This window comes from Melospiza georgiana, chromosome 15, assembly GCF_028018845.1.
Source record: "Melospiza georgiana isolate bMelGeo1 chromosome 15, bMelGeo1.pri, whole genome shotgun sequence".
In the NCBI taxonomy this organism is placed as follows: Eukaryota; Metazoa; Chordata; class Aves; order Passeriformes; family Passerellidae; genus Melospiza; species Melospiza georgiana.
Genome location: NC_080444.1, coordinates 2711588 through 2782502, shown reverse-complemented (window position 1 = coordinate 2782502; position 70915 = coordinate 2711588). Strand labels below are relative to the sequence as shown.

Sequence of the window (70915 nt, the reverse complement as noted above, 5' to 3'; positions counted from 1 at the left end):
CCCAGGGTTGCTGTTGTGTTTCTGTCTCCATCCTGCTGCCAGGGATTTTCAGCTCCTTCTCGTGAATTTTGGGGTGCTGATGTGCCACTGGAAATGGAGGGGTGGGAAGCAAGAGCTGAAAGGTGTCAGGGCTGGGGAGGAGAGTGTTATAGGGACAGAAAAGTGCCTGTGCTGTCACAGCACCTTGTCAACTGTGTGCTCTGTGTCACTGTGTCTCTAATCCCATCCCTCACACACACACAATGATTCAGGGCTCGCCAGAAGGAACCTCCTTGCAGGATGGAAAAAAATCCATGGAAGCCTCAGGGGTGCTCCATCCTTGCCTGGCTCCCTGGTGGGGCTGCTCTTGCACATCTCTTACCAGCCTGTGAGTGAGTCTGAGATAAAAATGTCAGGAGGAGTGCACGGATGAGGTACAGGCGGCTGATTCCCTCATGCCAGTGAAATTCATAACCCTCCCCATCACCAGGGCACTCTGGAGCTGGATCCCAGTGAACAGGATGAGGAGTCTTTTAAATGATCTCTGCACTCCCCTGGCATTGATCTGCAATGGGCATTTCATCCCCATAATTTGTCTGGGTGTCCCTCCAGGTTTCTCTAGATGTGTCTGCAGGCAGCTCTCATCTGTATTCTGGTATTCTGAGATGCTCCTCAGCCCAGAGAGGAGAATTTGCAGCAGGTTTACTTCTGTGTGAGCAGCTCCAGCCCAAATCTCTCAGTGCAGGCTGCTGGTTCAGAGATAAGTACAAACTGCTGCTGGATAAATGAGAAATCTCTTTTCTCCACGTTGCTGTAACCACAGCAGAGCAGGTCCTTGTGGACAGGTGACATCCCCTGGGACAAGTGGGTGACACAGAGACTCAGCACTCACCTCCCTTTGTCTCCTTCTGAATAAAAATGCTGCAGTTCTGCACATAAATACCTGGTGCTGTGCCCTCCTCTTGTGAGCAACCCTCTGAGCAGGCAAACTCACCTCCCCTGACCTGTGGGATGGCCTCACATATTTCATAAGAGGAGCCCAGAAACAAAAAGCACTGAAGCAAACAACCCTTCAATCTGTTTCACCCTGATTTCACATCAGATTTTAGGTCTGAAATGTCATCAAGTTAAGCATATAATGGTAAAACCAGGTCCCAAGGCAGCAACGCATTTAAGCATGAGCTCTCATTTAAGCATCTGAGGAATCTCTCTGGCTGTGTGCAGAAACAGAGTTTTGGTGGGGAAAAACTACATTGTTCGTGGAGTTGGTAGCCCAAAATGTTCCTGTGTAAACCAGTCAGGGTAATTCAGCCATAAATCATCACCTTCAAACCTTTATAGGGGAAATTATTCAAGTTTATGGCTGTATTAGCACTTGCCTCCTGCCAATAGGTTTGAAAGTGCCCCAAATCCAGGAGTTTTATCTTTTTATTCTTTGTGCCAACACCAACACCCAGAATTGTCCTCTCCACATCCCCCTGTCCCTGCTGGCTGCTCCAATCTGCTGCAGCACATCCCTGAGCCCGTTTGCACCTTGATTCCCAGGGGATGGAGGCTGAGATGCATTTCATGCTTTGCCTTTTCCACATTTCCTGCTCTGTCTGCAGAGTCCCCGCAGGGCTGGTCTGGCCTTGCCTTCACTCAATGAAGGTTTTGTGGCTCTCTGCCTCAGTTCCCCCCCCACAAAAAAGGAGGGCAGAGCTGCCTGGGTGGCCCAGGAGGGTTTTCCTGAGCATTTCAGGGCCATTTCCATAATTCACTTTTGACACACTGCTGCTTTGGCAGTGGATTTTCCTCCTTTGGGTGGTGTATTGAAAAGCCAGGTGTCTGCTAAGGAAGGCAGGAGCACCCCTTGAAATGGAGAATGCAAACCCCTTCCCTCTGAATTATTATAATTTTGAAAGTAAGCAGGGGCTCTGAAGCAAAGATATGGGAGCAGGAATAACAGTTGTTTATTAGGGAAAAAAATAAAAGTAAAATAATAAAATAAAATAAAATAAAATATAAAAAATAAATAAAATAAAATAATAGAAAATAAAATAAAATATAAAATAAAATAAAGAAAATAAAATATAATAAAAGATTAAAAAAATAAAATAAAATAAAATAAAATAAAATAAAATAAAATAAAATAAAATAAAATAAAATAATGAAACCCCCAGTGGTTCCTTCATCCCAGCCCCTGGGAGGACTCTGAGCTTTGGCAGAGCCTCAGCCCCAGCAGCTCCTGTCCTCAGCCCACCCCAGCACCAAGGGAGGTTTGACATCCCCCTGCCACCCCCAGCAGGCAGATTTGTGTTTGCTGAGCCCTTTGGAGCCTCTCTGCCCCCCCTGCTCCTGTCTGAGCCCTTCTGTCACTCAGAGCCCCGTGGCCACCCCAGGTCCCTGGCACACATTGGCCACCAGCTACAAACAGAGGCACCGGCTTTGCTTCTCTGGGAGGGATGAATGTGCTTCCAGGAAAATGTCAAATCCACGAGCTGCTCCCTTTGTTCTGCTCCACTTCGTGCTCATGTGTTTATGCAGGGCTTTATATTAAAAAAAAAAAAAACCAAAAAAAACCACAACAAACCAAAAACCAAACAAGCAACATCAAAAAAACCCAAACAGAAAAAAAAAACCAAAAAAACCACCAAAAAACAAACAAACAAACAAACAAACAAAAAACAACAAAAAAGGGAATAAAACCAAACTAAATTCCAAAAAAACCTCAAAAAAATCCCAAAAAACCAAACCAAACCAACCAAACAAAAAAAGCCAAAAAACCAAAAAAAAAAACCCAAAAAACCCCCTAAAATCCAAAAACAAAAAACCCAGAAAAACCCCCAAAAGACCAAACCAACCAAACAAAAAAGCCAAAAAAAACCCCAAAAAAACCTAACTAAAAAAGAGATAAAAACCCCCAAACTAATAAAAAAAAAAAAAAAAAGCCCAAAAAACCCAAACAAACAAAAAAATGCTCCCTCAAAAAAAACCCAAACCAAAAAAACCCCACAAGAAACCAGCAGGGGAGGGGGAGGAAAAGAGGCAGTGGATCCTGTGCCTGGTGTAGCCTCACCCTGCCTGAGTCAGATGTTGATAATTATTTAGCAGTTGGGTGTGCAGAGAAAGGAGTTTGGGGGGGGAGATTGAATTTACATGCATCACTACAGTGGCCTTTAAAAGTCTTAGCATGAAAAATGCATGGCTGCCCATGCATTATTTATTCAGCAATGAATAGAATTTCCCCCGGATCACACTGGCAGGTCAGGACTGACAAATCTGGCAGGATGGAGCCCCTGTGAGTCAGCCCAGCAGCAGAAGGGGGGAATGGGGCTTCAGGAAGAAACTGCTGCATAAATCTGTTTGGGGAAGGACAGGCAGGGTTTATCCCAACCAGCACTCCCTTGCCAGCCTGTGTTTAGCAGGAGGGAATTTTGTTTTTCCTTTCATTCCCATTGAATCCCTCCCTTTTTCCACAATGAAAAGCCTTTTGCTGCTGGGTATCTGTGGCAGGATCTCCTCGTTTGATCCATTTGTTTCAGCTTTTCTTGTGTTCACTCTGTCACCAGCTCAGGCACAACCTTGAGGCTCTCAGCTGACAAATGCCCCCCAAGTTCTCTCCATCTCTCTCACTTTACCTTGCCAATTGTAATTCCTGTTTGAAAATGATTTTGTGCACTCTCTAGCCCTGCTGCCTCCAGAATGCCAATGAGGCACCTCTGAGGTTTGCTGCCTGCCCTGATCCCCATTTGGAGACTCTTCCCAAGATTGTTCCCCTTCCCATCCTCTCAGGAATGCTCTCATCCCTCCTGGAATCTCCTTCCACTCCTCACTTCCCAAGCTGCCAAGCAGGGGAAAGGGCTGGGGCTTGGAATGAAGGGATGGTTTTGGAGAGAGGAGATGGAGATGGTGGAGATGGGTTTGGCAGTGCTGCTGCAGCCCAGCATTGCCAAACCCCCTCACCCAATAACTGGGAGAACTCTGTGGGTTCTCACCCTGGAAAGACAAAAATGCTGGGAATTCTCTCCCAGCTCAGTTTTTCACCCCTCGCAGCAGCTGGTTATGAACAGGCAGGTTTAACTTGTGTGAGGGTCTCATTACAGGGTCACTTTTTAACCCTTTTTCCTCTGAGCTCTGCTGGGGAGATCCTTGATGTAGGAGAGATCAGCTGCAGCTTTGGAAGTCCAATAAACAGCTGCCCATTGCTGCAGGGAGGAACTGATCTGCAGGAATGGGATTTCCCTGCCTGAACTGAGTTTTGAGGGAGAATTTCCCCTCTTGGAGCTGCTCCAGGGAGTCTGTCCCAGCAGAACCCACTGGACAGGACAGACAGGCAGATCCTGCCATGCCAGCAGGACCCAGGGCAGGAAAATGTTCTGGGGATGTGAGATGGGAAAAGGGTGTTGGAAGGGCTTGACTTGGATGGAAATCATCTCAATTTCCAGGCATGAACCCAGCAGGGTAGAGAGGCTGGAAAGGCAGGAGGGGACTGAAAGGGAGGGAAGGAAATGTGGGAGAAAGGGGCTGAGAAATGCAGAAATGCTGCTCAGAGCAGGGAATGCTGCTGCTCCTCAGGCTGTCCCAGGTGGGGGTGTTTGCAGGGGTCCCAGGAGGAGGCAAGAGATGAGAATCTTGACTCCATATTTCAGAAGGCTGCTTTAGTATTTTATGATATATACTATATTAAAAGAAAATGATATATTAAAACTACACTAAAAGAATAGAAGAAAGGGTTTCATCAGAAGGCTAGCAAAGGAATAGAAATGAATGACAATAAAATCTTGTGGCTGCTCACAGCCTCGACACAGGTGGCTGTCATTGGTCATCAAGTAAAACCAATTTCACATGCTGTGTAAACAATTCTACAGATCACATTCCAAAGCAGCAAAACATGGAGGGGCTGAAGCTTCTCAGGAGAAAAGATGCTAATGAAAGGATTTTTCATAAAATGTGTCTGTGCCATTCCCACAGGGACAGGGGGCTCAGGGGACAGCTGTGTGACAGGAAGGGACAGCAAACACCCCGTGTCCTGCCACTGTGCAGAGGGATCTGTACAGGAGCCCAGATCTGCACCCTGGAAGGAAATGAAAAATGAGTTTGTGTGGAGCACACGCAGTCCCTGCACACTCTGAGGACGTGCAGAGTTTATTAGCTTGGCACTCTGCGATTCCTGGGTCAGGCCAGTGAGATTTTCCCCACATCACCCCTCTCACAAGTGCCAGAAGTGCATAATAGCCATCCTACAAGCACAGGAGCATCTCAGCAGCAATCTGCTCTGGAGCTTGCTTGAAAATTGCTGTTTGCTGTAACGGGGCCCAGGGGAGCACTGCTCTCTAATATTTGTTTAAAGCAGACTGGTAAAAGTAAAGTAATGCCCTGACTCACTTCTCAAGGCAGGCTGTTCCCCATAACATCGGGCAAAATTGAATTGCTGAGAGAGAGCAGCAGCAAATGGCTCTGCTCTGAGTGAGGGCTCCTCACCCAACCCAAACGTGCAGCTGGAGGAGCAGAGCTCTGGAGGAGGCAAACATTGATGCTGATAGTGAGGTTCCCTGCCTAAACATGAGCTCAGTCTCAGCTGGTTTTGTGCCTGGTTGGGATTTGGGTTTTCAAACACACTCGTGGCTTATGAGAACCTCAGGAGAAGGAGGAGGGTGAGCAGGGAGCCTCAGGCTGTAAATGCCGGTGGGAAAGGCCAGGGTGAGGGCACTGGGATTTCTGTGATGTAGGGGCAGGAGAAACAGGAATGGGATTTCCTGAGCAGAGCCAGAGGCACTGAGCTCCCCATACCCAGAGCAGTGAGCTCCACATTTCACTGAGAGGTGAGGGGATGGAGGGGCTGCTCCAGCACTCACAGCTCCCAGGGAAGGGTTGGGAAGCCTGAGGCAGTGAGGAGTCCTTGATTGCGAGGCCTGGAGAGGAATTGTTGTGTCTGCCCAAAATGGGAAAGCAGCAGCTCACACTTTACATACACTGGAGTGTATGTAAACTCCATCAACAACTATTTCATATTAACTATATTTGATATTGACTATTTCCTTAACTATTTCACTAGTTATACCCTAAAGAATCACAGGATTACAAATAGATGGAAAATACAGAAGCTAAAATCCCGAGGCATCAACAGACCTCTCACTGAGGCCTGGGGAGATTTCCCCTCTCTGATATCATGTCCCTGTCTGATATCACATCCACACTCACTGATATCAAGTCCCCCATCTCTGATATCATGCCTACTCTCTGATATCATGCCCACCCTCTCTCCTGTCATGTTCACCCTCTGTGATCCCAGTGCTGCCCTCACCAGGCCCCTGAGCCCCTCTCTGCCCCTGGAACATCAGCAGAGCTCATCCCTGCAATTCCCCACCACCCCCTGTGCCTCTCAGCATTAATGTTCGCCAAGTGCACCGAGATCCCAGCAGGGAAATTGCATTCCAGTGAAATATTAAACTGCACAGATCCAAGTACAACCTTGCTGGTAATCACTCAGTGACCTGAGAGGTTTTGTCCCTCCCCAGCCTCCTGGTTTCTCTGTACAAGCCACGCTTCGCTGGGCCAGGATCATCTGCAGTTCAGGTGTAAGGAATATCTCCCTGCCACTTCCAGGCAGGGAGAGGGCAGATAATAGAATGTAATGCAAAATCTTTTCGTTGCTCTGGTTGTATTTATCATCAATTCAACTCCCATTTGCAGATGCAAAGAGAGAGCTGAAATGGCTCTCTTTAAAAAATAGATATTGGTGGAAACAATTCTGGGCATTGTTATTGCCATTGCTCTCTGCTGTGTTCTTGTTCCCCAAATGTTTCTGTGGAACTGCTGTGGCTGTTCAGGGCCATTTCCATAATTCACTTTTGACACACTGCTGCTTTTGCCGTGGGTTTTCCTCCTTTGGGTGGTGCATTGCTGTCTTGGATTGAACAGCCAGGTGTCTGCTAAGGAAGGCAGGAGCCCCCCTTGAAATGGAGAATGTAAACCCCCTCCCTCTTAATTATTCTAATTTTGAAATTAAGGGGGTCTCAGGCACAGAAATGGGAGCAGGAATAACAGTTGTTTATTAGGGAAAAAATAAAACTAAAATAAAAATGCAGTAATACAAAATAACCCAGACAGAATCAGAACAGGCCCAGATCCCTGTGTGTCAGGGTGGTGGCAGCAATGCCATTAAATGGTGGCTCAGCCCTCCTGCAGAATAGGAAAACCAGTTTTTATTAGGAAAACTAAAAATACGAATGCAATAGTACAAAAAAAAAGAAAACAAACCACTGCCAGAGTCAGAATACACCTGGCCCCCTGTGTGTCAGGGTGGTGGCACAGTCCCATTCAATGGTGGCTCACCCTCCTGCAGTGCCAGCTGTGGTTCCAGGCAGCTGTGGGCTCAGGAATTCTCTAGGAACACTGAGTCATCCCGAAAATTGTTCTTCCATGCCTTTAGTGAGATGTGAAAGCTGTGTCTGTGCTGCCCTGAGGTTTCTGAGAGCTGGGGGTACCTGCTCAGGTAACCCCAGAGTTCTCCTGTGAACCCCTCAGAGCTGAGATTTGTTTGTGTCCCCACAGCCAGAGTCAATCAGGGCTCTTTGATTCCAGAGCTGCTCCTTTTGTGTCCACCCCTTCCTAGCCTTCAATTATGTCTTCATGCTCCCTCTGTAATTGCCCACAAATTCAGTTGTGTGGCCCAAATCAAAGGCAGAGGCACGGAGCTGTGTTAGGGTCAATTATCTCCTGCAAAGTGAGCAGCTTCTGGTGAACTCTGTTATTAAACAGGAGCTCATTCCACACCCAGCTCGCCCTGGCTGTGCTTTCCCCTCCAAGGAGCACTGACAGGTCACCAGGATGCCAGAGCATCTCAGCCTTGGAGGCACCAAGGCAGCCCAATAACATTGCTCAGGGCTGGGAGTTCATTAGGAAGGAATAACTGATGTTTTATCTGCTGATGGTTTTATCTGCTTTACATCCCCTTCTTCTGGAGGGTCTCACATCTGAGCCTATCAAAGGGCTGCAATATTAATTAAGCTGTTAATACCCTGCTAAATTAGTGAGCATTTCCCAAGTGGAAATGGAGCCCTCAAAGTCCAGTTTGTCCAAAGCCACTCTGAACATCAGTGGCAAAGATCATAAAAGCCAAGGGAGGGGAAAAGCCTGTGAGAGCATCCAGTCACTCCTCTTTTAATGTAGGATTATCCTCCAAGAATAATGGGCTGCACTGCAGGCAGCAGAGGTTTTAAAAACTCCTTTTAAAAAACAAATTAAAACCCTTTGGGTGATTTTTCTGTGCTGTTAAGTGAGAAATCAATGTGGGTCTTTATTTTTAATCTAAAAAAATGCCCCAGAAACAAAACCTCCTCATAAACTTGGGGGACTGTTGGGTGGTTAGGGAACTTCTAGATCTGTGAGAGGTAAATTTTCCCTTCTAGACAGCAGCAGGGGATTTCTGCATGGCATTTCTGAATTGCACCAGGATTCCCAAGGGAGACCCAAACTGAGAGTTCCTCATGTTGGACACAACATGACAGCCCCAATCCCCCTGGGCTGGTGCTTTCCATCCCCAGGCAGGAGGAGGTTTGTGTGCACACTGGATTTTGGGAGGTGCTGGAGCAGCCAAGGGATGGTTTCTGTCTGAGCTGGGATCAGTTTGCACCTATTCCAGACATTCCTCATCTCTGCTGTGTGTTCCCAGCCTGGTATTTGGAGTTCCAGATGATTCTCCTGCATGTTAAAGCCTCGTGCTGTGTGTGACCAAGCATTGGGGTTCATTTATCAGCTGGGAGCACCTGCAGGCAGCAGCTGCATTTCCCATTCTGCTGTGCTGGAAGTGTCCCTCAGATTGATTCTTTTTAATAAACATCACACAGATGGGGGGAAATCCACATGGAAAATGCTGCTGTTTTCATTTACACAGCCCAGTGCAGCAACTTTTAAGAGAGAGATAAGGAAATTGTACCACTGTGTCAAAATCCACTTGGAAACGGAATCAGAAAATAATCACAGTTTAAGGGAGAACTGCATCCAATTCCAGGAATAAAGGGCACCTTTTTATGAGCTGGAGGTTTCTGAATAATCCATTATCTGGAATCTGCAGAGGATTCAATAGGAGAGCCATTGCTGTATTTCCTTTATACTTACTGGAATTCAATTTCATTCTGTATTCTTCTTTGACATTAAAATATTGATGTTTACATCACTGCTGCACCTCGGTGCCAAAGCTGGGAAAGGGAAGGCAGTGGACTGCAGATAAGATGTAAATTAGGGGGGAATAAGTTCCCTTCTGGGAGATTTATGGCTCCCAGTGGTTTGTACTGCTTAGGAAAGGAATCTCCTGTTTTTACAGCTCAGGATGGGAATCTGGTTAGGATTTCAGACCTTGGCTGAAAGAGCCTTGCACTTTCTTTTTAATTTCCTCGCAGTCAATGGCTGTGGTCAGGATAATCCTTGAACTGACAGGGCTGGAGGGTGTCATCCCTCTGACAGAACAACTCAGGTTCTGTGTGATGCACATCAAACCTCCCCACCAGCTCCCCCAGGCTCCTCAGAGTCAGCCTGGATTCAGGATTCAGTCCCATCTTTCCAAGGGACACCCTGGCATAGTGGAAGGTGTCCCTGCCCAAGGGGGGATTTTTGGGGTCCCTCCCCACCCAAACCACTCTGGGATTCCATGTCCCAGCACTTCCCAACCCTAACCCTGAGCAGCTCTGGGAATGCAGCACAGCACTCACCTCAGCCTGACCTAACTCACATTTCCTGACTGTCTTAATCACTTGTTACAATGGTAAAGTGCCCTGGTTAAAAAAACAAATTAATTTTATTTCTAATTTAATTTTGCTAAATTCAGCTGGTAACTCAATGCCTTTGCCTGTTAAAGGATGCTCTTGTATCAAATGTTCTCCCTGTGTAGGTACTCACAAACTGGGATTAAACTGTCTCTTAATCTTCTTTCAATTAGCTTAATTGAACATTGTGATATCAGTTGAATCTCCCCCAAAAAAGCCACGTCTTGATAACTGATTTTCCAAAGAACCTTAAAGCCACAAGAGCAAGGAAATTGTCCCAGTTCCTCCCTCTTCTTTTTTTATTTCTGGCCTCTACTAAATAAAACCAAAATATTTGGCAAGGAATTTCTCTCATTTTCAAGGCAGGTTGATGATGTGAGGAGTCAAAACATTGGAAATCCCCCATGGAGCCAAGGCTGGCACTGAATTCAGAATTAATGGGAATAATGAAAGAAAGTGAATAAATTCTGAGAAATGTGGATAGGAGAGATCCTCAAAGATCTCTGGGAAGAGCCATTGAATGCTGGCTGGTTCTCTATTAGCACTTTCACAATTTGTAATTGCTTTTCCCTCTTTGGGGCTGTTTGAGGCATCTCTGGCTCCCGTTCCTGGTGGCAGCAGAGCTCCTGCCAGGTTCCCTCTCCTCTCAGAGTGGGAAAATCCTTCCTGAGCACCTCTGAGTCCCTGCCTGGGACTTCCTGGGGCAGGAATTGCTGAGCTGGCTGTGCCAGAGCAGGGCTGAGCCTGGAATCACAGTTTAATCAGAGTTCCGTGCTGTGGCAGGAGCCTGGTCCTTCACGTTCCACTTCCTCAAGGACTCACAGGTTCTTTTTCTTCTTTTTATTTTTTTTTCCCTCTTTCCCCCTCTGAGGTCTTTGCAAAGCCTCTCTTCTTCTGTTTGCACTTGGAAGAGACCCCAAGGCCTCAAATGCTGGGTGTTGCTGCCTCTGTGATTCCAGGTTAAACACATGACGGGATGGGATGTGAGCATCAGGAGAGGTTTCAATCCCCAGGGAGGTTTCATTCCCAAAGCTCAGCAGAACTCAGCACCCAGGCAGCTTTGTCAGGTGTTTCATTGACACCTGGAAAGAGGAGAGCCTGCTGACCCCTTCCACTGCTGATCAATCCCACATCCCACTGCTGAAAGCACAGAATCCCAGCATTAGTGAGGTTGGAAAAGAGCTCCAAGGCTCTGTGTCCATCTCCACCTTGTCCCCAGCCCTTCCTTGGGTGTAGCCATGATATTTTCTGAAAAATCCTTTCCTTAGGATTTTTTCTTCTAAGAAGCTGAGAGGCCTCAGGAACAAAGTGTAAACAATGGTTATCTACTGCTGTGGAATGCAACAGGTGCATCTGTGATTGGTCTCATGTGGTTGTTTTTAATTAATGGCCAATCACAGTGTAGTTGTGTCTCTCTCTCGATCAGTCACAAGATTTTATTATCAGTCCTTTTCTATTCTTAGCCAGCCTTCTGATGAAATCCTTTCTTCTATTCTTGTAATATAGTTTTAATACAATATATATAATAAAATAATAAATCAGCCTTCTGAAACACAGAGTCAACATTCTCATCTCTTCCCTCATCCTCAGACCCCTTTGAACACCCCCACACCTGGGCACCTCCAGGGATGGGCACCCCAGACCTCCCTGGGCAGCCCCTGCCAACCCTTTTCCATGAAAGAAATTCTTCCGGAGGAGGAATGAAGCCTTCAGGGAAGTGCCCAGGGCTGGCATGAACAGACATCTTCCTGCCCTCTTCAAAGAGGTTTTTAGTTTTAAATTTTCCCTCGTTTTGGGAGCTGGCAAGGGTCATTTTTTGGGAGCTGGCACAGGGTGAGTGGGCAGTGCCCTGTGCAGGGAGGGCTCCTGGTGATGCTCTCTGTCCAGGCTGGAGCTGAGGGATGCAGGTGGTGGAGCAGCAGGGGAGCCAAGGCCATCCTGCCCTCCTGCAGCCTCCTGCAGCTCTCAGGCTAAGGCAGGCAAGGACACAGGGACAGAAGGACACAGGGACACAGGCAGCACCGGGGACCTTCCCTCCAGCACCAACCTGATCCTCCTGGACACCAAAACACAGCAAACAAAGCATGAGGAGCTGACCCAGAACTCTGAAGCCCCATTCAGGACATGCAAACTCCCATATACTCTTTGCCCCGGGGGAAGGAGCAGAGAAGGACAAGGAAAATGCTCCTCTCAGCCAAGAATTTAATTACATGCCATCTTTTGAGCCTGTCCCGTGCCCTGCACCCTCAGGGCTTTGCTGGTTTCTTTCCTCATTGAAAATAATCCCAATCACTTTGTTTGCATGGTTGAACTCCTTGGCTGGCCCAGGTGCCTCCTGCTCCTGCCAAGAGGGTGCTGCATCCTAAAATTCACGTTCATAGCAGGAGAATCCTGGTGTACAGAGGATTTTTCTCAATAGACCAGAGCAATTGGGAAACAAGGAGGAGCCAGCAACAGAAAAGAGCAGTGCCAGATGGTTTGGAGGGTGGCCTGGCCATGGATGTCTCTTTTTCCAAAGGGAAAATATTGTTGTGAAGCAGAAAGTGATGTCCAGGGTGTTCCCCTTCCTTTAGGGGGGATTTGTTCTCGTCCTTGCACAGCTGAGCAGCTGATCCCTTGTGGCTCAGAGAGAATCACACAGAATCACAGAATCACACACAGAATTCGCAGAATTACACAGAATTCACAGAATCACAGAATCACACAGGATCACAGAATTCACACAGAATCACAGAGAATCACAGAAATCACAGAATCACACAGAATTCACAGAATAACCAAATCACAATTCTCACTGCATCTTTGTCCTTGCTTTGGGTTCAAATTTGGTTAAAATGCAAAAACTTCAGCTCTGCCCTAAGAAAGGGGAATTTTCCTTTGGGATCCATTAGGGATCTCTTGGGGAATTTTCCTTAGGGATCCTTTAGGGATCTCTTGGGGAATTTTCCTTTGGGAACTATTAGGGATCTCTTGGGGAATTTTCCTTCAGGATCCTTTAGGGATCTCTTGGGGATTTTTCCTTAGGGATCCATTAGGGATCACTTTCCAAGTGATGCTTTGGGTGGGTTATTCCCAGCTAATATTCTCATTAGTGTGAGCTGGCTCCCTCTGACCCTCCCAGCTCTGTCCTGGCTGTGCCCACACTCATCCCTGCCCAGTCAGAGCAGAGCTCCCGTTCCAGCTCTGGCTTGGGCTCTGGATTTTGCTGGAATATGAGAAGGGAGACCCCAACACTGATATCCATGGGCCAGGAAGCATCTGTGAGCTCTGCATTTGTCACAGCTGCTTGGAGAAGGGGCTGCTGTTTGCTCCAGAGCCGTGGCAATCTCCTGCACAGGTGGCCAAAGCCTTCCACCAGCACAGGAAAGAATAATTGGATAGTCCCTTTTTAAACTGTATGTAACCAACCATATCAAATTTATCACTAAATGTCACGTTTTATCATAATCTAATCACCAGAGAGCAAGAAAAATGAGCAGACTTGTCTCCATCCATAAACAAATGATTACTCAGACAATAACCAGGTTTATTTTCTTTATTTCAGCAAATGTTTGAAGTCTTATGAAGATGCTCTGGAGAAAGGATTATTATTTATTTTGGCATCCAGACAGTTCAGTGATGGGAGGCTTAGAAAAGATGTTGATTTAGAAAGGATCCTAAAAGTCTTACTCATTTTCATTCTGCAGGAGGAATCTGGGACATGAGATTATTTATCAGATTAAAAATGCTCTGCCTGTTCCATCTTGCAGCACGCAAGTCCTGTGCAGAATGGCATCTCTGGAAAGCCAAAATTTCTGCTTTTGCATTTATTTCTAAGCTCACCCAGCTGTTCTCCAGCCAACTGGCCCTTCTTCCACCTCCCATTTTTGGGACATCAATGCTGATGTTGCCAAAGGCAACCCCAACAGGAAAAATAGATTTGATCAGCATCAGGGGGAAAAAAAAATATAACAAATTATAAAATATGGCTGTGGGAAGTGGATTTGTAGGGAATTTTAAAAGCTCAATGGAAGGTTTACATGGTATGTGTTTGTATTTGTGAGCCTTCTACTGAGCTTTGAGAATTTTCAAATCAAATTTGAAACTCTCCACAAATCCATTTCCCCCATTTTGACCGCAGGTGCTGAGGATGCTCTGGCAGGAGGGAAGCCCTGAATTCCCAATGATCTGTGTGCCTTCATTGCCTAAAAAAAGATCAATGAAATAATTAAAAACATGAAACCTCCTCAACCTAAACTTCCTTCTTTATCAATAATCCCAAACCCCTCTAATTTTAACAATTCCCACACCCTCGGCGCCTTTCCTCACACCCCAGGGAGCCCCTGAGGGCATCAGGAGGCTCTGGGGGCATTTGGGAAGGATTTTTGTGGCCAAAAGAGGAATTGGCCAAAAAAGAGGAGCTGGGATGAGTGAGGGAAGAGAAGGACTCGTTTTTCTGGCTCAGGTCGAGCCAGCAGTGAGAGCAGCCCAGGGAAAATTGGCCAAATTCAGCTCCCACAGTGCTGGGAGGGCATTGCTGGTTAATCACAGAGTCAGGGCATGGCTGGGCTTGGAAGGGACCTTAAACCTGAAATCTGAGAGCGTTTCCCCTCAATTTCCTGGGAAATTCCAGGATCCAGGAGCTCCTCAGCCCTTTCCACTGTGAGTTCAGGGTGACAGAGTGAAATCCCTTCCATGTTTCCTTCTGCCTCCACAATTCTCCCTCTCCTGCCCTGAATTTTGAAGCCTCTCTGGACACAAGATCCCAGCTCAGTGATGGGGAAGAGCCAAAATGATTCCTCCCTGTCCCTGCTCCATTTTTTTCCTATTTCAAATCTAAGGAGTTCTTAGTAACAACAACAAAAAATGTTCTTTTCAGTGCTGCTCTGACATGACAAGACTGTTCTGTGTATCTCCTCCTGAGGTTTTCTGCAATTTTCTGTGACTCTGGTTTTCCTGGAAGCACTTGAGCTGGAAAATAGAGGCATTAGTCCTTAGAAAAAGTTAATTTAGAAGTGAAAGAAGTTGATATTTGGGTCTAGATTCATGGCTGGGGTCTGTAGCTGCTGGGGATCTTTGAAAATGACCTTTAACCACTTAAAAACCTTCATTTTCAGGCTTCTGCTACCTGACATTTCTGTGATAACATCACTGCAAAATTTCTCCTAAACAGCTGCTGACGGCTCAGGGGGGTCTTGGTGACCCACAAGTCTTTTTTGTGCAGCACTGAGCTGCAAACAGCAAATGCTCTGGGTTATTTTACACTTCCTAAAGTAAAATAAGGTAAAATAAGCTGGTGGGAAGAGGGGAAATGGTGACAGAAGAGGGGACAGGAGACATTTCTGTCCCAAAAAGCAGAGTCTGCCCCTCACCTGGGCCAGCAGAACAAAGACCAGGAGGTTTCTGCTTTCCTCTTTTTAATTCCTTCGTGCAAAATGAGCTGAATGTCCATTTGATCTTGCCAGGGAACAATGCTTTTTAAAAAGGCACACAGTGCTTTCTTCTTGCCTTTTCCAATTAAGTTTACATCTATTTTCTGCTGCATTTACAAACTACTTCAAAAGCTTGGAATTCATTCACCCCAGAGTCGTTTGGCTGTGGTAAAAACCAAGAAATGGAGAGGGGGAAAAAAAGTGCAGTGAAAAAATAATTAAAAACCCCTCGACAACTTGCAGGTTAATAAGATTTCAGATGGTAGAAAAAAGCAATAGCTCAGAGCTGCTGTGTGAGAGACTTTGGGCCTATTTATTTCTGTTCTTTCCCTTTTTATTTTAATGCAGCAGGGCTGAATTAGCCTTGGCAGAATGCAGAGCCCTTTTGGTTTGCTGGGTCTGTAATGGTTCTGTGATCTGTTCCTCACCTCGAGGCAGGCAGAGCCCTCTGGGGCTGCTTCCCTGCAAGAATTGTTGGATCTGGGGTCCCCTTTTCTGTGGGGTGTTGATGTTTGCTTTTACAAATAAACTTTAGGGTTGCTGATCAACTAAATTAGATATTGAGAGATGAAAGAGACAACAGGGAAGAAAAACGCTGAAATTCCATAAGAATTAAAAATTAAAGGGAGGGTTGTACATTAGAGGGGAATCTTTGGGATCAGGGCATTTTGGGAAGTCTGAACCTCTCAAGTAGCTCAGAAATGGGGAAAGAGAGAGGAAAATGTGGGAAATGGGGATAAAAAGGAGGGTGAGCCCTCCAAAAATTGGAGAGATCCCAGGGGAATGCCCCATGGCCTCTCCATTTATTTGAGTAAAGCCTGAAAGGACTCTCCTCTGTCTCCTTTTTGGACATTAATCCTCTGCTGTTTGTGGATTAATTTTCCTAACAAGGAGGGAACGGCCTCAGGCTGGGCCAGGGCAGGCTCAGGGTGGGCACAGCAGGAATTTCCCCATGGAAAGGGGGCTCAGGGCAGGCTCAGGGTGGGCACAGCAGGAATTTCCCCATGGAAAGGGGCTCAGGGCAGGCTCAGGGTGGGCACAGCAGGAATTTCCCCATGGAAAGGGGGCTCAGGCCCTGGAACTGCCCAGGCAGGGTTGGATCCCCATCCCTGATGTCCCAGGAAGGATCTCCCACCCCAGTCCAAGCCCAGGCTGTTCCTGCCCATCCCTCTCCATCAATGGGGTGAAATGAGAGACACCAGAGGATTTTTGGGGCATCCCTCATTTAAGAGAAGGACAAATGCTTTTTATTTAAGGGATGTTTGGGCATCCCCCATTGAAGAGAAGCAGTAATGCTTTTTAAAGCCCCTGGAGCTAATCCGGATATTTATCAGGGCTCACACAAGGCAGAACAGGCTTGAACAAAAGAAACCACAAAAAAGAAAACTCTCAAAAAAACCCAAAAACCCCAAAAAAGCCTCTCTTTTTCCTAACCCCCCTCTGGGAGTGGGTGGAAGTGCTAAACTTTCCGGGACTGGGAGAAAAGGGAGAAGGGTGATGTGAAAAGGAAAGTGTCAGAGAAACATCCTCCATCCCCAGCTCCTCCCCCGGCTCTGTACCCCCTTCCACCGCCTCCTCCCGCTGTGGAATCGCTGGGAACTTTCAGACTTTTAAAAAAAAATAAAAATTAGCTGTTCTTCTAAAAAAGGAGGAAAAAAAAAAAAAAAGGTGTGGGAGGTTTTCCTGCAGAATTTCCCAAAGTGCTGGGACTGCACATCCTGGTTTGCCGTGGCAAAGAGGAGGGAGAGATCCCATAAAATTCCATGAACTTGGAATTTTCTCAACTCAGTTGGAGACTGCAGCAAACAGAGCAAGGTCAGAGGAAATGTGTCATTTCATCAGAAATCCCTTCAGTTTTTTCCCTCTGGAATGCCAGAGGTTTAACCTTGAGCATTAATGAAATTAATATGGGATCAACGTGTTTGCTCTGCTACCTTGTGTTGGTATTTCTACAAAATGCAGGTGCTGAGAGCAGAGAATAAAAAGACTTTAATGAACAGGAGGAATAATTGCTCTTTATTGTAAACCTCTCCAAGTTATATCATTTCCTTTCAGTTTCCTCAGCTCTCAAGCAGGAAGATTGCAGAAAATGGACAAAACTATTAAAGAGAGTTATGGGTGGCATAAAGGGACCTTGGAGGGCAGAAATGATGGGGCTGTATTAGGAAAATAGATCTGAGTGCAGCCCAGTTTGGGTTTACATTATAATTTGCAAAAGCTGCAGGTGACTGCAGGAATACAGACAGGGGGAAAAATCAATGGTGTGAATTATTGAAAACCAGAGGGCCTGTGCCTCTGTTAATGTGAATTCACTGGTCCTCAGCATTGCTGGGATACACAGAGAGCTACAAGGGGATTGAGCAAGCCAATGTTGAAGGGGGATACAGGAATGAGTAAAAAACCTGGCTCGTTAGTTGTGTTTGGGATGAGCACAGAATTCGTTAGCAGGAAAGCTGGGAGTAAATCACCCTGACTCTTACAAGGAGCTGAAAATTTCCTTCAGCCACTCTGCTTCATCACAGGCATTGTGTGTGGCACCGAAAACAAACCTGAAAAATGTTTTGTAAAACTAAAAATAAATCCTTTGTGCAATTTGCCACCGAAGCCTGCAGCAAGGTTTCTCAGCATCAGGCAGGAGCCAAAGAGAAGCATTTGAAACACCTGGAATTACTTAAAAATAATAATTCTATACCTGAAAATCAGGCAGGAGGAAATCGGGGGGGGTTTCAGTCAATGGAGGATTTTCTGCTGATCTCAACACATCCAAGAGCTGCCTCTCTGTCTTAGAGCAGGACAAAAGCTCCCCTAAACTTCCCTCTCCTCTTGCCAGACTGTCAGTGTGAAATTATGGGGGTAAAATGGGATCTTTTTCTTTTTTTTCAATTCTGGAGCCAAACCTTGTTCTTATGGCATTCCCAGTCCAAGTGGATGAGATCCTGGGATGAAAGGGAAAGGAAAAGAAAAGAAAAGGAAGAGGAAAAGGAAAAGGAAAAGGAAAAGGAAGAGGAAAAGGAAAAGGAAAAGGAAAAGGAAAAGGAAAAGGAAAAGGAAAAGGAAAAGGAAAAGGAAAAGGAAAAGGAAAAGATGCCTCTCCTTCAGCTTCCTGCTGTGAGCAGCTCAGAACTAAAGGGATGCATCTGGTGGCCTGGGGTTAAATGGGGTTGGAAATGGTCATTCTGTGTCTCACAAATATTAAAAAGTTCAGTCAAAATGAAGAAAATCCAGTGCCAGGTGAGAGCTTTCAGCAGGCTGGGCCTGGTTTTCAGCAGGGAAAGGAAAAGTGAGGCTGTGCCTGGTTTAGGAAAATCCCTGCTCAGGGCACCCAGCCCAGAGGGAATGGGTCTGGGGCAGACACAAGTTTGTGATTTCTCATCCCCGTGTGTCTAAAGGAATTAGGACTTGGACCAAAAGGGGCTCTTTGGTTCCATTCCTCGGGATGTTTTTAAATCCTGATCCCAGGAGGGGAGGAAGAGCAGACTGACAGAACAAGGCAGAAGTGATTTCTGCCAGAGCAAGCGGAACCGTGCAGCAGCAGGGGAGGAAAACAAACTGGAAAGAAAAGGAAGGAAAGGAAAATAAACCAAAACAGACGGAGCATTTAATCTCAATTCCAGAGTTCTTCTTTCCAGTGCAAGCTGAGGTGAGTGGTCTTCAAACAGCCCAGAGAAATAGAATTGAAAATGAAATTTTCCATGCCCTGCAGGCAGGCTGCTGTGGGTGCAGGGGCTGTGCCAGCCACCCTCTCCTGCTCCTGCTCCTGCTCCCAACCAACCCTTCCGAGGCTCCTTCAGCCCCTGGGAGCCACAATCCCTGCGGCACCGAGCCCCAAACTTTCCCTTTAACCTCGAGCTGTGGCCCCAGGCTGCTTTCCCAAAATCGGGTTCATTTCTCCGAGCAGGCAATTCCCAGCGCAGGGAGCATCCCGGGCAATCAGGGATGCAGGAGCAGCAGCATCCCCGCACCAGCTGCCCCCTGCCACCCCCTGCCCAATGACAGCCTGCGAAACGCTCTCCCCGAAGGTAATTAGCTTGTCTTGTGTAGTCCCTGCTCGAGTGATTACAGCGAGATCCTCCCTCCTGCGAGCGCTGAAATTACCCTCTGCACGGCCAGATGAAAGCCTTGGCGCGTTTGGAGGGTTTATTGGCGCTGTTTGATTTTAAACAGGCACCAAAGCCCGGGCTGGTGGCACTTCAGTGCACTCACTGTCCCCAGGGACCCCTCCCTGCCTTTGAGGGGAAGAAAAAGGGGGGAAAACCACCAAAAATGTGTACAACGTCATTTAAATGTCTGTAATCCCAGAGGAGCCAGCAAACCTGACCGCAAGAGCCATCCAGCAGATTCTGTGGGGTCAGCAGCGTTGCTGGTGTCTCACTCACAGATTGACCCTTTTCACCTTTTTGTCCCCATTTCAGGCCAAGGGGGCAGATCGTGGGGTGGCTGCAGGGAGGGCTGACACAGATCAATGCAATTTGTGCCAGCCAAAGACTTTACCGTATTAATTACTCATCCGAAGGTCTCGGTGATTGTGCCGATTGATCAAATCCACCAGAAAAATCCCTTCCCGAGGATTGGCAGAGCAGGGAGGGAATGAATGCTGCTTCTTCCAACGTGAGGCGGCTGCAGCAGCTCAATGACCCGAGGCTGGAGCCCCTCCGGTGCCGGCAGAGCCTTTTCCTCTGCAGAACCCCAAATCTGCCCCTCTGCCCATGCTGGGCTCCTCCAGCCCGAGGAGGAGATGGGGAAAAGGAATCCTGTAAAGGAATATCCTTCACTCCAGGCACTAAAAATCTGCTTTGTGCCACCTGAAACCTGCCCAGAGCCTTTGGGCCCTGCCAGGGCAGGCTGTGATCGAGTCCTTGTCCCCAAATCGCTGCTCAAGGTTCCCCAGGGATCCAGCCCAGGGCAGGAGGGCAGCGACAGCCCCGGCACCCCCAGGCTCAGTCACCTGCAGCAGCTGCGGGCACCTGGCTCAGTGTCCTGGCTTGGCTATAGGATGGTTTTATATAGTCAAAAAATAAAATAAAATAAAATAAAATAAAATAAAATAAAATAAAATAAAATAAAATAAAATAATACAAAATAAAATAATAGAAAATTCAATTAAATTAAAAATAAAATAAAATAAATACGATAATATAATATAATATAATATAATATAATATAAATAGAATAATATAATAGAAAATAAAATGAAATGAAATAATACAAAATAAAATAATATAAAATAATAGAAAATTCAATTAAATTAAAAATAAAATAAATAATATAATATAATATAAATAGAATAATATAGTAGAAAATAAAATGAAATAAAATAATACAAAATAAAATATTATAATATAAAATAATAGAAAATTAAACTAAATTTAAAAATAAAATAAAATAAATACGATAATATAATATAATTTGAAATTAAATTAAATTAAATAATATAATATAAAATAAAATAGAATAAAATAAAAAAATTAAAATAAAGAAAGTAAAATAAATAGAATAATAGAATGAAATGAAATAAAATAAAACATTTTTATTCATAAAATAAATATATTTATTTTTTAATTTAAATAAATACATCATATAGTCAACCCAGGACATTTATTTACACCTCTGGCTGGGTGAGGCAGCTGGAATTTGCTAAAGGTAAAAAGTGTTGGGAATGTTGGTGCTTCAAATGGTTTTGGGAAAAGCCAAGTTCAGCTTCCCCTTCTTATATGAATTTATGAAAACATATCTGAAAAAAAAAGATGCATTTTTTCTCACTATTTAGGTACGTTCATTCCTACCACTATCATTTCAAAATTCTCTTAATCTTTTGTTTTCATTCCTCAGCATTTATACTTGTAAATTCCCAAAGATTTTTTGGCTCTACCACAAAAATCCTATTTTTAGCAGGAGAAATCTTCTTCCTCCCCACTGCAACAATTCCTTTTTTTATTTTATTGATGGTAGGCAGAAGTTGTTTTTCCTGCAAGCCAAAACTCCATAATTCACCCAGTAATTCTGCTATAAAAGTAACCCCATCTTCCCCGTGGACTGAGCTCTCTTGCACACCAGACCAGCCAGTCCTGCCTGCTGCCAAATGCTGTATTTACATTTCCAAACTAAAATCTGTTTCTAATACATTTTTATGGGGAGTTGTGACCCTTTATATTTATTGTTAATGAGCTTTCATCTCTGTAATATCCTTTCATCCCAAAGGATCCTGAAGAGTAATTGTAATAACCTGGCATGGAAAATATACACAGAAATCAATTTGCCCAGCACTGAAATGTGGCCACGACTGGTGGGGCTGGCAGGGAGGGCCCAGCAGAGCCCTGAGCTGCTGCTGCTGCCACCCAGGTGACAGGGACAGGTCCTGATAGCCTGGCTCTGCTCCCCAGAGAGTGGAGAAGGAATTCACAGAATTCACAGAATTCACAGAATCACAGAATCACTGGGTTGGAAGGGACCTTCAAGACCATTGAGTCCAACCCAGCCCCAACACCTCAACTGAACCCTGGGACCCAGTGCCACATCCAGGCTTTGTTAAACACACCCAGGGATGGGGACTGCACCACCTCCCTGGGCAGAACATTCCAGAACTTTATCACCCTTTCTGTAAAAACCTTTTTCCCAATATCCAACCTGTGTTTCCCTTGGTGCAGCTTGAGGCTGTGTGCTCTGGTTCTGTCAGTGCTGCTGGAGACAGAGCCCAGCCCCAGCTGAGCACAGGCACCTTTCAGGGAGTTATAGAGTGATAACATCACCTCTGAGTCTCCTTTTCTCCAGGCTGAGCACCCCCAGCTCCCTCAGGGGTTCCCCACAGGGTTTGTGTTCCCAGCCCCTCTCCAGCCTCGTTGCCTCATCTGGACACAAATTTGGTGATTGCAAGGTTTGAGAGCTTGGATTTTGGGGCTCCAAGGCCATTGGAAAACACTGTTCTTGCACAGCCTGTGAGGATGGAGGGCCAGGAGAGTGAGGGACAATGCCACCATGCCTCCCTGATGCCACAGGAGCCCTCCACAGGTGATTTCTCCCAGCCTGTCTGTGTGGGGGTCAGCGTTTCTTAGGGGCAGCTCTGTTTGCCCCAGGTTCCCACTCCTGCTGCCCCAGGGGCTCCCACTCTGTGTCAGAGCAGGGATTCCTGCCCCTGGATGGAGGCAGCACAGCCAGCACACAGATCCCTGCTGTGGGATTGGGATTGGGATTGGGATTGGGACCAGGCCATCTCACGGAGGCAGGGCAGGGCACTGGCTGTGCCAGGATGAATTGTGTGCCCTGTTGCTAAGAGGATTTTCCATGTCCTGTCTCTCTGTTTTTCCCCGTCACCATCTGCCTGCTGCAGGACAAATCCTGCCCTAATCCTGCCCAGCCTTCCCCAGCAACAGCAGCTCAGCCACAGTGGGGCTGCACTTCCCACCCTCCTGGGCTTCCCAGGGATTATTTCCTGTGAGAAAGCAACCCACAGCCTCTCACATGCTTGTCATCCACCTCCCCAGTGAAAAAAAATCATTTTATCATTTTAAATCAAAAGGATTTTATTTTATTTTATTTTATTTTATTTTATTTTTGCCTCTCAAAGGGCACCAGAGCAGGTGAGAAGGAGAACAGAGTGCCAGAGACCCAGCCCTGCCCCAGTGCTCCCAGTGGGATCCCTGCAGTGCCCCTGGCACTGCTGGCATTTTAAAAAACCAAAGGCCAAAGGGATGGAAGGAAAGAGGCTTTCCTTCCCCCATCTCCTCCAGAAAGTCATTTTCCCTGGCCTATTTTACAGGAACTGAAAATCTATTAGAGGAATGGCTTAATCCGGTCTGACTGTAATAATTAGGGTGCTTTAAAACCCCTGACTAATCGTATAAAATGTGATTGTAGACAGCTCAGTGCACGACCCTTACACTTATCACTGGAGGTATTATTACAAACCAGAAACAGCTGGCAAGCACGGGGGAGGATAAAGGGAATAAAAAATCACATGCAAAGGGACAGGGCCTGCTCCTTCTCTGATCTCAGGCAGCGCCTTGAGCTGTCTCTGGGATCCAGAGCACAAAGTCACCTCCAGCTCAGCTGTTTGTGCCACTGTGCCCTGCCAGCCCTGGGGGCTCCTCTTTCCCTCTTTGCCCTGGTTTGGCAGGAGGATTGGAGTCAGCCATTCCCCTCAGGGCACTGCAGATGTCTGGAGAGGCTTTTCCAGCAGGGAGGAGGATGCAGTGGCTCAGGGTCATGGGGCTGCAGCACTGAAGCAGCTCTGCTTCCACGCCTTGCCTGGTGCCAATCTCCTTTGCTCTTGCCCTCCATCTTCCTCAACTGCAGCAGTTTCTCCCTTCCCTTCTCTTTCTGAGCTCAGCTGAGTTCCCACCATGCCACCCCCACACCTTTGGAGTTATTTTCCAGCCTGCCAGCTGTTCCCCAGGGTTTCTGCCTGCCCAGGGTGCCTGGTCCGGCCAGCTGAGCTCAGCCCTGTGCTGCCAGTTCTCCTTGCACCCTTCCCACTGCTCCGGGTGGCAGACACAGCCCAGCACCCGCCCTGCAGCACTGACGGCTCTCCCAGGGCAGCAGGGGAATTCTGGGGGCAGTTCAAACTCTGCCATAAGGGAGAAAATCACCCAAAGAGATCCCTGCTGCAGCAGGGGCAGGCACGGGGTGGGAAGCTGGGGCTGGTGGCCTTGGCCAGCACAGAGAGGCACAGGGAGGGCTCTTGTCACAGACACCTTTTATGGAAAATCCTTTCCTTAGGATTTTTCTCCTGAGAAGCTGAGAGACCTCAGGGACAAAATGCAAACATTGATTATCTGCTGCTGTGGAATGCAACAGGTGCATCTGTGGTTGGTCTCATGTGGTTGTTTGTAATTAATGGCCAATCACAGTCAGCTGGCTTGGACAGAGTTTGAGCCACAAACCTTTGTTATCATTCTTTCTTTTTCTATTCTTAGCCAGCCTTCTGATGAAATCCTTTCTTCTAGTCGTTTAGTATAGTTTTATTATAATATATATAATAAAATAATAAATCAAGCCTTCTGAAACATGGAGTCAACATTCTCATCTCTTCCCTCATCCTCAGACCCCTGTGAACACCATCACAGGCTCTCATTCCTCAGATGAGCCAGGGCTGAGGCTGAGCCCCCACCCAGGCACAGCTCAGAACATTGCTCTCCAGAGCCCCTCAAGGCTGCTCAGAGAGCCCACAGCCCTGATGAGCCCGGGCTGTCACCAACACGCTCCTTAATCAGAGCTGAGCACTCACTATCAGCCTTGAAGGAGGCTTTTAAAGACTGAAATAATAAGATGATGCACTACAATTCCAATTTTCTCGCTGTTCCTGTGATTAAAATACGTGGCTGAATCTTGGAAGCTGAGCTGCAGCTTGCACAGGAGCTGGAATAACAATATTCACAGTGGTGGCACTTGCAGCAGGAGTTTGGTTTCTTTTACTTTCCCCCTGAGTCTTTCTTGGTTGTTTTTTTTTATTCTGCTCTACACAGATTTTGATCTTTCCCTTATTAAATAGGAATGGTTATCCCCACTGACTCACTTATCTAGTAATAGCTAGAACCCTTTTAATTCAAGTGATTTGATTCCCGGGTTTTTCTGACTCAAGTAAACACACAGAGCATTACTGGGAGACTGGCAATGGAATTGCATGGTTAAATTATCCCCTGACTCAATCCTGCACAGCACTGGATCCTTTCAATATATTTCACAAGTCCTCAGTGCTGACCTCTAACACCAGAGTGGTTTCTCTCCCGTGGTAGCTCAATTTCACAACTCTGAATACACTTTTTTTTTTTTTTTTTTTGAAGGAAAGCTATCCGAAGGTTTTACAAAATGTTCTTTAGCCTTTAGGGAATGAGTCAATTTAATGCCAGGCTATCATTCCATTTCAAAGAGCCCAAGGATTTGAGGCAACACAATCTGCTTGCTGAAGCGTGTGAGATGAATACAGCTGTGGGTTTGTTACAAATCAAGCCGAGGAGTTTGGGTACAGAGCTCAACTTTCCCCAAGTTCAGCTGTGGCCCTTGGGTTGCCAGCTGGGTTTCCTTTAACCCCCCATTCCAAGGAATGCCTGCAGCAGGAAAAGATGGAAAGGAGACATTGCTGCCAGGAAAAGCTCCTGGAAGCCATTGGTTTTAAAAGGGGAAGGAATTCCCATTAAAATGGAAGGGAGCTCCACTGTAAAGCAGTAGATGGGCTGAAATTTAATTACTATTTTCCTACTAGAAATGGGTGAGAACATAGGGAATAAAATCCAGGCATTAAAAGGGGAAATGGGAATCTCTGGAAATGCCTCCTGAAAGGCAGAGTCACCTTGGGGCTGGTGCAAGGTGCAGCCTGTACCACACAGATCCCACACACCACCTGCAAGGAAACCCACGGAGCCACTCTCAGTCACATCGAACTTTATTTTAATCCCGTCAGAAAAGTTCAAGAATTACACCAAAAAATACTTCAGTCTCTGCTACCTACTGACAAAAAATACACCACAAAATTATAAACTGTTCAGCGGTTTTGCTGGAGTTGGGGTTGTGGGTGGAGGGGGTGGTTTGTACATTTTGAGTGAGAAATGAATTTACAGGTGGAAAGGGAAGGGAGGAGAGGGAGTCAGACAATGGTGCTTGGCACTACAGTTTTAGCTACACTATACAGTTTTTTATCATGATGCCTGCAGGACTGAGGAGTTCTGCCCTCACACACTGCCCAGGGTCTCTGGCATGGAGGACACAACTGCCCAATGCGAGGGAAGAAGGGGGCAGTTCCTAATTTCCATCCCAGTCTAGCCAAACATCTGAAAAAGCAGCTGAGACAAGGTGAGCCTTGCCCTGCCTGTGCACTCTGCTCTTGCAGCTCTGAGAAAAGAGAATCCTTGGGGGTTTTTTAAATCCCACCAGCCTGCACTGATCTCAAGTGCCATTTGTGGGGAGAGGATGTGTTACTCTGGGAAGGACTGGATTAAACTTGGGGTCTGCTCTGAGTTTGGACACAGAGATTTGATTTTTACCTCTCTCTAGTGACCTGGAATGCCAGGAAATGCTGAAGGAGCTGAAGCTGAAGGAGGGAAGCAGGAGCATCCCATTTCATGGGAAAATCAGGGGCTGAAAATTAGAGGCTCAATACTATCAGAACCTTTGAGATGCTCTTGTGATCATAATGGCATTTCTTTGAGTTGGGGTGACCCTCAGGAGAGAGGTCCCCAAGGATGAAGCCCGATGGAAATTGCCAAAGCTCATGCAGGGAATCAATGCCAGAAGCAGAGTCCTGAACTCCTGACTCTGAGTCCTGTGCTCAAAAGTTCATTCAAGATTTCACTTCAGCAGCCTCTGCCTGCTCCCATCCTGCTCCATGTCCATCAGCAGCCTGGATTTCAGCCTCAGAGCCTGGCCAGGACCAGCAGCACTCTGGTGGCTCATTAGGAACACCAGGAACTTTCTGGATTTCCTTGGGGCACTGTGCAGGGTTTGTGTTTGCACGTGAGCATGTCTGGGGAAGGAAGGGATGCTTGTATTTCTCTATCAATGAATGAACACTGACACTAGATTCAAAATATCTCCCCTTTGGCAAATGAAACAGCACCACAATGTCTTTGTACCAGGTTCTCTCTACCCCTCCTGAAAGGATTCCAGCTCTTCCTTCACTGCATGTGGAGCCTCTTTCCAGCACTGACAAAACTTGGTGGCATTCTCTTTGCTGCTTTTATCCTCTCTGGCTGTTTACCTAACTTGCTTTTTTTGTTTTTTAATTTATTTTTCTAACAAATAGTTAAGCAATGATTTAAAAATATTTTTACATCGTTAAGGTACAGTCAACATCAAACATGCCTTTGTACAAGAGCTCGACTCGGTTACAAATCAACGAGAACAACGCACAAAAAAAGAAAAAATACCCACGAAGCTGCTCCTGCCCTGGCTCGGATCCCTCCAACACCCCGCTCAGGTGCTGTCCCCCCGCCCTCCCGCTCCAGCTCGTCGCCTTTAGTGCCCCTCTGTCTTGGCAGCCTTGTTGTCGTGGCTGGCGGAGCCCGAGGGCAGCCAGGGGGACACGGCCCGGGAGCTGGTCTGCTTGGCCATGCTGTAGTGGCTGATGACGGTGTAGAACCGGCCCCGCGAGTTGGAGTCCTGCGCCGAGTAGTAGGCGTCCAGCGAGGCGGGGATGCAGCGCTTGTGCTGGGGGGGAGAGCAGAGAGAAACACGGGGATGGCACTGTGATGGCACCAGGGATGGCACCTGTGATGGTACTGGTGATGGCACCAGTGATGGTACCGGTGATGGCACCAGTGATGGACTGATGGCACCAGTGATGGTTGGGAATTTAGCTGACTAGAGACTGGAAAAGTACAAGGCCGTGGCTGATTCCAAGTCCTGCACCTGCAAGACAGCGTGTCCTTGGGCCTAGCTGGGTAGGATAACAAGTAGACAGAGAGACGTGGGAAATAGGGGATGTAGGCCCAAAGGAATGAGGAAGAGTTGATGGTATAGTTTAACCAATAGATTGCTTGGCTTACAGAATATTCATGAGCTTATTATTTGCTGTATAGGTGTCTGATGCTCTCTACAATAAACAGAACTTGCTTATTACTCATATTGAGTGTCAGAGTCTCCCCTCACCGACAAATGGCACCAGGGGTGGCACCAGGGATGCTCTCAGGGTCCTGTTTGCACCCACACTGCTGCAGTGCCCTGCAGAGCACCCTCAGGGCCTGGCATTCCAAACCTGTTGTTGTTGGCAACAGATGGCAGCAATCTCAGAGATCCGGGCTGGGAATGAGGGAGGGACCAAACTGGGCACACTGGGCTGGGCAGCTCTGCTCACCTGCGGGTCCCAGGCCAGAATTCACCCCCAGACAGGCAGAGGCAGCAAAAGCTGCTCTGTGTTAGAGAGTGTCACCCTGAGCTGTGGGGTGAGCACCTGGCTGGGGATGGCAGGAGGCACAGCCCAACGGGGCAGCTCTTTTCACAGGTTCAGGTTTGGGTTTGATTCTGAAATTCTGAAATATGAATGGAACTCAAAGCTCATTTCATTCCAAGCCTCTGCCATGGCAGGGACACCTTCCACTGTCCCAGGCTGCTCCAAGCCCTGTCCAGCCTGGCCTTGGGCACTGCCAGGGATCCAGGGGCAGCCACAGCTGCTCTGGGCACCTGTGCCAGGGCCTGCCACCCTCTCCAAGAACGATTTCTTCCCAATATCCAACTAAACCTTCTCTGTCACTTTGAAGCCATTCCTCCTTGTCCCCCCTTGTAAAGAGTCCCTCTCCATCTTTCTTGTAGCTCCTTCAGGTGCTGGAGGCCACAATGAGGTCACCCCAAAGCCTTTTCCAGTCTGAACAATCCCAATTCTCCCTTTTTATATAACCTAAGAGAATAATTCACAATTATTAATACACCAACTTCTTACTTGATTTTCCAGCTCACATATTATCCCCAGTGTGGTCAAGACTCCTGTGAATTTATGAGTTTATTCCCAGTGAGAAGTCAGTGAATTATTTTGCAAAATGTATTTTTTTATCTCAGCAGACCAGGCAAACAGTTCTGTGAATATTCAATACAAAATCACTGGGTTTTAGCAATTGTTACATGGATTTGCTCTCAATAAAGGCTCAAGAGCACCTAGAAGTGAACTACTTGGGCAAATTTGGATTTCTTGGACAAAGGACAGAGTGTCAGCACTGCAGCAGTTTGCTTTGCATTACAATGTATGCCAGCAAACATCAGCTACTTGGGAGTGTGGGAAGCAAATGCAGGATCCCAGCTGCAATAAATCCATTCACAAATATGAGGGATTGTTGCTGAACATCTGTCTGTAGTGTTCACCAAATTCTAATCCCAACAATTACACTGTAACAGTAGCTGATGGAGGCAGATGCATGTCCACATTTCCCAGAACACTTTTTCCATTTCAACACATTCCTGCCAAATGTTCTGTTTGGCCTGGTCAAAATACAAAAAAAAAAAAAAAAAAAAAAAGCAGCCTGGGCTGTAACCATGCAGGCAATTAGAGCCTGTCATTAGCTCAGGCCATCCATCCTTCTGAAGTTCCTTACCTTATAAACAAATCCATCTGGGCAACTGTGGTCGTAAGTGAAGGCTTTGTACACCACAAGGAACACTATGCAGGCAAGGAATGCAAGAGCCAGGCTTATGAGAATGGTGACCTAGAAAAGAGGGATAATGTTACTGTACATATGTTAAAATGGCATATGAGCAGCCTCATAATTAAATGACTTATAGGAACAGACATTCTAACAGACTGCAGCCTTCACTCCACCGTGCAGTACTTAACTAAGCATGGTAATTGACTGAATGCTGGATCCAATATCCTGGATTCCCACAGCATTCCCATCCCCCCCACAGACCTTCAACATTCCTGCGTTTAACCCCTTGCAAATTTAGAGATTTTGCCGTAGTATTTGGTGCTCTCTGACCCAGCAGGACCCTGCAGCAGCCAGAATTCCCATTCCAGGTGTGATGTGGTGGATGAAGTGCCCTGTGGGCAGATCCCTCTTTCCTGGGAGCAGAGCAGTGAGCAGGGAGGAGCAATGAGGTCTCTGCAGCTCACATCCCTTTGTGCCTCATGGGAAACTCCACCAGGATAAATTGTGCCCTGCAGGAGAAAGGAGATCCTCCTCTGCACAAGGAAAATATCCTGACTGCTGACAAAACCCCACAGCAAGTCCAAGAGCAGGTGCTGGTGCTGGAGGTACCAGACACAATTCCCTCTTTGGGGCTCAAATATTGCCCCTCTCCTCATTGCCCAGCAGGTCACCCTGTCTGCTGGAGCTCCCTTCTCTCCAGGTCCCTCCTAAATAGTTCATCCAACAGCAAGTTTTCCATCCCTACTCCATGTCCTGATCACTGATTTTTCTGAGCTGTCTGTTCCTCAAGGACTGAGCCAGAAGCTGTCAAACACTCCCATCCTTCCCTTTCCCAAATCTTTCTTGGTCCCACAATTCCACAAAAACCCATCACATCCAAAACCCAGGCAAGAGAGAGCTGTGGAGCCTTATCTAGCAGGAGAGATTCCTGAATTCATTGTTTGATCAGAATATTTTAGAATAAAAGGTAAAAAGGTGAGACTGGGGCTAAGAGGCTTTGCCAAGGACAAAGAGTTCACTGAAGCCCAGAGCTGCCTTTTAATGTTCCTGCTTGGATTAACCTCTCCTTGGGGCCTCGTCTGCTGCAAAATGGGTCAGTTCAGCCAAAGGCAGCAACAGAGGGAGCAGAATTTAATGCTGGAGCTAGGAGAACACTGTTAGGGAGTCCTGGAGGGCTGCAGAGGGATCTGGCACTAAAGGGGTGCAGTTGTATGAATTGCACCAATCCAACCAAGAAAATTTGGCATCCACCTCCTCTCAGAGCCCCCTCAGAGGGGTGAACAGAAATATTTCAGAGCAGCTTCATGGCAGCCCTTGGGCTCCCAGCCCGGGGGAATCTGTCCCTTTGTCCCTTTTCATGGTGAGAAAGGCTCAGCTGGATTCAAGACAGATGCAAATGGAATTTGACATGACCTGTGTCCCCAAAAGAAGCTGTATTACACATGGGAAAAAAAAGAAACAATTAAGTCCCTTTGGAATGGTAAAAAAGAGAGATTTCCTGGATTAAATCTACTCTACTTTTTCCAACAGGAGACCTGGGAAAAACAGATCCCTCCCCACACCACAATCCTGATGAGAGGTCAGTGTGGAGGAACATTTCCCCTGTAGAACAGAGATCCACCACCTCCTCCCCATTTAAAGGGGAGCCTGATGGGCCTGGAATTCCCTCTAATTCCAGTGTAGGTACTAAGCCACAATGACAATGGCACAAATGTCCTTTGAGGTCAATTTGAAGGCACTAGAGCAAGATGTTCCTCTTGTTCTACCAAAGCCAACGCTGAGGGGCAGCCCTGGCTAGAAATTCAGAAATAAGAAATGCTCAGCTCTCCAGTCTGGCTACTGTGCCCCAAATTAAATGTAAAATGAGAAAAGAAATGTTGCTTGAAACTCAGCCTCCAGAAGCAGAAAGAACTGAGCTGTCTGCAGTGAGAATTAATGCTTCTTCATGGCTCCTCTGCTAAATCCCACGTGCATGCACAGCCTATGGAAATAACCATTAGAACTGCAATTTGAGGGGTTCTTTCCTCCTGTCCTCCCACTGAGTCCCTAAAAATAACAAATTCCCCTCTGTTCTGGCCAAGTGCTGACACCCAGTTGATCACGGCCCTGCAGGCTGCAACTGAGCCCATTTTCACCCTCCTGCCTTTCCTGCACTCACAGAATTGCTGTGACAATATTACACCTGCTGATAAATGGTGGAAAATTGCTCCAGATGAAATGTCATGTAAGATGTTAAAACCCAAAGGAAAGGGAAGAGAAATCCACCCCCAGATATTCCTGGCATGCCAGAGCTAAGATCCAGCTCTCCAACTATTCCAGAGCACACAAAGCTTCATTAACATTCAAACACCAAAGAATCACAGAGCTGCAATACCTAATAAACCTCCACTTTTTTTTTTTTTTTTTTTATGATTAACATGAACCTTGGCAGTCTCTAAGCAATATAAACACTCACAGAGGGGAAATAAAATTTAGTGAGCAGATAAAACCTAGAAGTGCTGCAGGCATGAATCTGTCACATGTGACTGCTCGAGTGGGTGAAAGAAGGGGGGGATTTGCCTGCCCTCTCCTCAAAATCTCACATAATTCCCAAATGTTCCTTTAAGAGGGAGCAGAGAACATCATCACCACATCAAAACACTCCCCTCATCCCTCAAAAAATGTGGGAGAGGCCCTTAACATCCATGAAGGATCAAGCTCCCATCAACAGCAGCACACTTGGGGTGGCTCTCCCTTTTCCCACAGATAAAGAACATTTTTTGCATTTTCACACAAGCACAGATGAATAAAAGGCTCCATCCTCATCAGGCAGCAGGAGATCAGGTGCCAGCAGGTTTTGTGCCAGGCAGAGGATGCCTAATTGCAGTGGTGTTCCAGCTAACCTGGCTTTCATGCAGCCCATGGATGCATCCTCCCTGCTCTCTTTGATTTATCAGCTGCCCAGGATCTCCTTTTTCATCAAAAATTCCCTTTTTCCCTCTCTCACTCCAGTACAAAGCCTTATTTAAAAGGCAACCAGAGAACAATGGCACATCCAAACAGCAGGGCATTTATTTAACAGCTTCTTTCCATTGCAAGGTTTTTACAGTTTTATTCCTTATTCATATAATTTATCATCGTGGAATGGCTTGGCTTGGAAGGGACCTGAAAGATCAGCTCATTCCATGGGCAGGGACCCCTTCCACTGCCAGCCCTGCCCAGCCTGGCCTTGGGCACTGCCAGGGATCCAGGGGCAGCCACAGCTGCTCTGGGTACCTGTGCCAGGGCATCACCACCCTCACAAGAATTATTGCAATATCCAACCTGAATTTCCCCTCTTTCAGAGTGGGTGGCACTTCTTAGATACCAGGCACGATTTTACTTCTAAATTTCTGGCAAATCAGTGTTTGACTCTGGACACTTTTCTCCCTGCTTATACACTTAAAGCAGGAGCAGAGCCAAGAAGATGCCAACCAAGAAAAGCCTTGCTGCCTACAGGAAAAGCAGCCAGGCTCAGAGAAGAGATAAAAATCATTTATCACAGAAAAATTCCTACAAAATTCTGCACCATTTTCCTACTCCCTACAGCTGTAATGTGAATTAGGGATCTCAGAAGCTTCTGCCGCCTATTTTTGTTCCTGCACTCTTGTCAGCCTCTTCACAAAATTCCAGTTTCTCAGGAAAGGATCCTTCTGCTGCTGCCATGTCTGGTTCTACAAGATACCTTCAGTGTTGCTGGGTATTGGGAAATTTTGTGACCTTTAATAGGCAATTCAGCTGAAGAAGTTTTCTGGGTTTTAATTTTTCTCTGTAGAAGAAGAAAGGCAAAGAACAAGGCAAAATTTGTTATGAACAAAACTGGCAGAAATTCTGTCAAGGTTATTTCAGAGAGGAGCTTAAGAGCCGTGCCTGGAGAGGCAGCAAAGCTTCTCCTGTAGTTTATGGCAATTCCATTACACCTAAAAACCCATCAGTCCCTGACAACCCAGTTAACTTGCAGAAAAAAAAAAATCACAAAATCATCTAAGGGCATCCAAACACATCCATGCACTCCTGAATCCATTATAAGGATTTCTGCTTGACAATGAAAAATTCAGGAGGGCAATTTTTTCCCCTTCATGCCATAACTTGTTCAGCTGATAATGAGATGGAAGATTGATACCATCACATGGAAGGCACAGCTAGAGGACCAGGAGCTCCTGGATCCAGCTAGCCTGGTGGCTTCTGTGTATTCCAGCCTGGAATCAAAGTACAAACACCCAAATCCAGGTTGACACTGAGATGGATCAGGCACGATGAGGTACCCCCCAAACTCACCCCACTGTTCAAACTCTGCCAAAGAACTCTTGGTGCCTTGCCCAGCACCCAGACACCCTGATCTACCCTGGCAGTGAAAATGATCTGACTGCACTCCTTCAAAAATGTCATTTCACTCCCCACTGTTAAAAATATTTTTGTAATAAGTTGCTGATTTTGCTGATCTTCTGGCAACAGCTTCGTCTCTGAAATTTTGAAAGGCTAACTGCAAAAAAAAGTGACACAATTGGGTCTTCAGATTTGCTTAGTACTGCTCAAGGAGATGTAGGATTTGTTCTTTATTATTACAGCACAGCTTTACTCCAGATGGTGTCCAGATTCCTAAGAAGAATTTCTTAGGAGATGCTTTGTAAGAGGAAAATGTCCTTGGTCATGTCTCTACATTTTCAGGGCTACAGGAAAAAAATCCTTAGTGCTGTGAGGTTTCTTAATGAAGTTTTAAGGTGGGTGGGATTTTTTGGTCCTTTAACTTACATTTCATGACCACAAACCAATCTGGCCCCAGTTCTCATGAGAACAGGTGAGGATGGGATCATCCTGGGGGCCAGGAATTCTCCCATCAGCTCCAGGGCTGGTCCCAGGGCAGCAGGAAGGGGCTGGGATTGTGCCCTGGCCCAGCACAGCCAGGACCTGGAGCTGCTGCAGAGATCCAGAGAGGCCCCAGGGATCAGAGGGATGGAGCTGGCAGAGCTGGGGTTGTTCAGCTGCACAGGAGAAGCTTTGGGGTGACACAATTGTGGCCTTTTTGTACCTGGAGAGGCTACAAGGAAGATGGAGAGAGACTTTACAAGAGCCTGGAGTGACAGGACAAGGGGGAATGGCTTCACACTGACAGAGAGCAGGGTTGGATTGGATATTAGGAGAAAAAAAATTATTGTGAGGGTGGGCAGGCCCTGGCACAGGTGCCCAGAGCAGCTGTGGCTGCCCCTGGATCCCTGGCAGTGCCCAAGGCCAGGCTGGACAGGGCTGGGAGCAGTGGGACAGTGGAAGGTGTCCCTGGTGGCACTGGATGATTTTGAAGGTCCCTTCCAAGCCAAACCATTCTGTGAGTCTCTGCTCCACTATTCCATGTGCTCCTTTCAGCCCACAGAGCCCAGCAATGCAATCCCAAAACACTCACAGAGAGGCTCATTGATCCAAATACCCCAAAGCCTCGGAAGAGTGCACCTGACAGAGCACTGGCTGTCTCTGAGCCAACTTCCCCTCCCAGCTGTGTCCTCTGGGCTGTGCCCATCCCTGCACACCCCAGCCCACCGTGACAACACCACAGAACCTCTCCAAGTCTGTAAATCTTAAAAAGAAACATCACTTTTCCAGGATAGGCAGCAGCAATTCCTCTGCTCTGCACCTCCTAAAGCTGTGAGAGCAGCACGAGTGTGGAAGGAGCACACCGTGTTTCTAAGCAATTTGTCAAATAATTAAATTATGCACACAATAACTAGCTGGCTCAATTATATTAGCCAGTCTCCATCATGTAATATAATTTCTAGTGGCTGTTTAGGCACTAATAGCCTCAGATCTTTTTAACAGTGTCTGGTGCCAGCTGTGGGCTGCGTGACATCTCCCTGTGCCAAGTCAAACCCCTTGGATGGAAAATTCATGGCTCTGTTTCCAAGCCCCCGTTCCTTATGGAAGTTCTAAATGCCATTTTAAATAAAGCTGCTTCAGCAATGAGTATCAGTGAATTTCCATTTAGGTAAATAAAAAGCTCTGTTGGGTTTCTCTTTTCTGCTATTTAATGAAATAAAAAATTCCTTCATTATATAGATATAGTGAGATGGGGTGATGTTGTTTCTAGGAACACCAAATAAATACATGGCCATTTTGGCAGACCAGACAGGTTTTTAAAGGTGTTTTCCCCCTCCTCCTATAAGAATATTTTCTTTCTTTTTTAATTGTCAGAAGCATTCCCACTGGAACTGGGTGATCTTTCAGGTCCCTCCTGCCCAGCTCAGGCCATTCAAGGATTCTGTGTCTGTTGCCTCCAAATGAAATGGAGCAGAGCCCCCAAATTAAACAAGGGGTGACTCAAGAATTGCTCAGAAAGGGGCTTTTCTTCCCAAAGCCACATCCTGAGAACACCTGGCAGCCCATGTCAGGAGCAATGCTGGAAGAGGCTTCCTTCCAGATCCCTAATTTGAGGTGTTTTTTCAATTAGTGGGACTGCAGCAGACAGAAACATCCTCTCCAAGGCTTCCTGACGTGCAGCCCTTCCCTGCTGCCCTGGCACAGCCTTGGCTGTGACATTTCCTCTGGTCCCTCCACGTGGGACATGGCAATGGATGCCTCAGTTCATCCCAGGCCCTTTTTAAATGCATTAACGGGAACACAAGATAAATCAAGTCATCAATAAACTGTCTCCTTGCCTGCCCTTTGCCTGCCAAGACCCAACCTCTGCACAGTCTCATGAATGCAAAATCGTCCCTGTCACTCCTCCCTGGTGCTGGATTTGGTGCAGGGGAAGCTTTGGGAGCCCTGAGCAAGAGTGGATTCAGGGATCAGCTCATGGAACACACCTGGAACTGCAGTTGTGTTCCCTGCTCTGCCCCTGCCTTTTCCTGACACCTGACATCCCTCCAAACCCAGCTCCAGAGCTCACTCCCCAGCCAGAGCCACCCACAGCTGCAAACATCCAAATTCCCCAAATCTTGGCTTTTCCTGAGGCAAAACCACCCAAAGACCATCACCACACCACAGCCAAGGATCAGGCTGGCTCCAGGGAAAAGCTGAGGTGCATTTGCTTTGTGAAATTACCTTCTGCCAAAGGTCAGGCTTGCATGAATTACAGCACCTCTGTTCAGTGAACTCTTGTGCCTGAAGAAAACAAGCACTTGGAAGTTTGTTCCTTCAAGAAGGGAAACAAATTCACCTGTATTTCAGCATTTATGTCTCCCAACATGAGCAGGAAATAATATTTCTGCATTCACAGTTCAGTACACCCATTTCTCCTTAAAAACTTATTATGTGGGTGCTTTATAGGAGAACAAAGTGAGGACTTGGTGAGCAAAGTGTCCCCTGGGTAACTTAAGAATTAAAAGCCTTTCCATTTTGAATTAGAAAGATGAGGCCTTATTGCTGCAAATGACTTACAAGAGCTACTCTTTTAAAAGCAAACAAGAGAAATGAGTAATCGAGGTGATTATGCTGCCTCCAAAGGCACCAGGCCAGTTCCATTAGCTGTGGATCCGACCCAACAGGCTTTAATGCATCTGCAAGTACCAACAAGAGGCAGCTCAGCTCTGCTTAACATTCAATCACAGCCTGTGCTGCTTTGGAGAGGGTGAAACATTGCATGGAGAAATTTGTGTCACTGAAGCTTTGCACTTCCTTGATTATTATTTTTTTTTCAGCATTCAGTGTCCTGGCTACAAGACTCCAAATGCACTCCCCAACAGGCAACAAACTTTGCTCTGGTTTCACTCAGCTGAAAATTCTTTCCTGCTCCTCCATCCTGCTACAGTGGCCACACCAGCATTAAATATCGTTCATTTCACCTCAAATGCTGACAGGAAAATTGCCCAACACTCAGATTTCCTGTGGGGTGCCAGAGGTAAGTGCAGAGTGGTGTTGGAGACAGAGGTGCAGTGTAAGAAATCCTCCAGGCCCAGTGGGAACTGCAATTACACCCTGGAATTAGCACCAGGGCTATCTCCATGTGGTCACTTATGGAAATATTTTCAAGCATTTTGCTCCAAAGCCAAGAGTCAGTTGAGGTTTCTGCTCTGTAAATAATTTTCCTGCAATATATTCTGGTTTGAAGAATGAACTTTCAGCAAGCGTACCCCACAAAAATGTAGGCATGTGAATATTCTCTGTGACTTCCACTTTTAGAGATTTTCTGCAGAACAATTCACTTTCTTCTTCTCTCCAAAAATCAATTAAATGGAAAAAAACCCAAACCAAGACTGAACAAATCTATTCAGCTGACTATTCTGTTAATGCTTACAGATGGCAAAAATAAATAGAGTCAAGGCTTTTCCTGGCTTTGTAAAGGAGTATCTGTGTGTGTAAAACTAACCTAAAACAAGAATGCACTGTAAGGAATGGTCCATTTCCTATTAAAAACTCATATTTGGGGTTTTTTCCTTTGCTTTGTTAAGTGGTCCCTGAGCCAGTAGAGAGCATTCCAGTTAAATCAAAATAGATTTTTCTTCTGTGTTTTAGACACAGACATGACATTTTTGGGCCCTTGCCTGTACAAAGCAATTAAGGAATTAGCTGGGCGTTCTTACAAAACCCCCAGACTCCTACCCAGACAGAGCAAACCTGCAGGGTTTATAGCAGTACCTGGGGCTGTGATCAGACAGATCTGTTCCCTGGCAGCTGAGCCACAAATCCCCACTCAGCTCATCCTCACAGCTCCTGCTTGTCGCTGATGATCACAAGCGGCTCCATCAATCTGCCTCCTGCAGCCTGGGAGAGCCACTGGGACAGATGTGACCTGTCCTCTCCTCAGAAACCCTCAGAAGAAGGATTGCTGAGCTCAGGCAGGAAGATGAGGAGCACCATTTCTCACCTGCACACCTTGAGAGCCTGGAACCACACAGGTGAGACTTTGCATCAAGGGAAAAGAGACCCTGTGACCTTCTGAATGCACTGGAAATATTCAGCCTCCACAGAGGCAGCTTTGGCTCCACTCTCAGATCATCCACCACAGTCTGGACAACTCAGGAGCAGTGAGAGCTGCCTGGAAGCCCTGCAGGAACTCACCCACTGCAGCCTCAGGGAGAGGAGATTGCTGGATACAGCCGGGAGCTCCCAAAGGGTTGGATATTCCTCCAAATCAATCCCTTCCTACTGACCCTCTCTGAGCGCAAGGTCCCAGAGAAAACCCAGCGCCTGCTCCATCTCTGCTTTGTCCCTGGTTCTCCTGGATCCTGAAAGCACCAGCAGCAATTCCCAGCAGAGGGAGGAATCCCTGCGTTCAGCCCCGGGCACCATCAGCAGGGTAATGGGATCCTCCAGGGCCGCTCCAGCTCTGATAAGCGATGGGGTGTGGCAGCTGCCATGGCAACGCTGGCACTGATAGCATTGAGAAGCAGAGGGAGTCCTTTCACCAGGAGTCACTCCTGCCCCGTGGGGACTCAACAATTAAAGGAGAGTTTAGAATTTATTTACCTATAAATGGACAATGAAAAGCTCCAGCCAGTTTCTCTGGGATTTCTTTGCAGGTTAGAGGAAGAACTGTCAGCATAAAGCAACAGCCCAGAGGTGAAAGCAGAACATGCCAGGAGGAGTCTGAAGGATCCATGGCATGGATAAGAAGTTTGGGAAGGAGAAGCAGGAATGGCACATTTGGGGCTCTGTGTGTGCAGCAAAGTGTGAATTCCCTGAGGATTTGTTGCCCCACCTTCCAGTGAGGGCACCAGGGGAGCATCTTCCATTTAGCAAAGCTGTTACCAACAGGAAATTATTCCCTGGCCCAGAAAAATCTTTGTTAATCAGGAGCCAAGCATTTCAGGTATTGGCTTGGGTTTGATCATGAACAATTCTTGCATCATTGTTTTGTAGGGTGCAGCTTGAGACAAAGACATTTTGTTCTAAATCTTTCACATTAGGTCAGAGAAAAAGAATTGTTCCATGAGCATTTCAACAACAGAAGCACTTGAATGGGTTCCACGACATTTTAAGGACCTGATGAAAAGTGTGAGCATCCACACATTACATCCACTGGTCCCTGGATCTGCGTGTGCCAGAGCAGTTTCAGGGTGGAGGGAGGAGAGGGTGATCTAATGATAAGAAATAATTGTCCTCGCACACTCAACAGGGACAGATGACACAGCCAGTGACTCTGAAAATGCATCTTGCCAAATTGCAGCAAGAAGAATGAAGTTCTCAGTATTCATCAATACTGGCAGATGATTTCTCCAGGTAGATAAATTGCTTGCAAAAAACATCTTAAATATATCGACTTCTCCCCCATACACCCACTCCCAGCTTGCTCTGTTAAAGACAAGTACTGAGCTTAATTATTCCAACTCTGAAAATATAAACTTTTTAAAGAAACTGATCCATGAAGAGGAAAGAATTGTAGAAGATTTGAGAAGTCAGATAACTATGGAGGTAACTATCACCCAGCTAACAGTCAATAAATCATTACCTTCCTGAAAATATTTAATAGTTCTGTGGCCGTGGTGAGGAAGGGCTCAGATGGTGTAACAAAGAGACCAGTTTGTGTAAAGCCAGTAAGGGGCCAGCACTTCCAGGTGTCACTCCCGACCTCTTCTGATGCTATCCAAATAAATCAACGCTGGATGGTTTCTGGGCTATCTGGGCTGGTTGGAAAAGGAGTCAGTGAATCCCTGTTCTCCAGAAGTAACAAGACTTCATTTGGTGGGGAATCTGCCTAAAAAGCAAAAGGGATTCCATCTCTTCTCAGTACTGATAGAAATAAGGGCAGAGTGATTACTCACATATGAGAGATTGTTCTTTAAAGATGCACAATGGGGCATCACTGGTGAGAAGGAGCAGGAGCCCTCAGAGGCAGAGGGTTAGAGCTGTCACCCCACAGAGCGATCACAGCCACATTTACAAACCCTCTCTGAGGCACCTCGGTGTTGTCACAGGATGGCAAAGGCCAGGAACAGGAGCTCCCTTCCAAGCACTGCAAATGAAAGGCAAAGAGCAGCCACCCTTCCCCCTCAGCCTGGGAAACCTCAGCTCACAGAGCTGCTGCAGAACGAGATCTCTGCAGCTCAAAAACCTCCTGGAGGAACCCACTCCAAAGGAAGAACAGTCTGGAGAAGGCAAGGTCTATAAATCACTGCCTGTCAGCTTAGAAAAATGTTCCCTTTGCTTCACTGTGGAGGAGTAAAATGAAAAAAGAAATTTATTTTTTGTATAGATGGCTCAGCCATGAGGTTATTTTAACATCATTTTCTCGTAACCCATCTACACACAACTATTTAAACAGTGTTATAAAGGAGGTATGGGCTGACTCATGCAGCTGAAGAATCAGCCTAATTGGTCAAACTTGCAGGACAGTGTGTGCTGAGCTGGAGAGAATGATAATCTCATCTATTAGGAGATGTGACAAGAGGCAGGAGCTAGCTCAGATTCCTGGAAGAGCTGGTGTGAAATAAGAACTGTTGCCTAGGGACAGTCTCTTCTTTATGATAATTAAAGAGCTCAGATCTGGGCTATTCTGCATGGATGAAAAATATGCAAGCATAAGCTTAAATTCTGGCTCGGGCTTGTTCATGTGAGAAAGTTGTCTAATTATTCATTAGTTTCTTCAATAAAAGATACCCCAAAGGCAGGGAAAAGGGCATCTGTGGACTTGGCTGGCAGGTTCACGTGGTCTCAAAACTTTTTCCAGATATCTTGATCTTCTGTAGTACAAAACCACAGAATTGCTGCCTCTTTTAACAGGCAGCCAGCCCCAGGACAGGAGGAAATGGCCTCAGGTTGGGTCAGGGTAGGATCAGGGTGGGCACAGCAGGAATTTCCCCATGGAAAGGGTGCTCAGGGTGGGCACAGCAGGAATTTCCCCATGGAAAGGGGGCTCAGGCACTGGAACTGCCCAGGGAGGGTTGGATCCCCATCCCTGGAGTGTCCAAGGAAGGGCTGGAGGCGGCACTGGGTGCTCTGGGCTGGGGACAAAGTCACAGCTCTGAAGGATTGGTCACAGCTTGGACTCCATGGTCTTGGAGGGCTTTTCCACCCTCAAAAGGACAACAGAGAATATGATGATCACAGTTATATCATCTTTTGTAAAGCTTTTAAAAAAACATAGCCAAAGTGAGATCATAAAAGTTAAGTATTTACTGTGATTTGCTCTTACAAAAAAACAAATGTAAGATGATTTCATCAGTAGCAGATAACGGGGCAGCTTATAACCAGAGGGCAGGGTTTTTAATAACTTCACTAAAAATATGCACTGAGACAAAAATGTGGTGCAATAAAAAGTACAAAAGGTAATAAATATTAGCTATTATCTCAGCTCATTTTGTCAGGAAATAATACTACAAATTTAATGGGATACATGGAAGCCTTATGAAAAGCAGGCAGGGAGAGGCTTAGAGTCTTTTCCAGTATTAGGGCAGAGGCTGCCAGATGAATAAGTTGACATTGAAGAGCAGAGAATGAAAATCATATGGATTTGAGGGAAAGGAAATAGCTCAAAAATGAAACTGTGATGCTGCCAGGCTCTATAGGAAGAAGCCCAGCTCCCACCTCTGCCAGGGCTCCCAGCTGAAGCTGTGAAATGAGAAAACTCATTTCCAAAAACAGGATGGGAAGAGGAAAAATGCATGAAAGGAAAGGTTTGAATGCAACAGCAAGTTGGGAATTTGAATAGGAAAAACAAGATACTCAGTAGAAGGAGCAGATGAAGTAGGATTTATCCATGAGCTATAGGTGTGCAAGCAGGAGATGTTCTTGAGTGCTTTTTTTAAAATAACAAGATCTTTCCTGGTTTTACTCTGCCTTTCACACCCCTCAGGGCTGCAGAATTGAGAGTTAAATAGCCAGTGAGGCAGCAGAATTTACAACACCAACAAAGCCATTTACTGTGGGTTAAAGCCAACACATCAGTTCAGGAGACAAAATTTATTGCTGGTTCTCAGGCACATTGTGTCCTGTTCTGGTTTGTGTGGGACACTGGAAATGTTGCCAAGACTGGGATTTAACCGTGGTTAATTCACTTTACTCTGGCACAATAGAGAGTTACCACTGGTGGTTAATAGTTACTACACACAATAAGCTCAGGGAAGAATTCAGTAAGTACCAACAGCAGGTAAAAAATTTTAGACCAAATCGTGATGTCCATGGAAAAATAAAACAGCCAAGAACCATAAACAGTTATTCCCACAACTCTTCAGAGTAAATGATGCTTTGGAAGGAGCAGGAATGTCACTGGGCACTGCTCACTTTCTCTGTTTTCTACTCAAAATCATTGATATTTCCTCTGACTTTGGAAATGAGCAATCAGAGCTCCCATTTCTACCACTGCCATGCTCTGTGGTTTAGAAAAAGCACCAGGTCTTCCCAGTGCAAAGGCAGGAAAAACTGGCAGCTACACATTTGGAGTCTAATTTTAGGAGGAACTGAGCCATTCTAAAGTGCTGCAGTCAACAGGAACCGACAGCACTCAATAATTCATGAGTTTCTTGCCATGTTTGAGTAGAGCCTGTTGAAAATTTCCCAAGGAAACATTTTCCATCAGAAAATTCCAATTCCTGTGCAGCAAAACTGCTTACAGGACAGGATATGCTTGGATTCTTCTCTAATACCATTTTTCCTATGCATTTTGAAGTAGTTTTTTAATCTGTAGTTTTAATCTGTAGTAATATAATAATTATAAAAAAGTATTTTAAATATGAAAAGGGTTGACTGGCTATGAAACAAAAGGAAATTTAAAAGGCTGAACAAAATGTTTCAACCAATTTTCACTTTTCTTAAAAAAAATATTTTTAAACACCAGTGTGTGAGAAGAAAAAGGATTCAAATTTGGTTTATTTTCAGTTTGGGCTGGAATATATTTTCATCATTTTCTTGGGAAAGAAAAGCATTTCCTACTTGAGATGTAGCTAAAAAGGTATTTTCATGCCTGTCCTAAAAAAACTCTTTACACTCAGGCAGATAAACCTCTCTTTGACCCTGATGAGTGAAGTGTTAAATTTGTTATGTCTTTCCTGTCACTTTGATTCAGTTATTTTAAAACGAATGGAATTTGCATCCGAAGGCAGCAGAACAACCATTTCTTACCTTTAGTCTTTCTGTTACCCCATCAGTGAAACTGACTGTGAATTCAGCAATTTTGGGCACTCTGAGTTTTCCTTTGTTCTTCTGGTCAGGCTGATATTCTGTTCTTGTTTTCACAATTACCTGGAAAATAACAACACTTTTGAGGCTTCTGCCCACAGCAGAGATTTCTGAGTTGTTATCAAAGCTTTTCTATAGAAACCATCCCTTGGACCTACACAAGCACCATAAATGAACACAAGGCATCACCCCCTCAGGAATAAGAGAGGCAGATAAATCAGCAGATACACAGAACTAGGACAGTGAGCTTATCACACTGAGCCCTAAAATAGCTGACAGCAAAATGTTTGACACCCACTTTTGTTTAGGAGTATTTAGTTTTTATATCCTGCTCAACAGGCAGAAGAACTGCCCATCCTAAAGAAGAGCCTCACTAATTAAAAGCTCTGTCCAAACAATTGGCTGAAGCCAATTTAAATTTAGGCCATTTGGAGTCTCATTCATTCAGGCTCCAGATTATCAATATTTATCTTGTATTATCACCTTGGCTTTTCCCCTAAGATCTGTGTCTGATTAATCCAGGTCCTACTAATCTCCTAAAATGAGGTGGTTTACAGCAGTGCAGAGAACCCTTCCACTTCCTGGCTCTCCCTTCTGAGCTGCAGCCTGGTGGAAATGAAAAATGAAAAATTCCAGGAGTGGAGGCTGCTCCAGATGAGAGTGACAAGAGTGATCCTAAAGCTCTCAGTGAGAAACAAAACCGTGGAGAAGGATTGGAACAGATTAAGGGATGCACAAGGCTGAGTTCCCAGCTAATCAAGGACTTATTTCCAAATGGAGACAGCAAAGTCTGCTTTGGACCAAAGAGAACCCCAGGTATTTAATCCTCCTGCATTTAATGCATGTGGAAATCAGAGGGAGAGAAAAGCACTGAGGAGTCATAAGCCAATTTTCTGGATTCAAATGCAAATCATTAAAGACTGATGAATATTTACATCCTCCAGCAAATCCCTCTCAATAGTATTTATTACAGGAGCATTTGCAATATTAATATTTGGTGAGAAGAAGGGATAAAAAGCCACACAAATGTGTTTCTGTGAGCAGCTGGGAGCTCAGGATTTGTGATGACACAATGTTAGAGTTCTAGATACTAAAAAATTTAAACTTTTTGCACTGACAGACTCTTGACTCCCAAGAGAACATTACATTTAACCTGAGGCTGTAAAAAAACTTCCAAAATTGATTGATAACACTAAAATTACAAATGTGTAGTTAATTAGAAATGTGTAATATCACAAGGTTAAAAATGTAGAATTTGAAGTTTTAGAATATAGTCATATAAATTGTTAAAAATAGGTCAGAAACTGTTGTAAAATAATTGATAAATTTTAACATATATGAAACAAGGTAGAAATTTTAGGGTGGAGGCAAGTTGTTCTTTACCTTCTTCCTTCTTTTCCATAAGTTTTAGTAATATTTTGTAATTAGACAGAAAGTCTGCAGTGCAGACTTCAAGTAATTAGTTACTGAGCTAAAAGAAAAAAATAATTTAAATGTCATTTCTTAATTAGACAGTTTAGCCTTAAAAAACCTTGTAACAAAAAACAGTTAACCATTTAATACCTTATTAATGAAAAACTGTAACAACACAGAGGAGGGGAAATGACCAACAGGGAGAGGTTTGGGGTGAATCCTGACCCTGCTCTGAACCCACTGGTGAATCAAAGCCCATTTTGCCCACTTTGCCCAGCACAGTGTGGGCAGAATAAAGCAAAGCTCCCTCTGCAGCCAGGACAGAGTGGCCCAGGTCAGCCCTGAGCTCCAAACAAGCCATGACCTCATTTTCTCCCTGCAAAGGAGAAAATGCACCCAGTGCAGCTGGCCAGCCTTCAGTGCTCCCCGGCCTTTTGTACACCCAGGACAGTCAATTACAGAGCATCAGCCAGCAGCTGTGTCCAGAAATTGCTCTCTTTCTCTTGTCAGACAATATCCAATTCTCCCAAATACATGCTTCCTGCTTGATATAAATCTTAGCAGCAGAAAATTTTTAAAATTTATATTAGAGCTTTCCCACAAATTGTAACCCTGGGTCTTAATGAAAGGCAGAATATAAGAAAAAAATAAAATTAAAACTTTGATTGCTTCTAGCTATAATTTGTTTTTCTTCTTCACCAATTTTGTTATGGCTATTTTTTAATTGTTCCATCTCTCCAATAAGCAGGAAAGTTTGAATCATGCTGTAGGGATGCAGAGTCTGAAAATGAACCCACACAGCCCTTCCTTCAGCAGGCATCAGATTCAGGTCCTGCAGCCATTCTATCACATCTGGGAATAAATAAGCAAGCTCAGGCCCCAGCCAGATCAGAAGGTACTTGAAACACAATTTGCTGACTGTGCCAGCAGTGAAATGAGTGTGCACAGAGCCAGAGCCACCCTGGGCAGTGTTTTGCAAAGGCATCAAAAAGCTTTGGTGGAAGAGGGAAGAAGCACCTTTGCTAAAGGGCTTTTAGCAGGCACGAGTTAAAAACCTGCTCTCCACAAGTGTCTTTGTCAGACACCCACTGGAATTACTCAGCAGCAGAAAGGGCAGGCAGTGAAGTCTCCTTTTTAGAGGAGAGCACAGAAATCAAATGACAAAGGTCAAACAGAAAACTGAAAACCTGCAGTGGGGGGGACCATTCAGTATCATGGCAGCAACAATAAAAATGCAATTTTGCTGAGGGCATGGGGTGTACATTGAGAAGAACAGAGCTCCTTCTTGCTCAGTCCCCCACAGGCTAAATAAATCAGCCTGAGCATGGATCCCACTCTTGCAGAGTTAAAAGTGCAAATTTGGAAAAGGAATAATCAATCTTCTAAAGAAACCTTTCTGCAATTTAAGTCAATTTTTTTTTTTTTTTTTTGCTTGATCCGTTTTCATTTTCCAGCCTTCAGATTTGAGTTGGGTGGGAAAGATTTGCCTTCCCCCATTCCCTGCCATCACTCCTCCTTTTCCACCTTCTTTTTCCATTTTGTCAGCGAGAGAAAAAAAAAAAACAAAATAAAATTCCTGGCAGTGAAGTCTTGCAGAAATCCTGCCCGAATCGCTGCTGAAGGTGGAGCAATCAGAGCCTCCCGGCTCGGCAGTCGGGGCGATGCTCAGCGCTGCCCCCGAGCAGCTGCAGCCAGCCCGGATCCCTCTGCTCCCGTGGAACAGGGAACCTCCATCTCACACCAGCACAGCTTTCCTGGGAGAGCTGCTGCCCTTCACGCAGCCCACAGCACCCGAATCATCCCCAGGCCTTCTCCTCGGCTGCTCTCTGCTGGCTTCGGGATTGCTCTGGGTTGAAATCGGGGAAAGAAAGGGGAAAATTGGGGTCCTGGAAAGATATCTCATCTCCTGCCCTTCTCTGGGATGCTGGAAATGATCTGCTCTAAGGGGGAACTTCCAGATGGATTTAGCTCAGGGAATCTCCCTGCAGATTATCTTGCTCCTGTGATCTGTTCTTTAAGTTTTCACACCATTTCCCAGAGATACAGCACCTTCAAGTTGCAGGAACTGAGCTGTTCTTGCATATGCAGCAAAGGGGACACCAATAAATTACCTGGGACTTTCTTCATCTTACATCCAAAATAAAGCTGTTCAAAGTTGCTTCCTACATGGGGTTTGCAGATTGTGAGAATATGAGCAGAGAAAAAAGGGTTGTGGACCAGCAAAAAGTCACATCTAATTATGGAAACTCTCACTGCAATCCTTGCAGCTTCCTCCTTAACCAGGTTTGTTTAGAATTTGAGCTAATTAACCACCAATTCAGCAAAGCACTTAAGCATGCAAGTAGTCCTATTAACATCAGCAGGATGAGCCGGGTATTTCAAGTTAAGTGTGCATTTAAGGGCTTTGGCCTATGGAGCTGGCTCCAGGCTCCTTCCCACAGCCACTTCCAGCAGGATGCTTGGGGATCCTGGGGAATTCTTCATCGATGGCTCAGGGGCTCTGCACACAGCACGACCCCAGCATCCCACATTACTCATGGAGGAGGAGGGAAAAAAGACAAAAAAAGAATCTCAGTGATGTGCTGGGTCCCACTTGGTGGCTGAGTCAGGAGTTCACACCAGGCTTGCTTCACTGCTCACAATGCACTGTTTTCTCAGACCTTCACTGAGGAGAGAGAATGGCAGCTCCAGCAGATTCTCCATATAAATGTGACATTTTTGGGATTAGGGGCTAGCAAGGGATGATGGGGTGGGAAGGCAGTCAGACAACCTATGGAAAATGGCAGCTCTGCAGAATTGTTCCCCTCAGCCATCCCAGGCCAGCAGATGCAGCAACATTCCATGTCTGGAAAGGTTTTGACATTCTGTTCTCTTCCTTGGATCTTCTGGTTCCTCATTGCAGTCCCTCAAACACTTCTGAAGAGCTGAGAGCAGCCTGCAGGGAATGGCCTGGAAATTGTGAAACCCAACCTCAACAGGACCACGAGCCACATCCATCACCCTGCTCCACACAAGATGTTCCTAATGATGCTGTTTGTTAATACATTTATTGAGTTCCAAACCTAAATGCTCTTATTATTCCAGGCTTAATGCCAGTGCCACGACTGGGATCAATAGGAAATCTTTCCTCAGCTTTAATGGATGCAGGACCATGCTCCCTCTCTGTAGTGATGCTTTGGAAAATTATAGGTGTGCTGAGGTGAGAAACAACAGATGAGAGTCAGCCTACACCAGCAGGAAATCCATCATCCACAACCTTGAGAAGGTAAACAGTGGGAGAGTGCTGGGAAATCCAGGGATTTGGGCTGCTGAAAGGGAAAAGAAAGCAAGCTCCTAACCAAGTGGGCTATATTAAAAGCATTTGCTGTAAGGAGGAAAGAGCAGAGTAGATGTGAAATGTGACAAATTGAAAAATATCCCATTAAGCATGGAACCTTGAAAAGGATTTTCCAGCAAAGGGATGAAGTAAGTGTTTCAGAAAATGAACTGATATGAATTCTGAGCTTTGTCTCCAACTGGCTAAATGTAACATCATTTATTGCCACTTTATATTTGCATTTGAGCTCTATGGTTTTCCCTGAAGAAATGAGTAATAATATTTAACATAACTGGCATTGTGAAAACTTTAAATTATTCATTTGGAAAAGGACATGCAGCCTTGCTGTAATTCCCACTCCACTGCCTCGGTGCATGTAATATATTGTGGTTCAGGTGCTGCAAAGCGCAAACCATAAAAATTTAAAATACTACTTCCTGGGATTATTAATAATGAAGAGTCTCTCAGTCAGAGTAGCTGTCAGATTGACAGAAGTGATAAACAAAATGTGTTGCTGCTACCAAGGAGAAAGGTTCCCTCCAAGTTCAAAGCTGGACTTTGTAGTCCCACAAAATGGTTGTAACACCCCCACCCGTTTCCAGGCGGATTAGTCAGGCTCACTTTTAAATGAAAATGAGACTCAGCTTCCTTCCCTTCCACATCTTTCTCCATTTCTTGCAGAAACAGAAGGGGAAATATCAACTTCTCACTGGCACCAATGTCACGGTTTCCTTTGTTACCCAACAAAGCACCAGCAGCTGAGCAGGACCTCAGGGTGCAGCAGGGGCCAGGTGACAGCAAAAGGTGTCCCCAGCCTAAAGCTGGCACTAAACCTGCTGGGACCGGGGCAGGTTCTCCCCTGTGTGCTCCAAGCCAAGCAGAATCCACCACCTGCACACACAATTCTGCAGCCTAATCCTCACCCAGAGCCAGCTCCAAAGAGCAAATGAGATGCCAACATTGCCAACAGCAGCTGAGTTAAAATACTTAGCACTACAAGAATAGAGGACAAGAGATGGGAAAATCATGTTCCAGGGCTTACAACAATCTCTGGCCTTGCAGGCTTAGGATGAAACATTGATAGGCATGAGCAGCTCCCTGCAGCACATCCTGTACCTCCTCCTGACTGTTGCCCTGGCTACTGCCAGAAAATGGATAAAGTGGACAGATCTCAGATTACCTGGCAATCCCCATGTTGCAAATTCCCAGATTTTTAGAGATTCAAGTCTTTAAAGCTTCCTGAAATGATTATGGCTATGTCCCATCCTACAGGAATGGCAGCTATGCTTCCAAATCTACAGGATGGACACATCTCAGCAGGCAGGCTTCCCAAAGGCTGATATTAAAATTGGCATTTGGGATGTAGGTAATGGCATCCTAGTCATTATTTGAATACATAAAGTGCCTGAAATATCAAGCAACAAACAAAGTAAAAAAAAATAATTATGAAAAAGATGCCTTGGATCAAATCCATAGTCCCCAGAGAAAGCCAGGGTCAGTACTCTGCTATTTTTTTACCCCTATCAGCTCATTTAATGGGTGTTGTGTTGGAAATGAGTTTCACAGAGGGTGGTAGGAAAAAAGTGCTCTCCTGACTCAGTGCCAGGAGGATATTCCAGGCATAAGGAACATTGCAAAAGGACAAAGACAGCAAATGTAATCAGCCCTGGCACCACCAGTGAAAGGCAGCACAGAATGCAAAGGCTGCACTGGGAGCTGAAAGCAGCTGAGAAGGGGCAAGGCACAGCCCCAAGAACAAAAGTGGCTCAGAATTTATTCAGCCAAGTCTCCCTACAAACCCCTGAGTGCCCATAACCACCAGGACCCCACAGGAGGTGGGCTGAGAAAAACTGATTTCAGTAGGTTCATCCAGGAGACGGTTTAGCAAAGCAGACAAAAGAATCAATCACAAATTGGCCAGGCTGAATTAGCAGAGCTCCACTGATTTCCCTTCACTGATTTCCAGCAGCCAAGATTCCTGCCCAGTTCTCCTTTCCACACCAGTAAGGAACTGGTATGTGGGTTCCTCTAACAGCCTTGCTGAAATCACTTCCACCCTCAGCAGTGGGTTTTCATGGAAATGAAAAAAGAACAGCTTCAGCCAAGGCTCCATAGCCCAAGAGCCATCCCTGAGTCCATTCCTGCTGTTTCTGCAGGATGCAGCCCCAGGAATTGCAGTGCAGACAGAGCTGGGCTTAAGGGAGGTAATGGAGCTCACACACTCAGGCAGCTTTAAAGCCCCTAATTCAGGCACTGACGGCAGAGCAGATAAGGAGGGAGATTTCTGCCCAGGCTACACAAATCCTGGGATGTTCAGAGTGAAGCTCTGCTGCAGCAGCACATTCTCTGAATGATGGGAGGCTGCTGGAAGCTGCTCCAGGTCCCTAGCGGACAAGTGTAGTGGAGAGGTTGGTGTGTGAGAAGAAGGCCAGCACGGAGTGACATCCAAACAGGAGCAGGAATTGCCAAGGACACGAGCAGGGCTGTGCAAAACGTGCAAACAACATCAAGGAGGTTCCCCAAATGCTGCCCTGCCCGAGTGGGATGCTGCAAGGACTTACTGCAGCCTAATGAGCAGGGGTGGTGCTCAGTTCTAATACACATCCAGAGGACAAAGGAATTTGCACAGTGTAGGAGGGGAACAGGAGAGGAAGGCTCAGACTTTGCTATTTTTGGGGATGAGGCAGACTATCCCAAGTGGAGAGAAAAAAGGATGGGGAAAGGCAAGACAGCCTGTTCCTTTTTATTTGTTCTTCCCTTCCTTTGTTTTATCCATGTTTTCTTTCCCTTTGCATCCTCCTCCTCCCTCCTCCATCCTTTCCTCTCCCTGCCTCATCACTATCCCAGCATTTTGTGGCATCCCACCAGCCTCACCAGCAGAGGAGCAGGAGTTGCCTGTCCCCGGCACCTGCAGAGCTCCCCGGAATGCTCAGCTGGGGATGCTGAGCTGCCTGCAGCCCCAGGAGGAGCAGCAGCTCCCCAAAAGCAGCCCCAGCTCCCCAAAAGCAGCCCCTTCAGGCTGCACAGAGGGCAGGCTGACACTGCTACCCAGCACCGAGCAGTCCCCGAGGTACAGGAGCACTCATCCAGCTACTCTGAATTATTCCTGCTCAGCTGGCCAGGACCAAACGTTATTTTCTGTTAAACCAACAGGGACAGGCTGTGAACACCAGGGAGCCTCCTGATCTCCAGGAACTCTGTAAATGAATGGCCTCAGCCACTCAGACAGGGATGTGGCCAGGGGCAGGAGCAGAGGGTGGGGAGAGCATTTGAAGAGAGCTGTTACATCTATTTTCTTTTTGTTTTCCTGGGCTTGTGGCAGGAATTTGCCACTAGAGAAATTAATTCTCGAGCCTCCTGATGCATTCAAAATAAAGAACAATGGATCACATGATAAGCCTTCTGCAGCCTTCACCACAAAAGAGGTGCTTGATGTTTTTTACAGCCTGACAAGAGCTTTCATGCACTTTTGTGTTATGTAAAATTAGGATTTTACTGCCAGAGCAGAGGTATTTCCTGATGGATTACACTGAAGCAAGCCAAGAGACCAAGGGGTCCCCAGTTGTTGGTTTCATTTCACATTTCAGTGAACAGAATGGTCCCTGAAAAGCAGCACATCTTTCAGCATTATCATTGCCAGGATACAATCACAGCTGAAGCTGTTTGTCTATGCCTTGGAAAACAAGGCAACAGCTCCTCTTTTTCCCTTTGGTCCTAAAAGATAAAAGAATTCTGTTAGGTGGTTTTTTTTGTGGTTTTTTTTTTTTTTGCTTTTTGAATCAAAAGAAATGAAATTCAGAGACATAAAAAGCCAGGTCAAGGGCTTGTCATTGTTAATGGGGCTATTATTGCTGTTACATGGATGGATCTCACCAAAAAGGCCATGCAAAAATGATTTAGGAGCACCTGACTTTGCCTTCTGCCCCAGCAAGGGAACAGGGGCAAGGGAAATGCTTGAAGATTGTCAATAAATATAAATGCACAGCAGGCTTAGCACCTTAGGGGGACAATTCCTGCCCTGTTTGTCTCCCTGCAGCCACACAAGTGGTGACAGAAGGGTGAGAATGCTGATGCTGCCGGAGGAGCAGCACAAGGAGGGGACATCCTCCTTTGGTGGGAGAAAAAGACATTCCAGTGGGCTGCAATTTTAAAAAAAGAAGAATTTTGCCAAACTGAAGCCTCCTGAAATCCTGCCTGCATTTTTCCAACAGCAGCAAGGTGGGAGTCAGAGGGAGCTGCTCAGCTCTCAGTGCTTTGGAGAACAAGCCTGTTAGGAAAGCACCCCCAAAAGGACAGACAGGAAATTTAGGCACACCTTTAAGAGTTTTCCTTTCTCACCCTCAATATGATTTCTTCAAGGAACTACCTGAAAAGAGCTGGACTTCAGGGTTTACATCACATCAGTAAAAGCCTCATTTTTATATTCTATCTCTGTATCCTTTCTGTGACAGAGGAACCAGACACAAAAAACGCTTGGCAAGAGATGATGGAAGCACTGGTGAAACACCTACATAGGTTAATGCTGAGAGTCACTTTGAGTGACTCTCAAAGTGATTCAGCTACAAAAATGTCCTTAAAATAAAGAAAAAATCGACAATTTAAGGTCCTTAAACCACCATTTTCAGTCTGTAGATTCCACAGGCTTTGTGGGGTGCTTTCAGGGATCTAACAACAAACAGGTTTGATGTTCTTCAACTTGCATGCAGCTATCTAATACTCAGCTGAAACAAAAAGGAGCAGAACTTGCAGATACACACCAGGTGAGGGCATTATTGTAGAGACAGCAGCTGGGCTGCCCAGCACAAGCCCTTGTACACTCTTGGATCACTCTCCAAAGCTGTTACTACTCCTCCTCTAGACAGAGCCCTGAGCTGCACCCAAACCTCCTTGCCCTGGTTTTGACGCACCCTGGATTGCCCTGACCCCAGGGTTAGATGCAGGTCAAAAACTCAGAATTTCCTAAACAAAGATCCTTTCCGACGGCAAAGAGAAGCCCAGAGAGGAGAATATTTTAGCAGGGTTTTTTTTTTTTTAGGTCTCACTTACAGGAGCTGCCAGGACAATGCAGGCTGTCTGTGTGCAGTGCCGAGGATGCGATGCAGGAGCTGGGCGGCAGCATTGCAGGAAAGCCCCGAGGCTGTGGAGCCCCGTGGAGCTGTCCCTGACAGGGGACACCGGAGCTGTCCATCCACAGGGGACACCGGAGCTGTCCCTCACAGGGGACACCGGAGCTGTCCCTCACAGCCGTCGGGCTCTCCTGGCTCCTGCAGCATCCCATGCACCAGGCACAGGAACCCTCATGGTCTCATTCTCCCGGGCTAAAAATCTGTTGCTCGACGAGAAAAGTCAATTTTAGGGTTTTTTTTTTAACCCAGTCTCCTGACAGCAAGGCAAGTCCAAACAAGAATATACCCTGAAAAACTCGAAGTCCATGTCCACTCCTCCTCAAGGGGACAGTCTGCCTGAATCCAGCAGCAGCTTTGCTTTCTCAAGAACAAAGCTGCAATTTGCCCCTCTCACTTAACCTCTGCCCAAGCTTTTCACCTGAGGCTCAGCTCCTTATTAGCAGCTCTTTACACAGCCCCTCTGTCCCGGGGTGAGCTCACCCCCCCAGAACCCCTTCTACAGAGAGCAAAGGAAACAGGTCGTGAATTATTTTGCTTTTATCATAAATAACCTCTCCTCTTGGTGAAGGGATTTCCAGCCCGTTAACTGCGGGCCTGCTGCAGGAGGAGATGAACCACAGCCTGCAGAAATCAATAGCTCTGACTCTAATGAGTTCTGAATCACGCTCAGCACGCCCGGAGATACATCCCACACTTCCAGCAAAGAAAAATATGGATGTTGGTAGATGCATTGGCAGTAATGTATGCTAATGAAGGTAATGTAACCTAACAACACGTAAATTATTGATGTGGGCATGTTTAAACAGAAAAATCAGCAAGGAATCACACCACACTGATCCACAGCAGTGTTTGCTCACCATCAGGCAACTGGAACACACTCTTAGCACTCGATCAGCTTGGAAAGATCTTTGTTGGGTAATCCATGTCTCACCTGCTCCACAAGTCATTTCAATCCCACATTGCCATGTGACACTGGGTGATCTCAACGAGTCCTTTGTATTGGCATCAGAGGTTTTACACACCTACGGTTCCCCTAAACTTTTCAGACATTTATAACAAATCACATTGCTTTGCCCGAATTATTTTGATTAATCTTATTTATCAGAGTCACAGATAAGGGCTGGCTTAGCCTCTGTTTCACAACAATTCACAGAAGTCCAACTCTCCTGAATGCAGCCAAGTTGCTCCTGTTTGCCATGAGGCACGTGGAGAATGGGACCAGTTCCTTTGTCTGGCACAGCTCTGGCTCCCAGGATGTCAAGGCAGTTGACTCAGCTCTATCCTAAAATAAACACGGTTTGTCTACCTAGACAGGTTTATCCCATCCATCACCATGTTCTCCTAATGTATTTAGGGAAAATTCATTTTGTTCCATGGTAAAAGCAGGATATATGTTCAATAACCATCAGTGTTAATTTTGCTGTTATTCCATTATCCTGCAAGATCTAATCATTCTGTCTGTACTTTGGGGTGGGCTGGCTCCACCTCTGTGGTATCTGGGAACTACATTGCAGACAGGCTTTGTTTTGGTGAGGGCTGTTGGGGAATACGGATTTTTACAGTCTCATCATGTCCTCACCAGGTTATACTGATTTGCATCATCCCCACGGGGATGTAGACAAAAGATTTCCTAGTTCACGCTGCAGCCAAAAAATCCCAACACAACCCGCAGCCAATCGCACATTCCTGGGGGTTTTAGTGCTGCATTCAGGTGTGAGAGACTTGAGAGGGTAAGGGAGAACAATGTCCCCTGCCCGGGGCCAAACGAGTCCCTGGGCTGTCCCCCAGGAACTCAGCCACCGTCCCCAGAGAAATCAGCATCCTCAGTGCCCAAATCAGCTTTTCAAAACCACGGAGAAGAAAACGGAGCTTAACTGAGATAATTAAAACAGCTGCTTATTTCGGCAGAGTTATCACATTACCTCCTCTCAAAGCAGGCCATTAATCTTACTGATAATAACATATTGCACGCTGCTCCTCAGTTTCCCCAGCTTTGCAAGAGAAACACACCAAGGTTTTTTCTCCCGTTGTATTTAGGAATATTTGGGGTTCTTTTTTGAGGACGGAATGCACTGGGGGATGTCTGCGTGCTTATTTGCCGCGTTTAAACAGATAAACACACAGTGAAAGATAACCCCTGTTTATTTATTGAATAAACGTGCCACGATTCCCATCACCAGAGCCCAGTGACAAGCAAAGGGCACGTCCGTGAGCGCAACCATGCAGGAGCACATTGTGATTTTGTTTTACCTTTTCCGGAGCCGGGAACTGCAGGTGATTTACTTCCAAAGGTGTGATCAAAGGAACTGTCTGAAAACCATCTTCGTTGGATGGTGGTTTGTTGTTCTTGTCGTTCAAATTACTCCCCAGCTTCACCATCCTTGCAGCCGGCTTTCCAGACCTGAAACCGGGGGAGATGAGCAATGTCACCGGGGCAGGGGAAGGGGACAATTCCTGCCTTGCCCTGCTCGCTTTGGGTTCAGGTGTCGGTGCCTGGGTTACAGGGAATGACGCTTCACTACAGCAAAGCAATTGCCTTACACAGACACCCCACAAACAGCCTCTAAACCCCATAAACACCCTCCAAACCCCAAAAGCACCTTCTAAACGCCACAAACACCCTCTGAACACCACAAAGAGCCTTTAAATCACACAAACAGCTTCTAAACCCCACAATCAGCCTTTAAACCCCTCGCTGTCAGCCCAAACACGGCGCATCCCGAAGCGCCGGGAGAGCCACCGGCACTGGTGGGAATGCCACCAACACGACTGGGAATGTCACCAGCACCACCGGGAATGTCATTAGCACCACCGGGAATGTCACCAGCACCACCGGGAATGTCACCAGTGCTGGCAGGAGAGCCACCAGCATCACCGGGCATATCTCCAGCATCACCGGGAGTGCCACCAGCACCGCCACCACCGCGGACACGCAGCGGGACACGAGGACACGGCGCGTCTCCCACTGACCCCAGGAGGGTTTTTAATGCTCCTCTCCCATTTTTGCAGCCCCCTTGGGCGTTCGGAACCCCCTCCCCTGCGCATCCCGGAGCGCTCGGGGGTCCCCCATCCCATCTCCCCGGGAGCGGCAGCGCAGGCGGTCAGGGCGGGGGTTCTGCGGGCACGGCTGCGTTACTTACTGCCAAGCAGGCGGCGAGAGGCGGCGGCGGGGCCGGTGTGGAGCCCGCGGTGTCCGCGGGGGCAGCGGTGCTGAAGGGACAGCGCTGCGCTCGCTGCGGCTCCGCCGGTGACTGAGGCGGGCGGGGCGGCGGCTCCTTCCCCCCCCCACCCACCGCCCCTCCGCCCTCAGCGCCATGGCCGCGGCCCCGTGCGCCCCCTGGCGGCCGCGCCGCGCGCACAGCGCACAGCGCCCCCTGCAGGCAGCACGCGTGAGGGAGCGGCCGTGCCGCCATGGCCGGGGAGGGGACACCGGCACCTGCGACACCTCCTTGGCACTGTCCGGGCACGGAGAGCTCCACGGCATTGTCCGGGCACCGACAGCACCGCGGCGGAGGGGATCCTGGGCGGCGTCACAGTGACAGGAGCCCTGCTGTCACCGTCTGGTCACTGAGCGCTGTGTCCTTCACAATGGGAGTGTGTCCCATTGTGTGTGGGTGTCACACAATGATGTGGGATTGTGGAGTGGTTTGGGTGGGAAGGGACCTTAAAGATCACCTGGTTCAAGCCCAGGTGTCCAGCCTGGCCTTGGGCACTGCTAGGGATCCAGGGGCGGCCCCAGCCTCTCTGGGCATCCTTTGCCAGGGAGAAGCACCCTCACAGGGAACAATTTCTGCCCAATATCCGAACCTAAATTTCACTTCTCTCGGTGTGAAGCCATCCCTCCAGTTCCTGGTGCAGAGCCCCTCTCCTTGCAGCCCCTTCAGACCCTGGAAGGTGCTCCAGGGTCTCCAGACAACCTTCTCCAGGATGAACATCCCAATTTTCTCACCCTGTCCCCACAGGGAAGGTTTCCCCATCCCTTTTTCAGCTTCCTGGCCCTCAGGCACTCTCCCTGGTGCCCACTCATTACCTGAGAGGAGGTTGGAGCCAGCTGGGGTCAGTCACTTATTCCAGACAACAAGGATGAGAGGAAACAGCCTCAGGTTGCACCAACGCAGGTTGAGATGGGATATTAGGAAGAGATGGGATATTAGGAAGAGATGGGATATTAGGAAGAGATGGGATATTAGGAAGAATTTCTTCACTGAAAGAGTGGCCAGGGAGAGGCTGCTCAGAGCAGCAGTGGAATCACCATCCCTGGAGGTGTTCAAAAACCATTTGACGTGGCATTTAGAGTTTAACAGACCTGGCAGTGCTGAGTTAGTGGCTGGACTCAATGATCTTGGAGGTCTTTTTCAGCCTTAGGCATTCTGTGATTCTCAAATGCTGGGATGGCAGGACAGCACCACAGCCACCATCTCCTGCAGCAGGAGGCTGAGCACTCGTCTTGGAGACATGGGATACTTTGGGATGACTTCAGCCTGATTTGTTTATAAATTTAGAATTTGCCTCCAGAGCTCGCAACTTGGCATTTTTCACGAGACCTAAATATACTCCTTGAAGGCGTGAACTGTTTCCATAATAAAGCCTTTTAGAATTGACTTGTGAAAACTCATTTCAAGCTGTATTTTGGCAGAGTGAGGGGAAGTGCTGACTGCAGTGGTAGAGCTTGTTCACAGTATAGAGGGAAGAGCTGAGAGGAAGGGAGTAGAGAAGGGCAGCTAAAACTACCTGCTACTAACATCACCTTACATGGCCCATTAAAGATCCTATTTCCAACAGTTTCACCAGTTTTTCATGCTTGGTTGGGAATTTTCTCTATCACATTTCTGGATCAGGCCAAACTTCTACAGTAAATTTCACCCAAAAGGTTTTTTTCTGGGTTCCACAAATATAACTTAACCTTGAACAACTTTTGCTTGGAGTGTTACAAATTTTTGGCAAAGGAAACGTTGCATTGCAACTCCATGAAAATGGCATTGGGGTTTTCCACCTTTATCTGGTAATTATCAACTTGAGAGCTCTGTTGAAAAGCAAATTGATGTCTTTCATAGCTTTCGAATGCATCCTGTGATCTAAAAGCCAAATAATTTTCATTCACGTCAACACTGGCAATGAATATCCTGCTTAGCCAAAATATTACATTAATGACACCTAAGCTGGTGCTCTGACTTCAGAGAGATCTTAAGCAACACTTCACAAACACTGTGATGTGAAATCTCCAGAGGCACCTGTGCAAACCCATGGAAACTGGGCTTGCATCATGAAAAAATAAGATTGCAAATAAGGTTACCTGCTTGTTCCACACCTCTACTCAGTTGAACTCACAGAGTTTAATATATTAACTTTTTTTGGTTATGCCTGAATACTCTTAATGGTAACAAACCTAAGGGGCAATGAGAGGAATCCCCTTCCTTCTTGTGCATTGCTCCCACTGACAAACACCTTTCCTGTAGCTGCAAATCTCCTGAAAACTAAAACCAGAGCTCAGCTCAGCTGGAGATATTCCATGTGACCCAGAGAACCCAGCTCAGCATGGCCAGCACTGGCACCAGGAACCACTTTTCCCCCAAAGCCTTCGACTTCTGAGTGCCAGCAGCAAGAACCTGTGAAAAATGAGCAGATGCTGCTTTTACCTTTTGACTTCTCAGGGTGGAAGCACATTTTAAGCAACCTTTTTCACTGGCACCATCTGAGAATTTTGGCAGCATGGTGGAGGGAGATGAGCAGAGAGATGTCCAAAGCCTCCTTTGGAATTACATCCAGTAACTTCCATTTCCTCCAGGAGACTGAACCAGCCCTGTGACTACTTTGGGTCAGTGTGGCCCATTTCAGTTTGAAAATACTTCTTTGCAAAATCCATCTCTCACAAAAAACAAACAAACAAACAAACAAACAAACAAAGACACTACCAGGAGTACATTTCCTTAGCAGGATGCTTCATGGCAGAAATAGGTGTCTGAAAATGCCAGCAAGAAGCTAAAAGTGAACATTCTGTAGGGACAACATTAAAGCAAGCCCAAGTGAGTATGAGAAATCAGAGTAACACACAGATTTTCTTACAGAGCCAATTCAGAGCCTGACATTTCCACCCACACAGCACAGCTCAGTGACAGGCAATAAGACACAGCAGCAATATGAGCAACAGGAGACTCCAGAGGAATAAACAATATATTTCTTCTGTCAACAAAAATATATGCCTCTCTTTATTCCTTTCATAAGTCTCCCACAATTATTAATGCTCTGGGTTTGTGTGGCAGGGGGGCTGCAGGGGTGGCTGCTGGGAGAAGCTGCTGGAAGCTTCCCCCATGTCCCACTGAGTGGGTCCAAGGGGGTAACACCTCTGGAAAACAGATTTAAGAATGGGGGTAGAACTGCACAGCTGCAGGCAGGAGAGAGGAGTGAGAATGTGAGAGAGGAACAGCTCTGCAGACATTCAGGATGAGGGGAAGGAGATGCTCCAGGTGCCAAAGCTGAGATCCCCCTGAAGCCCGGGGTGAAGCCCAAGTAGAGCTGAGCCCAGGAACAAAGGAGGGCAACAGGGTTTGAGTACAAACATTTCATTTCATTGCAGCTTGTAAACAAAACATCAGTCACAGCACAGTTCAGCCTCTCCCCACTTCAAGCCTGAACACATAAATTAACTCCTCTTCAATGTTAATGAATATTATTCTACTCACTTGCTCCTTGATCTATGAAACACTTTTTGTCTCACTTCATAAAATACATTTCCTGCACACCAAGCATTTTTCTCTATAACGTTCCCGCTCATTAGTAGAAGGAACAATATTTTATCTGGTTTCATGTATTGAAAATCTGGGACCAGGCTTTCAATGAAAGCACTGGGAAATGTGTGAACAGGAAGTAGAGGTTACTAAGAAGAGAAACAACAAAACTTAAAGGCACTGAGTGAGGACAAGTTTTCAGGAAGTCACAATAGTCATGACAGGGCAATCCTAGGAATAACATCATCCACCTCAGGCTGTTCTACCAAAAGATTGTGTTTGTTTCTCAAACTTTAACCTGAGTTCATGTCAAAATTAGCAGTGGAAACCAGTGCAGTGTTCTTGTCCTTGGGAGATCACAGACAACTTAGCATCATACTCAAATTTTTTTACCCTTTCTGTAGCTGAAGGAATTTAAATACAAAGAGGTGTAAAAAGTGACCACATATTTTCTGAGCTGGGTTTAACTACTCCTAGTCACTGTTGTGAGGAGTTTATCCATTCCACAGAGCTCCACCAGCACCATTGACTTCCTGTCACACACAGTAGGAACCAGAAAGCAATCATACAGAACAGGGGAAAAAACTAAAAGCCATGTTAGTTTATTACTCATTTCAAAATCCAGGAGATTACAAAGATTCTGGAAGAGAGGGAACATTTGTCAGTGCCACCCTGAGCCTTCCTGCACATTTCTTTCAATCTGCCTCTGTTCCTCCTCAAGCAGGACTGCAATAAATCTCACACATTCCCAGCATGAAGGGATCCTGTCCTGACCCCTGGGAGATGACACAGATCAGATTTGTTCACAGCCCAGCCCAGCAACATCCACAGCTCAGCTGAGCGCCTTGGGTGAGACACAAATGTGGAGTCCAAATTTAGAGAAAGAAGAAGAGATCCTCTCTTAATCTGCTCCACATATTCAGCTCAAGAAACAGATAAAAGAGGTGCCACAGTCACTGGGAGGTCAAAGCACTCAGCATCTTCCAGGAGGTGATCACCTCCCTGGATGAAGGCATATTCCTTTTTCCCTTAGAGGCCTCCATAACTTTCCCTCAATAAAATGAAACGGCAGCTACTCACATTAATTTTCCCTAGGCTGAAGCTTTCAAATGTGAATTTTTCTGCCTCAGATCAGAGGGGCCTGATGCCCTCCCTAATGAGTGAGAAACTTCCAGTGAATATTTATTAAAAATCCACTGTGGCTTAATATACTTCGATAAAACTTGCTCTTTTCCTCCTAAAGTAAAACTCCTCTTAAACCATAGGTTCTCCTGCTGCTTCAGTTTGCTGGAAAGCCCATGATGTTAAACCCATCCATGGCTGCTTTGGTTTTTATGCAAATTCCAACAATCAGAGTTATATAAGTGCTTATGCAATGAAAAGAAACATAATCCACAAACCTGCCCATGTCACTGAACGTTATTTACAAGAGCTATAAATCAAAGTTCTGTTCTGCTTTATATTTAAGGGCCTACAGCACAGGCAAAATGTCATATATGCCCAAAATTTGCTTTCACTCACTTCCTCCTCCCAAAGAAAAAGAAAACTACAATTCAGCTGCCTGCTGAAGGCTATTCCTTAGTCAGAGTCCATGCAAAATTGTATTAGAAGCTTTGAAGTTAAAACATGAACATTGACTACCAGGGAGGGCCCTAAAGACAAAGACATTTACTGGATGTAAATGTTCAGTGAAGATAAAGGTCACCTTCTACTTTCCCAAAATCAAACCATGTTGGAAACTCCACATCCTGCTCTCAAGTTTTGTTTCAGAGCTGAAATCTTTTCATGGAAGGAATCAGCAGTGAAATATTATTAACCTTGGTGATTGATTACGTTGTAATGGCCAAGTTCTGATAACCTCAGAGGCCATGGGATTCTCAGCAGAGCCTCAGCTGGTAGGACACAGGAATCTGATTCATCCCAGAGAATCAGATTCATCCAGAGCAGATGGGGCATGAGCAGAGGAGCTGCTGGGCAAGCCAAGCCTCCAGCCTGCAGGAAATGAGGTTTTATCTCAACTGGTGGCTTCGGGCCAAATCAAGCAGGAAGCAAACCCTTTTGAAAATGCCCACAAACTGGATATTCCCAGAAGGGTCACTTCAGAAACATCACCACACCATTCCCAAGTTCCCAAGGCTGCAGCTGATCGGTGACATCATCCCCAGCAGCAGCACAGAGCAGCTGAGGGAGCTCCCAAAGCTCCCTGGCTCCTGTGCAGAGGGTCTGAGGACACCCTGGCAAGGCTGCCCAGAGCCACAGCCCCACTGTGCAGGAGTGCAGGAGCTCCAGCAGTCCAGCCTCAGCCAAGCTCTCAGTGCTTCCAGCCATGGAAATCTCTGTGGAGCTCAGGGCTCCCAGCACATCCCAGCTTTCAGCTTCACAGCCTTGGAAGGGGCAGCCCAGAGCCAGCAGCTGGAGTTTGGAGCCTCCAGGCAGAGAACTCCAAGGCAGACTTGCCTGGCTTGAGCTGCTCCAGGAACCAGGCAAGAACTCCTCAAATGGGATAACTTCAACCAAAACACGTCAGGATGTTTGTGCTATTTCCAGCTGAACTTGGACCAATTAATCTCCAGCTAGCATGGAACAGTGACACAAACCCCAAAGACTTTACTCTCCACTGCTTACCTTCATCCAAAGTCTTTTGTATTTGTGGCACACAGGGAAAAGAGATTATCCAGACCAGCTTTTGGATCATGAGATAAGTGTCTGACATCATTACTTACAAATAACAAATTCAGCAGCAATGCCTTTGGCTGCTCTGTGTGCCCTGACTGTTCCCTTCCAGTTCTGTATCCCAAGGAGCCTCCTCAGATCTCCTGGCAACTGTTCACGGAGTTGAGATGAAGAAATGTCAAACTTTGGGAACAAGCTGCAGTTTCTGTTCTGTATAGAAAGGTAAATTATGCACTCAGAGCAAGGCAAAGCAAAGACAAAGTGTGACCTCTGTATTTGCACATCTGCTTCAGTTCACACTCCAAGGGAGATTTGTTATTAAAAACTTCAGGTAACTGATCTGCATTTTGAAGAATGTGAAGGAGAAGCAGTGGTGCCCAGGAGCCACAGCAGGACAGTGTGACACTTGCTCTTGGCTCTGCAGTGAAGATCAAAGTCCTCAAAGGAGAATCAGTGCTTTTCTGAATCTCTACTCTGTGATCCAGTGCCCTGAAGGTCCCTTATTTACTTCTCACCCCTTTTACCAAAGAGGGTTTCAATGAATTTTTTCATGTTCATCCAACCCTTTTTGTCTTTGTAGAGCACATTACTTACTTGGAGATATTTTAATGCAACACTGTAATTACATTTATTTTGCATTTTACACTTAAAGGATCACATGAATTAAAAAGGAATGCACAGAGGTCTGAGTGGATTGGGCTGATGATCTGGTTTGCAGGCCCCTTTTTCAGCACTTTAACTGCTCTGATGACCTTTGTTCCCAACTGTACCTTTGAAATCTGGTCAGTACAGCAGAAAGCCAGACTTTCTTACCCAAAAAGTCAAAAATCAAACCTGAATCAGCAGTTTCTCCCCAATGCAACAGCTGTTCTGGCCCAAAGTGATTTGAAAAATGTAAGAGCCTTTCAAAGTACTGCCAAATGAAAGTTCTGGATTAGTAGATCCCAACTAATTAATTATCTCATCACCACACAGAGCCTTTAGACTGAAGGAGGTACATAGGGATGATTTAAGGCCATACTTATCTTTTATAATTTCTTTTAAAACAGCCCCACAGACAGAGGTCTGTATTTATCCAAAGAATCTTAATGTGTTGGCTAAACTTCAGGCAGAGATTTAGGTTAATACACCTCATCTATCCTGTTAAAGTAGCAATTATGCATCTGGAAGAAAAGTGTTTCCAGGGCCCCTGAAGTCTGTGCCAGTAAAGCACCAACTGCAGCTGCAATTTACAAGAAAAGAAAAGTTAGAGAAACAACTCTACAATTTACAAACCAGGATTATAAACTAAATATTCCCAATGTAAACAATTCATTGATAGAACTGTGGGGACAGGGAGATCATCCCATTTAGTAAAAAAAAAAACCTCAACCCCCCCTCAAAATCCCACGTGTGACTCTAAACATGTGTTTTGAAAATACCAAAGAACTATGACATTTTTGTTCTGCCAGAAAAATGATTACATCTTGATTGGATACTTTGCCTTCTCATTTCCTTTTCCAAGCTGAAATGTCAACTATTTTAAGTAAAATCCAAATATTACCCAACCACAAACCAGAAGAAAACCTTGAACCTGCAGCTGTCCCTGCAAAGGTGCATTCCAGTTCCACACTTGCAGTTTTACCATGAAGAAAACAGAGATGAAACCTTTCCAAGTGCTTTGCTGCCTAATGACACCATCACCAGCATGTTATTAAAGCTCAGCACTCTGACACTGCAGTCATTTTATCTGCAAACACCAAGACATTATGGCAGGAGAAAACAATCCTTTTATTGAAAGCAAGGAGGTCTCATTGTGACAGGTGAATGTTTTACTCCCAAGATGAACCCCATATACATAACTATTTTTATGCAGTTTTCATGTTCCATTTACACAATTTGCTGGCTTAAAAGGCTTTAACAGTCAATCAAGGGTTCAAGTATTAAGCTGCAGAACAGAAGAAAATTATATTGTGTTATTGAAGTCAGGTAGATAAACAACACCTCCTGATTGTGATGGTACCATTATGTGCCTCAGGATGAACAGAGAGAGAAAACATTCACCTGGTTTCATATTCCAAATACTTGCTGAGATTCATGTATAAATGGATGCAAGAACAGAGAGGGTTATTGTGTAATATTTTAATATCATAAAGGCAAATTTATGCAAACCAGGAAAAAAGGAAAATGGGGTTTATGTCTTGTGTGGAGTTTTGCCTTACTGAATTTGTGTTTATTATTCTGACAGGCTACAAAAATAAAAGATATAAATATGGAGACAACAGTAAATGTGTATCTATTCTTTTGCAAGAAAACTGTCACAATATTATGCTCATTAAAAAGCTTTCTAAAACTAATAGCTCAGTGAAACACTAGACTTAATGGCTTGAGATAAATATCTTGCAACAGAGCTGTTTAAGCCACTGTAAAAACAAACCTCCTAAACAGCAGAAGCACAAACACCAAGCAAACAACAGAGAACCTGTGTTCCCTGAAGTCACTTTGCAGACTCCAGGAAGAACTAGATCAAAATAAAAGCTTTCACTTTGCTTATATTTCCTTTGGGGCTGAATCTTCCTTTATTTCCTTGCTACACCCAGCCAAAGATGGACTCATCCTAGAGGAAAAAAGTGATAAAAGTGAGTTGGTACATTCCCATTAATATTAAAAAAAAAGTCTCTATATCAAGTGAGGCTTGTACTTTAGACCACCAGGGAAGGATTTAGATCAAGAAGAAGGCAAAATCCTCCCTTTGCCTTGGCAAAGCACAGAGCCCTCCCTGTGAGGATGGAGCTTCTCTGGCCCCAAATCTGAAATCTTGAAAATATTTGAGTTCCATGTCAGTAATACTTTAAAAAAATAACTGCCACTTATTATAGTAACATTAAACAAGACCAGTGCATGCTTTTAATATTATTAATTTCATATTTTAGGGGTTTTTTGATCTATAATAGACTGTCTACATACCCTGTCCAGGTATGCCCCATTCTGTGACCTCTGGGTCCTGTCAGAGCCTGCAGGAGAACATCAGGTGGAGGAAAATCATCATTTGCAGTCACATGGAATCTAATCTTAATTGCAACAGTCCAAGGAGTAAATAGGTAGCATTAAAATTCAAGTAGACTTTTGTTCTCTCAAAAACCCTATTTATAGAGGCAATAAAATGCAGCATTAATTTTATAGATTTATTAATCTAGGGAAAATAAAAAAAGAAGATAAAAATGAACCCAGTTTTTTCAGACTTGTTGATCCCTATCTAAATAACTTCTAGAATTATTCCATTTGCTTCTTGATTAATGAAAAATCAATAGGAGACTTATCTCCTAGATTTGATGTTGTGCAAAATCTGCTAATTAGAAAGAAGGTATTAGAATTGAGGGTTTTCACTGAAATAGGACTCAATAGAAGATTCTCAGTTAAAGCTCCTGAGAAAGAGGGTAAAATTACAATTAAGGATTGAGTAAGAGGGGAGGAGAAGGGATTGGTTGGTTGGTGAGATTTTTCAAGTCACTGCAATTATATATAAAGAAAATGCTCTTTCTCTAAAAGAAATGAGTGGCTGAAAAGGGGACAGGCCCTGTCCAGAAATCCAAGGTTAAACAGCACATGGTGATCCATCACAAACAGAAAAGCAGCCATTAGGGTAAGATGGCAAATCCACCCAGGAAATCATATATAAGCAGAATTTGGGGTTTTTTTCTTACAATAACTTGAAATCTAATAACCTAGTAAAGATTTCTCCTCCTTTTTTCTTGATACTCGTTCTTCTTTTTCTTGAAATCAAACAGACAAATCCAGGAAGGTTTTTTTAAAAAAAAATTCACTGTCCTACATATCCATGGAAGTGTGAGTCTTCCACATAGATATATGTCCAACATATAAATTAATAGCTTTGCACACACACTTCTGCAATGATCTCAGTTCTGGGAGAAAGTACATGGAACAGCTTCCATGGGAGGAGAGATTTATTAGATTGGAACTTAGCACAGAAATATGACAGAGGCCAATGGAACCTTGAATATGAATAGCACATGATGAATAATTAATATCATGTCATAATTCCAGAATTAATCAGGAATTGGGTTTAAAGCCAACAGAAGAAGTGTTTTTGCACACAATGCAAAATATTTGCACAATAATTGCAGAAGTTGTTGAAGCATATTTCAGTGGAATTTCTCCTATTCAATAACATCCACTAGGGTAGAGATTTCTGTTCTGAACCAGAATTGGACCTCTTTTCTCATGAAGAAGATTTTTGAGGGTGTATTTTCTTGCCATGTGTGTGGAAATCTAATCCAACATTTACCAAATAAGACACTGCCTGGAATGGTCCTACATTTTGGGATTCACCCCAACATGCCCCCATGTGGAAAATTTCCATCAGCACCAATGAAAGGGAAGAAAAAATGCTGTGGCTGAAAGTGGCATTTTAAACTTGCCTGGTAGCTCTTCATGGATTAGTATATTCTTTTTCCTAATAACTCATCCAACTGTGAAGCCAGAAATTCCAATTCCATTTGTAAGCATACACTGTATTATCTTAAATTGTGCAGCAGCTACAATGCCTCTAATTGAAATTGGCTGAATGCAGAACACCAGTTTTAATTCCCAAGTCATTTTCCAGTAATGAAAGAGCTGCATTCAGGGCACAGAGTGAGAACATGTTCCATGGTTTTGTTAAATTGTGTTACAGCAACCTTTGGGGAGCATCTAATTTATTTATTGTATGTATGAAATCAACCACTATTTTCCTACGTGAAAAAATAAATTATTATTCATACAACTACTGCCTTGGACCCATCTGTGAATAAGTTTAATTACGTATTTCACATGTTCAGAAAAACTTGCAGATGTTTGATGTGCATATCTTTAATGTCAGGCTGCAGCAAACACTTCCACCATCCTTCCTCCAAATTAACACGTACAAGACCCTCCATGAAACAAAAGGGTTTTTTCCAAAAAAGCTGGAAGTGCCTAAAGTATGGAATGAATTCCATTTGTGAGTTGTAAAACCTACTACCAAAAAACCAGCTGAAGGGACCTTAAACATTGGGATCTTCACTTGTATTAACAATTTGTTTTCTCTAGTAAAATAAAACATCAGCAGTTCATTTCCTACCTTCTCCATCCAACTGGCTGCAGGTCAACAGTCGACTTCTGAACTTTTCATTTTCCTCAAGCATTTTTGAAATCACTTTCCAGACCTTGTGCCAGACTTTGGACTGAAAGATAAAATGTGAAGCATCTAAAAAGTTTGCATTAAAACATCTACAGGGCAGAACTTTGAATTCCCCACAATGACTATGAAGTGCAGCTGGGTTTTTCTGTTGAGGACTGGGAAAGAAGGGAAGAAGGAATGTGGGACATATGGAAGAATCATCTCTATTTAGAAGTCAGAAACATAAATTCCTCCATGATTTTTCACATGAGATCTCCACCTCCTTTCTTGCCTAGAACTCCTGTGTTTATCCAGGACTTGAGAAGTGCCCTTCTAGATGAGCAAAGCTCATGAAAACGTGTGTAGAGCCATTAAGCTTTTTCAAAGTCATCCAAAATGGTGGGCAAGAAAAGATTGTGTAGTTTTCCAGGAGCAAAAAGTTTCCCATGTGAGAAACAGGTGTCCCTGCACATAGCAGGGAATGGAACTAGATGGTGTTTAAGGTTTCTTCCAACCCAAACAGCAGCAAAACTGAGGCCCAAACTCAGATTCCAGAATAGCAATGCTCCTGCCTATCTCATAGCAAATCCACATAATTCGTTTAGAGATGTTGAAAACCTTTATTTTAGAGGCATAAAGCTCTGTCCATAGTGGACGCGTTTCAAATTTGTGCATTGGAAAGATTAAATTGGAATTGTGGGGAAAAGCATTCAGGCAGAGGTGGCCTAACAAATAGAAATGGCTGTTGACACGCTGATGTTTGGACTATTGCTGGACCTCATCTGAGAAACTTGTTTATATCTAAAGATAATTCCTTTCTCGAGGACATTTATTGCTAAAACATTCTATATATTCCTCATGTTTTTGAAGACTATTCAATGCACCAGGAGAGCCATATTCCAGGATGTTATTAGCTGTTCCTCTGCAGCTGGTAGCATTTTGCTGTTTTTAAATCAAGTATCTACGATATGGCTCTGTTCTAGTCCAGCTGATTACTTGTACTTCCCACATTACAGGATCTCATAATGAGTTACTGCTTAACAAATGTTCCTGTTAAAATTTCAGGCATTTGTCGAACTACTGAACAGGAACAGAAACACATTTGTGAAGCAGAAAGTAATTCTGCATTGCTCCAAGGATGGCATTAATAGCTCAGGTTCCTGCCTTCGCTTATTTGTAACTCATGGGATTTCTTTGTTTAAAACATGAGAGGAAGAGGAGCTGCAGAGCTTTTCCCTGCTGGGTTTCACCCCAAGGTGTGCTGCACCCTGGCCAAAATCCAGCAAAGCATTTCAGTACAGGCTTTTTAAGTCAACAGCATACTCTCATTTTTCAAGGTAAGCACATACTTAAGTGCTTTATTGAATAAGAGCCAGAATTTTAAAGCCTCCAGAGAGGGAAGATAATACCATTTTTTCTTTTCTGTAAGTAAGGTTTTCAGTAACAGGCTACCAATTCCATCTTTTCATCTCCCTCATGCTCTCACACACAGAGAACAAGCAGCTTTCTCAAATGCCAAGGCAGCTAATTGAGCTGCCACAATTTATACCTTTTTCTTCTTTCGTTTAATGACTTTATCAACGTTTCTTGAAGGGATGGGAAAGTCAAAGGCGTCAGTCTTAGCCTCTCGAGCGTCACCTAGAAAGAGTTTAGAAAGCATTTTTTGAGTATTTAGAATATGTTCCTAAGGAAGGTGTTGATCACTGGCACAGGTTGTCCGGAAAAGCTGTGGAAGTGTGCAAGACAGGCTGGATGGAGCTCTGGACAGCCTGGTCTAGCAGAAGGTGTCCCTAGAAAGGGGGTGGAACTGGATGATCTTTAAGGTTCCTCCCAGCCCAAACCACTCTGTGATTCCACAGAGATCCTTATTTCTGGTCACCGTACAGGGTATCAATCCTTACACCCTGCAGCTTGTTCCCTTCTTCTTTACTCCATTATAACCATGGGGCAAGTGAGCGTCTTTCAAACACCACAAAACAGATTGCAAAACTACACAGCACCCATACAGACAACAGGCTTCTGGGAGCTTTTAATTCCCTCTCTTTCCCAGAACTGGGCACGGCAATCGAGGTGTGCCAGTGCCCAGAACAGGGGAAGAATCGCCCTGTTTTGCTGTTCCCGCTATTCCTAGTACAATTAAGACAAGGCTTGAGCCACCTCCAGCTCTCGGAGAACCAAGGGGGCTGTCCCGGGGTCTCACGTACCGCGGCTGGTGCGGCTGCCGGCTCTGGCCTCGCCGCCGCTCCCCGCTCGCCTCCCGCTGCCGCCCGGCCTGGGACTGCGCCCGGCCCGCGGCTCCGGGGCGGCCCTCGGGGCCCCAGCCCGGTCCGGGGGGCTCTGCCCGGGGCTCTGCCGCCAGCCCCGACCCAGGCGGATCACGGTGCCGCAGCGGTGCGAGCCGAAGCTGTTCACGTACACCATCGGCACGGGCGGGCGGGCGCGGCGGCCGCTCTCCATCTGCGGTGGGGCTGCGGGCATGAGGAGAACAGGGTCTGGGGGCTGTGAGGGTAACCGGGGATTGAGGGTTAGTGAGGAGAGGCGAGGGTCAGTGAGGGGAGCGGGAGCTGAGGGGAACCGGGGTCTGAGACTAAGTGAGGGAAATCGGGGGCTGAGAGGAGCCGCAGCTGAGGGGGCGGCGAGGGGAGCCGGGGACAGAGGAGGTCGATGAGGGGAGCGGGGGACAGTTGGGTCGGTGAGTGGAGCCGGGGACTGAGGGGCTGCATGTCCCCTTGTCCCTGGGTCAGTGCTAGAATTTAGCACACGTTGCTGCTGCCCGAAGCCATGTGTTGATATATTTCATGCAAGGTATTGATCTGTTTATACCAGTGGTAAGGGGGCTCCGGGCTAAAGGTTATTTGATGTCTTGTTTTTCTCCACAGCAGGGGAACCCTGGGCATCCCTTTGGTGTGGGTGCTGCTGCAGTACCAGCACTGATAACAGGGATTTCCCCTCCAAGCAGTATATCCACTCCAGCCACGTGCCACGTGCAGAAAAATAATGAAACATCAAATACCTTTTTGTCCTTTAGGCAGCAACAGATGTGTGACGCTGACAGGATGCCTGGCAGGTCAGTCCAGCCCATGCAGATGCTCTTGGTCCCATTGTAGCCGTGGGTTTGTTGGGTATGGACGGTGACAACTGGCATTCTCAAGGCACTGAAGAACTCCAGTCATAGAATCATGGAATGGTTTGGGTTGGAAGAAACCTTAAATACCATCCAGTTCCATTCCCTGCCATGAGCAGGGACACCTCCCACTATCCCAGCTTG

General features: G+C 45.8%; 2 protein-coding genes across 2 annotated transcripts; both read right to left on the bottom strand.

The window, feature by feature from the left end:
- Positions 1 to 26712: 26712 nt before the first annotated feature.
- On the bottom strand, positions 26713 to 56385 carry NSG2 (neuronal vesicle trafficking associated 2). Its single transcript, XM_058034554.1, has 5 exons — positions 56253 to 56385; positions 55363 to 55513; positions 43201 to 43320; positions 29146 to 29256; positions 26713 to 27271 (listed from the first exon to the last, which is right to left on the bottom strand). The coding sequence occupies exons 2-5, from the start codon at positions 55489 to 55491 to the stop codon at positions 27080 to 27082; spliced, it is 552 nt and encodes a 183-aa protein (XP_057890537.1). The 5' UTR covers positions 55492 to 55513; positions 56253 to 56385; the 3' UTR covers positions 26713 to 27079.
- Positions 56386 to 65022: 8637 nt separating this feature from the next.
- C15H5orf47 (chromosome 15 C5orf47 homolog) lies at positions 65023 to 70125 on the bottom strand. Its single transcript, XM_058035114.1, has 5 exons — positions 69852 to 70125; positions 69197 to 69285; positions 67609 to 67711; positions 65457 to 65503; positions 65023 to 65106 (listed from the first exon to the last, which is right to left on the bottom strand). Exons 1-5 carry the CDS (start codon positions 70123 to 70125, stop codon positions 65080 to 65082), a joined length of 540 nt encoding a protein of 179 aa, XP_057891097.1. The 3' UTR covers positions 65023 to 65079.
- Positions 70126 to 70915: the final 790 nt, after the last annotated feature.

Excerpts from the sequence above, each read along its gene's own strand:
- NSG2 (XM_058034554.1), bottom strand. The coding sequence starts at position 55,491 with ATGGTGAAGCTGGGGAGTAATTTGAACGACAAGAACAACAAACCACCA. Across the intron at positions 43,321-55,362 it reads AGTTCCCGGCTCCGGAAAAG|GTAATTGTGAAAACAAGAAC; the intron begins GTAAAACAAAAT and ends GTTATTTTCCAG. Across the intron at positions 27,272-29,145 it reads CAGATGGATTTGTTTATAAG|CACAAGCGCTGCATCCCCGC; the intron begins GTAAGGAACTTC and ends TCTCCCCCCCAG.
- C15H5orf47 (XM_058035114.1), bottom strand. The coding sequence starts at position 70,125 with ATGCCCGCAGCCCCACCGCAGATGGAGAGCGGCCGCCGCGCCCGCCCG. Across the intron at positions 69,286-69,851 it reads CGGCAGCCGCACCAGCCGCG|GTGACGCTCGAGAGGCTAAG; the intron begins GTACGTGAGACC and ends AACTCTTTCTAG. Across the intron at positions 65,504-67,608 it reads CAGCCAGTTGGATGGAGAAG|GCTCTGACAGGACCCAGAGG; the intron begins GTAGGAAATGAA and ends GTTCTCCTGCAG.